The sequence below is a fragment of the Gastrolobium bilobum genome, unplaced genomic scaffold (genome assembly GCF_033153095.1).
Source record: "Gastrolobium bilobum isolate Gb01-03AN ecotype WA unplaced genomic scaffold, APGP_CSIRO_Gbil_v1 utg23027, whole genome shotgun sequence".
In the NCBI taxonomy this organism is placed as follows: domain Eukaryota; kingdom Viridiplantae; phylum Streptophyta; class Magnoliopsida; order Fabales; family Fabaceae; genus Gastrolobium; species Gastrolobium bilobum.
In genome coordinates, this window is record NW_026898625.1 from 1 (window position 1) to 57,234 (window position 57,234).

Here is a 57,234-nt window from a genome sequence, read left to right on the forward strand (position 1 = left end):
CATACCAAGGTCACTGACCAGGATTCTCATAACATATATCATCATTACATCAAAAATCATTTAATATTTATATGAATGTGAATGAATGCACATATATAACATATCAAACACTTATTCATAAACTGAACAATATCTTTCTTCATACCAGACCACCAGAAATTTGGTTTCATGGCCTGATACATCTTGGTAGCAATAGGATGGATAATGTACTTACCTATACGGACCTCAGTTAACACCTCATCCACTATTTGACCCTTCGGAACAATGATCCGATCTTTGTAAAATTTAAGACCGAACCTATCAGTGGACACAAAGTCCTGTTCTTTCATGGACTGAATCTCTTCATCAAGCAATTGAGCTTCTTTGATCCGCTCAACTAATGAGTTCTGGACTACCGTAGTAGTCAATAAATGCAGACTATCCTCGGTATTCACAGGAATGCAGAGATCCCTGAATTTCTCAATCAAATTATACTCAGAAATCATCAAATTGGCCATACCTACATTAGCCTTATCGGGGTGATATTGCAATTCAAAATCATAATCCTTCAGGAATTCTACCCATCGGCGTTGCCTCATATTCAGCTCTTTCTGATCAAACAGATACTTCAAACTTTTGTGGTCATTGTAGACAATGAAATCGGCCCCCGTATAGAAAGTGTCGCCAAATTCTCAATGCGAACACTACGGCTGCCAACTCAAGATCGTGTGTCGGATAGTTCTCCTCATGCGGCTTTTACTGCCGAGAAGCATAAGCAACCACCTGACGAAACTGCATTAAAACACAGCCTAACCCAAACTTAGAAGCATCACAATACACCACAAATTTATTGGTAGGATCCGGCAATATCAATACCGGAGCTGTAGTCAACTTCTTTTTTACTCCTGAAAACTCACTTCACATTCTTGGGTCTACACAAATGGGTTCCCCTTACGGGTTAACCGTGTCAAAGGTAGTACCATCCGTGAGAATCCCTCAATAAAACGCCTGTAATACCCAGTCAAACCAAGAAAACTCCCGATTTCTGTAATATTTTTAGGTCGCTCCCAATCTAACACTGCTTCAATCTTACTCGGGTCCATTGCCACTCCTTCAGATGAAATGACATGGCCCAGAAATTGTATCTCAAAAAGCCCGAATTCACATTTTGACGGTTTAGCATACAACTGATGCTCTCTCAGAATCTGCAAAACAACCTTTAGATGCTCAGAATGCTCTTCTTTACTCTTTGAATATATCAGTATGTCATCTATAAAGACCACCACAAACTGATCCAAATAGGCTTTAAAGATCCGATTTATATAACCCATGAAAACGGCTGGTGCATTTGTAAGCCCAAAAGGAATAACCAGATACTCATAGTGCCCATAACGGGACCTGAAAGCTGTCTTTGGAACGTCATCCGGCTTTACCCGGATCTGATGTTACCCAGACCGAAGATCAATCTTAGAAAATATAGTCGCACCACACAATTGATCCAACAAATCGTCTATACGCGGCAAAGGATACTTATTCTTGACAGTAACCTTGTTCAACTGCCGGTAATCTGTACGCAATCTTATAGACTCGTCCTTCTTCTTAACAAAGATCACCGGGACTCTCCACGGAGATACACTCCGTCTGATAAAATTCTTACTAGACAAGTCTTCTATCTGCTTCTTCAATTCAGATAATTCCAGAGGTGACATCCGGTATGGGGCAAGAGAGATAGGCCCCACGCCAGGTAACAAGTCGATTGTAAATTCAATTTTCTTCTCTGACGAAAATTCGAAATTTCATCCTTATCACAGTCAAATTGAATGCTTCATTATTAATTCAAGCTCTTTCTGCCTAGTTGTAGTCCAAGTCTGCTGTAGTGCAACCAAAATCGCTACAACATGATCCGGTGGTGGATCATGATTATTAAATGTTCTACGAGTTCTCCTTGGAGGAACCATATCTCTGCATATATTACACTAAGGAATGAGTTAGCTACGCTCACACTCAGTGATCACACATGCATTATACAGCACTCCAAGAAAACACTCAAGAACTTCCAACTTCAAATATCTTAAGCTATATATCATGTAACTCCCTAGAGCAACTGCTCTGATACCATAAATGTAACATCCCCGGCCTCGAGTCGGTTCAATTAACATGCATATGATACTTAACAGAAACAGCGGAAGACTTAACTTACGAAAATACGAACTAACTTTTTCTTTTTCTTTAATCCTTTTTCACATGACATATCACATTGCATACTTCTTCTAATTTAATTCTTATTTTACGGAGACGAAAATCGGACAGAGTAACCTCTGTAAATCGGACAACTGGGGATTTTCCAATCCCACTCTCAAGAGTTCCTGATAGACAGTTTAAACAATATATATTTCCAGAAGTACCAGTCATGCAAATATACTCAGATACCCATCTATGGGCGCATGCTGAACTTGGCTCCGTGCCACAAATCTAATAGCATGCAATCCAATACATAATATAACTGAATACTACATAGTCATATCATCATGCCTGAATACATAAATGTACATGTATCGAATATGAACACTATGCAACAATACATCTTTTCCAAAAATACGTCTAAAACAAATAGTAGCATCCGACCACCCAGAACTCCACATCCTCATACTAGTACCTCTAGCCACGGTTAGTGTCCTTGTCCCATGAGGCTCTTCAATTAACTGTGTTCCTGAAATCATATCCCCAAACGGGGTTAGAGACGAATCTCTAGTAAACTCCAGGTTTATGGAAAACCCTCCATACCCTGGGCTCACTTCCTGCATGACAATCAGATACATAATATACAAAACATCATATAAGCAATTATCATAACTGAACAAAGCATATATACATATCTTATCAAAGACAAACGCAGTCATTCCCAAGGGATGACCCCAAGCGAAAATCAACACACGTAACAAATATCTTTTACAAAAATCATCACAATACTCACATCAGAACAAAACGTGTTATATCAGAGACGTACGTAATTGTTCCCAAGGGATGACCCCAAGCGGAAATCAACGTACGTAACAAATATCATTTACAAAATCATCATACATATCCCATAAAACATGTCATATAATCAAATATCATAACTAAACAAAACATATACACATATCTTATCAGAAACGTACGCAGATATTCCCAAGGGAGGACCCCAAGCGGAAATCAACGCACGTGTTCCCAAGGGAGGACCCCAAGCGGAACCAGAACATATCAGAGGCGTACGCAGTCATTCCCAAGGGAGGACCCCAAGCGGAAATCAACGCACGTGTTCCCGAGGGAGGACCCCAAAGCGGAACCAGAACATATCAGAGGCGTACGCAGTCATTCCCAAGGGAGGACCCCAAGCGGAAATCAACGCACGTGTTCCCGAGGGAGGACCCCAAAGCGGAACCAGAACATATCAGAGGCGTACGCAGTCATTCCCAAGGGAGGACCCTAAGCGGAAATCAACGCACGTGTTCCCGAGGGAGGACCCCAAAGCGGAACCAGAACATATCAAAGGCGTACACCATCAGTCCCGAGGGAGGACCCCAAAGCGAACATTCGGGTACTATACAATCAATGGCCAGATATTGTTACAGAAATCATATTACAGAAGTCATATCATAACAAAACATATCATATTAACACATATCAAAGTAAATACATCAAAACAAAACATATCATATTATCATATAGCTCTATATGAATGCATCTATATCATATATCTCATACATATCATACAACCTGACCACAGTCCGTACACTATGGCGGAACACAAAGTAGGAGCGAACCCCATAAACATAGAGCTTACCTCTTGGAGCTTTACAGTTTGCTTACTTGAAGAGCAAGCTACTTATCATGCTCCACGAGAATCCAAACGTTCACAGTAGGTACACCTAGAGAAGGAATTCAACACAAAACTCAATAAAATGATATAATGCCATGTAAATATACAAGACACACACTTTATTGTTTATTTTCTTTTTACTTAAATCATATTAAGTCATGAGTGGGTGGTTCTTTGTTCAATAAATCCCCACAAAATTTCAAACATTCACTTAGTCTTAGGATAGTCCCAACTTAAGGCAGAATGTCCATTACAATGGAGCTATAAGATTTCTCTTTGCCTAGTGCCTAAACCCAAGCTTAGCCACCTATATAAATTATTTTACGCATATAAGTGTTCTCACTTTGCGAAATAATATCTCCGAACATATACCTCCTTTGAAAATGGCTAAAACTCATTTTAAGGTCATACAAAGGAGCTACCTTATTTTCTTTTTTATTTCACCAAAGCGAAGGTCCATACACCTTAGAATATTATTCCACGCATAAAAGTATGCTCGATTTGTAAAACAGTAACTCATAGCACATACTTCCTTTGTAAATGGCTAAGAGGCACGTAAAGGAATTCATGCCAACTTCATGATTCCAATGCTTTAGTCCATCAAATTCAAGCTTATCACACACCTCTAATCCAAGATTCATTAATTCATATATATACGGTACTACGGTACCGTTCATCTCTACAATACTATTCATGTATACGTCACTATTCACGTATACAACACTATTCAAAAATATGGTATCTTTAATTTTTCAGATACATTTTCACCGTTAAAATTCTCATCTAAACACTTTTCTCAACATGAGCTAAACTTGAATCAAGCTCTAACATGCTCAATCAAACCAAATTTTCAAAATGAAACCATAAATTCAATCTTCATAAAAACATGAAAAGGAAGGGAATTTCTTACCACAATGCACTCTAAAACAAAGGAGAGATGAGTATCTAAGCTCCCATGGCCTCAAGCTCCATCAAAATCACCATTATCCATGAAATTCGAAATCTTAGATGATGAAGATCTCTCTCTACAGTGAAACCCACCCAGAAATACTGGTACCAATGGATTCCTCTCGAAATTTCTCACAAGTTTGGCTTTGGAACGGAGTGATTTGGAGGTCTCTAGCTCTCTCTACGAATTTTGGAAGGTTTTTATTCAAAACCTCCATTTCTCTCATTTTGCTCTCTGTCCGACGACGAAGAAGAATGGGGAAACAGTGACTCACTACTCACTTAAGTGAGTTTATTTTACTAGTGGGTATAAGCTTATCTATCTATGCACCTCCATTTATTACCAAACTTCACCCAAAGGACTAGAATATTTTTCTAGTCACTTTTCTATATTTACTTTCACTTTTTGGATAACTTTATTTACCCGCATTTTTACCACTTAACTGTCATTTTAACTCCTCTTTCACCAAAAGTGACTTTATTTCTTTTACTTCTAATTATTCTTCAAAATTAAATCCACAACTACTAGTGATGGTTATTATACCCTGATTCTGCAATTGAGTATCAGATTTTGGTATAGACAGGGGATATTCTAGTGTCAGGAAGTTATGGCCTTTTTGAAAATTTATATGCTGATGGTATCAAAAAAAATTTGATGAGCACAGAAGGAATCTTGGAAATCAATGATTTGGCTGAGCATATAGCAGAAATTGCTCTGTTCCTTTCTAGGCCCAAAGATTATCGAATCTGATGCTTCTAAGAGGAAAGGACGTAATCATGAGGGAGGAAAAAAAGATGATATCACTATTTTAGTGGCTCAAATTACAATATGAGGTTGTTTAGGTCTTTGAGTTTTGTAATATTTCCTTCTCATTCGATTACTTGTATATATGAAGTTGTTTAGTCCTTTGATGTATATAATTCCTTCTAATTGGTAACTAAACTGTTTTTTTCATCTGTATGTATATACTGCCCGCGAATAATATAGACTTTTACATCTGGTGTTACAATTGGTAATTAGATAGTGTTTTACATCTATACATATTTACATCTTATGCGGTTTTTATTGTATGATTCTAACTGAGAGAGTATTGGGGCAATTTTTTTTTTTTTTGGTTATAAAGAAATTCTAAAATCTGGTGTGGGGAGGGGTAGGATAAGATGAAATGAAAACAAAGTAGCATGGAAGTGGGAACAAACAGTCCTCAAAAGGACTTGGTGCCACTTAAATTACAACTCTTGGGTAATTACTGATCCTTAATATCATGAAATAGTAAAAAGAAATTGCAAAACTAATGCCAGCCATTATGTTGTGTTCTAGAAGTTGCATTAGGAAATAAGAATAGGATGCGAAAGGAAGTTGTGTTTGCTTAGATGGACTATTACCACTGCCACCTCACAAACTATTTATCAAATAGTTATTCTGTTATACCTTGATAGGTAGTTACTGCTAAGTTAATTAGTTACACTTACATTTCTGTTTTGAATCAGTTAGCTTAGTTTAGCTCTTCATGTATTAAGCTGATATATATATATATATATATATATATATATATATATATACATATATATATATATATATATATATATATATATATGGGTCCGTCGCTTCTCATGTGACTGCTGATGAGAAAAGTTGCAGCAAATTTTTAACACTAGGATACACGTGCGGATCCTAGGATACACGTGCGGATTCTATCAAAAAAAAAAAAACCAGGATTCGGACGCGTATCCTGTGTTGCTGCAAGTTTTCCCTTTTGCAGTAACATAAGAAGTACTTTCCCATATATATATATATATATATATATATATATATATATATGGGGAAGGTTATAGTTTCAACCTTTTTTTTTACAACCTCTTACAACCATATCTTAACACCGTTGATTTCCGCCAATCAACGGTTATCATTTATTGTGAATTAATAATTAATTAATGAATTTAATTTGTTAAAATAATAACCGTTGATTGGCGGAAATCAACGGTAATAAGAAAAGGTTATAAGAGGTTGTAAAAAAAAAGGTTGTAACTATAACCTTCCTATATATATATATATATATATATATATATATATATATATATATAGCAAAATGATTTCTGCAGCCGGTGCACCTACAGCTAGCCAGGATCCGCGTGCGGATCCTAGGATACAGCACCGGATCCTTGTTTTTTTTTTTTTTAAAACGCCGTGGGCCCACTTTTCTGTGTCAGCTGTAGAGTGTTATCTACAGCGGCGGCAGAAATGATAAGCCCTATATATATATATATATATATATATAATATATATATATATATATAAGATTTATTACTAAATGGTACAAAGATATGGTGATAAAGAGAGAAAAAAAGGGAATCATAATCATTCAAATGTGAATCAATTAATATAAATAAATAAAACGACGTAGTCTTGGAGTTGCCAGAGATAAACTTATCTCAAGCTGCTTGAAAAATGTTTTTCCATATCAACAACCACTGTAGTTACAAATTCATTCAATGCAATTATCAATTTCTTCCTTCAGTAATTCAGTAATATGGACAGCAGTTAATTAATGGTACTAATTGCTATATACATGTGATCTGTACATCTATTGTGTTTTTCCTTCTTCGTAACTAAGTTGCTTCATAAAGAGTACTAATTAACACATAATTCAGTTAATTTGCCATGGAACAGATACACATAAATCAATAATAAACGTTAAACTGTTGCTAATTTCGTTTTTAGTATTTGAATACCGATATATTGATAATTTCGAGAGCCATTGTACTATTTCTAGCAATGGAGTTTCTTTAACCATAGCTCAAACTCTTGTTGGTGCTTCTGGGTTCTAGCTTTACCTCACCTCCTTTTTAGTTCTCTTATGGCTTTTTTTCCCATTTTGTGTAACTGCTTGAAATTTCAGAATTCGCAGGTCAAGCTAATTGAAGCCTAAAGTATTAAGTTATGCTACCGAATGGAATTCTAACATATGGCTGCTTCTAAACTGCAAGTGTTTTTGAGAAGGGTGAATGGAGTAGAGTGAATAACATTAGCACTAGAAATCTATAACTGCATAGGAGTTCAAATATTAATTAAATTTTTAACTTTCCTAATGCTTAGAACTTTAATTGCCAATCTCTGATTGCCTATTTTTTCTACTCAGTTGTCTTGATTTCAGACCATGGTGAGGTGCAGAGATACTTTTTCGCTAAGTTTAGTTTTGTGAAGATGGGGGCTGGGGAGGAACGACTTGTATTTGTAAGTATTATCTTTCTGAATATTATAATGTTCTCTAGACGTGAAATGAGCATGTTACACAACTAATAATGCATGTTCTTGTTTCCTTTGGATTAGTTTTCTCTGTATCATATAATGTAGTTTTTTCCATTGGGACATTAATCATCTTAGAATACTCACAATTCCACATCTTTGCTTTGCATAATACAATTGAAAAGGTTAAAATGTTTAGAATGTTGTAAATGTAAAAAGGGAGGGGGAAAGAGAATTTTTGTTGTTACATACTAGATGAATGGCCATTCATGCTAATTATTGTTAATGTCCTATGTTTTCTAGACTGTAATGCTTCTTCATTGAATTAAATTATCACTTTATCCTTGTTGTCTCCTTTTTTATTTTCAATCTAATCTTCAGACTTGAGGCCCATTTTCTTCACGGTTGAGTTTTGCTAGCAATATGAAGTGATTGTTTAGACAATTAATACTTGTAGCATCCAATAGATCTGATAGATATGTTTATAGTATATTTTCTGCATGTGTATAGTAGAGTACAAACCACCCCAAATTTGTGATGGATGTTGTATGGCTTCCTACATGCCTATTTACAAATTATTTATTTTGTTTTACTACTGCTTTGACCTGAAATCATGTTTCCATGAATCTTACATATGAGGGACTTACATTGTTCGAACCAAAGTTTTGGTTTTGTTCTAACAACATCTACTGAATTGTTGAGGTCGTATGTTTTAATAAACCATTGGTAATTGATGTTGCATATCTGTCACCTCTTGGACCAGCTGCGATTTTTGCAGTATAATGTTTAATATGTTTTATATCGGGTAATTGTTTTATTTATTTATTTGTAATTATCAAAAAGAATGACAGCTATGGGATAGCTGTCACAAAATTTGGTGTTGCAACAGAGACGGGGTAGAAAGAGGGGGGAATCTTTATCATTCTTAGAGCCTGTTTGGATCCTCTTATTTTTAAGCTAGAATTGGATCCTTTTATTTTTAAGCTAGAAGCTACTTATAAGTTAAAGCTAAAAAAAAGAGCTTAAAAAAATAAGCTAAAAGCTGTTTGGAAATTACATAAAAATTTTAGCTTAAAAATTACTTAAAAGCACATATTTCAAGAAAATTATCTCTTTCTATCTTTATCACTCTTTATTTTAAAAAAAAAGCACACAATTCAAGAAAAACAGATAAGAGCTTAAAAAAAAGCTCCTCCTAGAAGCTTTTAATTTTCAGCTTTTTTCTTCATTATAAAAAAAGAGCTTTTCGTTATAAGAGCTTTTCCCAAAACTTGTTTGGCCTTATAAGTAGCTTGTAGCTTAAAAAAAAGAGGATCCAAACAGGCACTTAGTACTATTGCTATTTATAATATTTTATTGGCATTGCTATAATAATAACAATGATCTATTTACCTACATAATTGCGTTTTATATATCGAGGTTGCAGAAAAAGTTAAATGTTATTTGTTTATAGAAAGCCACATTAGCAAGTGGGATAAGTGAAGATGCAAGCCAGATTATACAGATTAGAATGTGAGTGATCCACAATAACAAGGGTTATTTGTTTGAAAGCCGTCCAGATCAGCATTTCAAAGTAGGTGAAATAATATATTTGCATGATCCTATGTAAAAGCTACAATGAGAAATTGTGTTAAGATAGGTAAGTGATAGTTTAGTGATCTCCCATTTGAGTTGTTCGATCATGTTTTGTAACTTACTTGATTTGGGGTTAAATTTTAAGATTGTGCCTAGCCTATGGATGATACACCGAAAATACAAAAATGTACTCTATTTCTTCGCATAAATTATTTTAAACTATTGATTAGATTTAGAAATGATACTTTACTCTAGCATTTGGTAATGCACGGTAATGTCTTCAACTGCATACAGAGTAATGTCTTCGTTGATGAGCTGGAGAAGGAAATGGTTACAAGGCTGAGCCACTTTTACAGGGAGGGCGACATGGAGGCAGATAAATTAGCTCTTTTGGGTCATTCCTTTTTGAACTGGGATTTGCATGTTCTGTATGAGAACCTTTGAGTGCATAGGAAGCCCAAGACTTTGTTCCTTGTTGTAATTTATTTTCCATTATTTGAGAAAAAAAAATATGCATCATTTTTCTTAATTCATCTTTAATAAAAAAGTTTTCATCTTCCTAAAAAATAGAGAAGTGTTGTATTCATGATTCTACCTGTTAATAATACTTGCACTAAATGAAATGAAAATCTCTGAACAATATCTGTGACTATCCAGAAAACATCATCTTAAATTACAAGAGAAAAAACGTAATTAACTTGTCCTGTGAGAACTCCTCAAGTAACAGAATATAATTCTCACTAAAAGCTACTTCATCATCATTTTTGTTCATCTAAATATTAAAACAAGAATATGTTTTCAACATCAGGATCCCAACTTGGCTACAAACTAATAAAAACTCATAATAAAGCAATGATAATATTCAAAAATAATGATTAAAACCATGTTTGTTAGATGATGTTTGGAACGAGAGAAGAGTAATATTTTTCATGTAATTAGAAAAAACTTCTCATCTCTCACTTCAAACACCTCTGCCAAACATCGCCTTAAAAACATTTGCTGTGGCGGGTCACGGCATGGATCTTAGAAACAAAGCAGCATCAGAGGAGAATTCTAAGAAAGAATTGGGTTTTTCAAAACGAATAGAAATATTTCGGAAAATTTCGTATACGTTGGGGTAAATTAGCTGCTTGGAGCAACCTCAATCTCAAAGGTGTCTTGGGACTCGAATAACCCTAATTTTCTCTCAAACTACTTATATAGAGTGGCTAATGTCGGTCTTTTGTTGCTATGACGATTCTGTCCTCCACGGTATTTGAGAGCGTTGATGAGGATGAGCAGTGTTTTAGTCATTTAGCAATGTTCTAGTTCATACTAATTGTCCACAAACAGAGGTGTACGGGCCTACAAAAAGAAAAGAGAAGAGAAAAAAGAAGATGAAAAATTCCATCTATTTTTATATAAATGTAAGAAATAAATATTTTACTTAATTATTAATTTCAATTATATATTTTTTTATATAAAATATAAACTAATTTAAATATATTTCTTTTATAAAATTTGTTATATTAATTATTTTTAAAGTGATGTATATAACTTATTGATTTAGTACATAGCTGTATAGATAATTTTTTCTGCAAAAGGGCTGAAACTATTCATATTTTATCTTTGTTCTTATAATTTTTTGTAGGTGCAATTTTTATTTTTTTTTCTTGGTTTAAATTGTAAGTGCAACTTTAATTGTTGCCAAAGCAGAGCTTGGTTGTGTCAGACTATTAAGGCATCTTATCAGTTGCGTTAGAGCAAAAGATCAATGATAAATAATCGGGGAGATTACACTTCTGGATTAATCTGACTAAATTATTCAATTTAAGCACCAAATAACTGCGTATGATGATTCCAAAATAAATATTGTAACATTTTCGTCTCGAGCCGATTCAATTAACATACATATGATATAAATAGAACCAACAGAAGATTTAATTTATAAAAAATACGAGCTAATTTTTTCTATTTTTTTAATCCTTTTTCACATGATATCGCATATTGCATATTTTTCCTAATTTAATTCTTATTTGACGAAAACGAAAATCGAGCAGAGTAACCTCTGTAAATTAGATAACTGGAGATTTGCAAATCTCACTCTCAAGGGTTCCTGATAAACAGTTTATATCATATATGATTTCAGAAATACCAGATATCCATATAAACAATGAACCGAATATTTATCAATAAAGTCTTATGGATCAAAGTAGAAAACATGTCAAGGTTATGACTTAATTATCACAAGAGTATATACTCATCCATGGACGCATGCATAACTTGGCTCTGTGCCACTATGTCTAACAGTATGCAAATCCAACATGTAAACATATAACTGAATACTACATCGTATTATAAACATGCCTGAATACACAATTGTACATGCATCAAAGCAGAAAACATGTACAAATGATATAAAGGCCATATACAATTATATTTTTGCACTCTATGTAACGCCCGGTCGCTTCAAGAATCAACGACTATCCCCACATACTAACACGAGACTTTTCAGTGTACTTTTTTCTCACTCACACACTTCCCGAGAAAACTTCCCAAGAGGTCACCCATACCAGAATTACTCCAAGTCAAGCACGTTTAACTGTGGAGTTCTTTTGTTTCGGGCTACCGAAAAGAAGATGCATCTTGTTAGTATAGGTATTACCTATTAATTCTTATAAGCTCTCTCTATCTGTGCAGTCTCACACCTGCACAGTCTTTGAAATCCCTAACTTTCGGGTATCGATTCGATTCATTCACGCATGTTACCCCCTGCTGGAAGCTTGTCAGGAGCCGCTCCTTGTCCGTGCTTCTTTGCACCGGCGATCACTCCTTGCCATCGTCAACGCTCGGGATGTTACACTCTAAACCCCCTAATACCCATCATGGCCGAAATCTAAGTAGTGGCCTAGGGAACTTTTTTTTTAATTTTTCCAACTCATCATCATGCTTGTTTGACTCTATATCATCATAAAACACACTAATACTTCATAAATTTCAAGCTTCCACTTCATAAGTTCTCCACAAAATATGCTCATAATATTCAAAATTTAAACCATGAAAATCAAACCATTAGAATGAGGATTTCTTACCTCAAATTGCTTATCCAAGGTTCAAGGAACAAAACCCAAGCTTGGCTCCACTCAAAAATAAACTTCTCTCACTAGGATGAATAGTGACCAAACTTTTAAGAGGAGAGAGCTCCTCACACAAGCATTTTCAGCCTAAACAAAGTAGTGGGATGGATTCACCATGATCTCTACTTAAACTTTCATGTATGGCACTTAGTGCTTTGGTGACTAGATGAGTGAGAAAGAGAGGAGAGAGAGAGAGAAAACCCTAACCCTTAACAACCATTGAAGTCTCAATGAGAAAGAGAAGAGGACGACAGTGGCGCGTAGGATGTAACATCCCGGTCTCGAGCCGGTTCAATTAACATACATATGATATAAACAGAAACAATGGAAGACTTAATTTACGAAAATACGAGCTAACTTTTTTTTTCCTTTTCATTAACCTTAATTCACATGATATCTCACATTGCATACTTCTCCTAGTTTAATTCGTATTTGACGAAGACGAAAATCGAACAGAGTAACCTCTGTAAATTGGACAACTGGGGATTTGTCAATCTCACTCTCAAAGGTTCCTGGTAAGCAGTTTATACATGTATTATGTCAGAAATACTAGATATCTATATAGTACTATATACCCATCCATAGGTGCATGCATAACTGGCTCCGTGCTACTATGTCTAACAGCATACATATTTCAGCACATGCACATATCTGAATACACAAATGTACATGCATCAAATATGAACACGTGTACAAAACATATACGGACCATATATTGTATAACGGATCAAACATCATGATCCCAAAATGAATAGAACACTATACAACAGTACATATTCTCCAAAAATAACATCTATAATAAATAGTAGCGTCCGGCCACCCAAGACTCCATATCCTCATACTAGTACCTCTAGCCACGGGTAGTGTCCTTGTCCTGTGAGGCTCTTCAATTAACTATGTTCCTGAAATCATATTCCCAAACAGGGTTAGAGACGAATCTCCAGTAAGCTCCAGGTTTATGGAAAACTCTTCATACACTGGGCTCACTTCCTGCATGACAGTCAGATACATAATATACAAAACATCATACAAGTAAATATCATAGCTGAACAAGCATATACACATATCTTATCAAAGATGCACGCAGTATTTCCCAAGGGAGAACCCCAAGCAAAAATCAACGGACATAACAAATATCATAACTAAAATGAGCATATATACTTATCTTATCAGAGATGGACGTAGTATTTTGAAAGGGAGGACCCCAAGCAAAAATCAACGCACATAAATTCATTTACGAAAATCAACACAATAATCACATCAAAATAAAACATATCTTATCAGAGACGTACGCAGTCATTCCCAAGGGATGACCCCAAGCAGGAATCTACATACGTAACAAATATCATATACAAAATCATCACAATAATCACATCAGAACAAAACATATCTTATCAGAGACGTACGCAGTCATTCCCAAGGGACGACCCCAAGCGAAAATCATCGTACGTGTTCCCAAAGGAGTACCCCAAGCGGAACCAGAACATATCAGAGGTGTACACCATCAATCCCGAGGGATGACCCCAAGCAGACATCAGTGCACATAGGATCAATGGCCAGAGATCATCACATAACAGAGGTGTACACAGTCAATCCCAAGGGAAGACCCTAAGCGAAAATCAGTGCACATGTTCCCAAGGGAGGGCCCCAAGCGAAACTCAACATATAACAGATATATACACAGTCAGTCTCAAGGAAGGACCTCAAGCGGACATTAGTGCATATAGAATCAATGGCCAGAGATCATTACAGAAATCACATCAAAACATATCAAAGTAAACACATCAAAACATATCAAATTAAACACATCAAAACATATCAAATTAAACACATCAAAACATATCACATCACATCATCATATAGTTCTATATGAATGCATCTATATCATATATCTCATACATATCATATAACCTGACCACAGTCCGTACACTATGGCGGAACACAAAGTAGGAGCGAACCCCATAAACATAGAGCTTACCTTTTGAAGCTTTACCAATTTGCTCACTTGTAACACGAGTTACCTATTTAGCTCCAAAGAAATCCAAACACGCTCAGTCATTAGGCACACCTAGAGAAAGAATTCAAAACGAAATCAATAAAATGTTACTATGCCATGAAATTTACACAAGGCATACATCTTATTGCTTACTTTCATTTCTTCACATTATGCCAATTTACAAGTCAAGACCATCCTTTCTTAAGATCATTATTTAACACATTTACGGATGATTACTCGTAACACAAGCAACCACCCGGTTTCATAGTTACCTAGGGTCCTTAATTGACCCAACCAAGCTTCTAACATAATCTTTACAATTTTTAACATTTTCTAGTTCCACAATTCATGCAATGGCCGAAACCCATACCAAGAAAGACTAGGAATTTTCATCAATTCTTTTTACACAACCATTGGTTCGTAGAACCCACACTTAGCCCCAAAATTATTCATACATTCTCATAACATTTTTTTTTAAGTTTAACTTTGCCTAATTTTTGTTCACAAAGTCATGGCAATTTATACAAGGGAGCTAAGGTGCCTCTCATTTTGCCTTAAACCATTTAACTACCAAATCATACTTAAATCATGCATTAGGACTTAGATGCATCACTAAAATAATTTTAACTAAATTTTCCCAATAATACCCTAAAGGCCGAAATGCATAGGGTAGGTTTCCAAGGGATTTTTCACAAAAAAATCTCACTTTCACACTTAATCTCAACATACACCAATATTCAAACTTTCACAATTTATGCAATTAAATTTTTTGCACATCAAGCCTAAGTCCCTATTATAATTTAGCCTAAAAACGTGGTAAACCAAAGGTTTATCAATGCATCACTAAGATAATTTTAACTAAATTTTCCCAATAATACCCTAAAGGCCGAAATGCATAGGGTAGGTTTCCAAGGGATTTTTCACAAAAAAATCTCACTTTCACACTTAATCTCAACATACACCTATATTCAAACTTTCACAATTTATGCAATTAAATTTTTTGCACATCAAGCCTAAGTCCCTATTATGGCTGAATTCTAGGTGCTCCAAGGGGAATTTTTCTTAATTTTTTTAAACACATGTTCATGGTTATTCTACATTACAACTTACTACACAACACTAATTCATTACAAATTTCCAATTTCAAACTCAAAATTCCCACCAAAACATACTTCAAAATTTCAAAACATAAATCACAAAATTTAAACCATGGAAATAGAGATTTCTCACCTTTAATCCCTTATACCAAGCCTAGAGAACAACCTCCAAGCAAAGCTCCATGAAAAACCACCATTTTTCTCTTTGATGAATAGTAATCCGAATTGGGGGAAGAGGATAGCTCTTTCTACTAGCAATTTTAGCCTAAAATAAGGGGTGGAACGGATTCATTGGATGATTTCCTATTGATTTCATGTAATGGACTTTTTCATTTGGATGCTTGTGTAGAGAGAAATCAAAGGAAGAAATTTTGAAACCCAACCCCACCCATGGAAGAGCTTCGACAAACAGAGAAGGAGAAGAAGAAAGGCAGCGCATAGGAGGAAAGAAATAAAGGAGTTTACGGTGTGTAAGTTTAAGTTACTTTAACTGGGTAACAACTTATCTATCTACACACTTCCATCCAATACCAAACTTTACCCAATGAACTAGAATATTTTTTCAGTCAGATTTCTAACTTTACTTTCTCTTTTTGGGTAACTTTGTTTACCTGCATTTTTACCCCTTAACTGTCATTTTAACGTATTTTTCATCAAATGTGACTTTATTTTTTTTCTTTATAATTATACTTCAATATTAAATCCATAATAAATGTGAGGGTCATTATATAGGAGGAAGAAGAATTTAAAGGATTTTCACGGTTTGTAAAGTTAAATTACTTTAATTGGATAACTGCTTATCTATCTACACACCTCCATTTAATACCAAACTTTATCCAATGAACTAGAATATTATTTTAGTCATATTTCTAACTTTACTTTTGCATTTTGGATAATTTTTCCTACACACATTTTTACTCCGAAAATCTCACGTACTTTTAACCTCAAAAGGAACCCTAATTTATTTAATTAGGTCTTTTACTTAATTTAACTCATTTATACATGATTAATGTAACGATCGGCCGCTTCAAGAATCAACGACTATCCCCACATACTAACACGAGACTTTTCAGTGTGTTTTTTCCTCACTCGCACACTTCCCTGGGAAAACTTCCCAGGAGGTCACTCATCCTAAAATTGCTCCAAGTCAAGCACGCTTAACTATGGAGTTCTTCCGTTCCGGGCTACCGAAAAGTAGATGCATCTTGTTAGTATGGATAGTACCAATTAATTCTTATAAGCTATCCCAGACTATGCAGTCTTATACCTGCACAGTCTTTGGAATCCCTCTCTTTCGGGTGTCGATTCGATTCATTCATGCATGTAACCCCTGCTAGAAGCCTGTCAAGAGCCGCTCCTTGTCCGTGCCTCTTTGCACCGGCGATCACTCCCCGCCCTCGTTGGCGCTCGAGATGTTACATGCCCACCAGCTTCCGCCTGGTTCGTCCTCGAACCACACCGAACTGGAAGAGAGGCCTGCTCTGATAGCACTTGTAACGCTCGGCCGCTTCAAGAATCAACGACTATCCCCACATACTAACACGAGAATTTTCAGTGTGCTTTTTTCTCACTCGCACACTTCCTGGGAAAAGTTTTCCCAGGAGGTCACCCATCCCTAAATTGCTCCAAGTCAAGCACACTTAACAATGGAGTTCTTCCGTTCCGGGCTACCGAAAAGTAGATGCATCTTGTTAGTATAGGTAGTACCATTTAATTCTTATAAGCTATCTCAAACTGTGCAGTCTTATACCTGCACAGCCTTTGGAATCCCTCTTTTTCGGGTGTCGATTCGATTCATTCATGCATGTAACCCCCTGCTGGAAACCTGTCAAGAGCCGCTCCTTGTCCGTGCCTCTTTGCACCGGCGATCACTCCCCGTCCTCGTCAGCGCTCGGGATATTACAATTAAATATTTAATCACATGCCTTTTTTTAATTAAACGGGTTAGGGGTATTATAAATATGAGTTGTACATTCAATTCTAATTTTAAACTAAATAAAAACACCTAGTACTTATTTGATACTTAACTGTAAAATCACTATATTGTTCTGACTCCAAAACTAGAGAGCATAAAGTATGAATACAGCAATTGAATCTTAAACATCTTCGAGTTGGGAAAACTTTCCAAAATATTGGAAAGTTGTTTAAAAAATGGCTTTAAAGTGGATAACATTGTTCTTTGTTTGACAAGCAAGCTGGGGAGAACTTATACTGAAATTGGTCTAAAAAACATGAAGTGGTACAACAGCACGAAGGCTAAAAAGAATAAGTGCATGTTGGAGCATAGTTTTCTCGTGTAATTCTCCACAAATTAGTCCAACAACACCAAGTAATATTGTGGATCTTGAACTGGAAAGATTTACATGGCCTCTCTACCCTTCTGTTGGAGCACAGTTTTGTAAGCAACTTCACCAACTAAATTTATATAGTAGGTTACCTGCCATGGGCAGATGCATTAGTTGAGCTTTGATAAATATTTGTAGAGTCATTTAGACATTTGAGAAAATTACTGAATACATGGTATTTAACCAATTATGTCATGCATAATGACTCATAAATTTTGTGCAACATCCACTTTAATGTAACAAGTAGGAGTAAGGAGCTGAGTCCAAAACAATTCAGAATACTTGAGACCAATGAGACAATGAATATCCAAATCCTTAAGTTTCCTCATAGAATTGATGAATGAATACTGCATAGAGTTAGCTACCCACAATTTGCACCGAGCTGACTCGGTGAAGAAGGAATCCATTAGCCAATTCTCTAGACAGACAAAAACAAAAAGGAGGAATTCATAAGGTAGGTAACAGATGTTGAGTAAAGCACAAATCACAGGGACTGAAGGTGAATGAATACTAACCTGCTAAAGACAGAATTCCCATTTAGAAAAACTGAATAGGGTTTTTTCTCAATCAAGGGTTTCCAATGTAAGCAACACTACCCTCAATGGCATTGTTAGTACAATCCTGCCCACAATGGCATGGTTAGTACAAACCTGCCCACTCAGGTACACATTCTGAGGAGTAAAGGGTGAATGTCAGACAAGAGACAGTTCAGTCATCATGTCAAAAATTTAGTATGTGGAAATTTTCCCTATAAAAAAACGTTATAATTGCTTTGTGCTTACTACTGCAAATTTCAGAAATATACTGTGCAAATACTCAAAATCATACTTTTTCTTCATTTGATCCTTATTCTCTCCACAAATGACCAGCTGTTGGTATCCAATAACAATGCGCCTAAAGTTACAAAAGAGATAAAAGAGTTTATCAACAATTGGAATGATTTTATTATCACATATGAATTTGCAATAGTACAGGTTTTTGGGACATTATTATTATTTTTAACATATTGATGTCAGATTTTGAATGAGTCATTCTGAAAAAAAAGTTTAATGCCGAGACTGACCATACCAATTGCTACTGTTTGCTTCCAGTGTTCTGATCAGCCAATCCAACTGATTGTTTCTGTTGCCACTTAATGATCCCTTCAAGACCAAGTCCTTCAGTATCAGAAAAGTAAACGTATAAGAGAAGAGACTAAAGCTTGTTAATACACAAGGACATGGTTTTAAATTGTCAACAATCAATTGCAGCCAGCAATATTGTGGTTTGGAGGTCTTCACAGCCGCATTGTCTGCAATTTTTCACAATTTTGGTAATCACAAAGCAACTGAAACCGCAATTTATAACCATGCAGTGAGACAGTAAATGAAGCTAGATGATATCGACTCAAAACAGTTAAAGGAAAAAGGAAAATATGCAAATAAATAAGCTGGACCTGGACTCATGTATGAGATGTCAGTCGAACATTAAAAGTAAAGGACATAAAAAGAAAGTAAAATTGAATGACCACGGTATTGATGGTAATTAAACAGATTTTTTCTTTTTCCTATGGTTAGAAGAAGTAAGAGTGGCACTTAATCATACAATTACATGGAAAGCCAACAACAGATGTTTAATATGTTGTTTTATATCAGGTAATTGTTATTTTCTTTTATTTTTTTATTTGTAGTTATCAAAAAGAATGTCAGGGATAGCTGTCACAATATTTGTTGTTGCAACAGAGACAAGGGGTCGAAAGAGGGAGGAAATCTTTATTATTCTTAGTACTATTGCTATTTATAATATTTTATTGGTATTGCTATAATTATAACATAATGATATATTTACCTACATAATTGTGTTTTATATATCGAAGTTACAGAAAAAGTGAAATGTTATTTGTTTATAGAAAGCCACATTAGCAAGTGAGATAAGTGAAGATATAGCCAAATTATACACATTAGAATGTGAGTGATCCACAATAACATAGGTTATTTGTTTGAAAGCCATCCAGATCAGATATTTGCATGATCCTAAATCCAAATTAGTTTTAGGTGTCTTCATCAAAGTTATAGATCTTTCTCTTAGCTTTCTGAAACACCAAAGAATATAAAATTTCATGATGGGAAGCTCACGATATGAGTAAAATACTGAAACCTGCCTAGATTTTATGACAGCACCGTTGTCCTAACTTCGTGTCTAATTTAAGCTACTCAAACATCAGAATTTGATTTCGACTTATACTGTAACATCCCCGTCTCGAGCCGGTTCAATTAACATACATATGATAAAACAGAAAACAGCGGAAGACTTAACTTCTGAAAATACGAGCTAACTTTTTCTTTTTCTTTTTAAATCTTACTCGGGGTAAACGAAAATCGGGCAGAGTTTCCTCTATAAATCGGACAACTGGGGATTTTCCAATCCCACTCAGAAGCATTTCCTGATAAACAGTTTATACAGCATAGTAATCCAGAAGTACCAGTCATGCAGATACAATCAGATACCCATCCATGGGCGCATGCAAAATATGGCTCCGTGCCACTATCCTAATCAACATGCAATCCAATACGAAATCATAAACTGAATAATACATCATCATATGACGTGCCTGAATACCCAAATGTACATGCATCCAAGTGACAGACATGTACAAAACATATACAGGCCATATACAAAATAAAGGATCAATATCGTGATCCATCAAATGCGGAAATACTAAAAGACAACAAACACTCCAAAAGGTAGTAGCCTACAGCCACTCAAAATCCGATTTGTCAACTGCCTCAGCCACATGTCGTGTCCCTGCCTAGTGAGGACTCACCGGGAATCTGGGCACCTGAAAATATGTCCCCAAGAGGGGTGAGATTACAAATCTCAATAAGCTCCAGGTTTATAGAGAATTCTCCATACCCCTGGCTCACTCCTGCATGAAAGTCAGATACAGAGTATACAAATACAACATATAACAGATATCATAACAGAACAGATCATATATCCATATCATATCAGAGATGTGCGCCGTCATTCCCAAGGGAGGACCCCAAGCGGAAATCAACGCACGTGTTCCCGAGGGAGGACCCCAAAGCGGAACCAGACATATCAGAGGCGTACACCATCAGTCCCGAGGGAGGACCCCAAAGCGGACATCCGGGTACTATACAATCAATGGCCAGAGATTGTTACAGAAATCATATTACAGAAGTCATATCAGAGCAAAACATATCATGTTATCAAATAACTCTATATGAATGCATCTATACAAAGCATCTAAATCACAGTCATACAGTCCAACCATAGTTCACTAACCATGGTGGAGCACTCAAGCAGGAAAAGACTCCTTAAACATAGAGCTTACCTCTTGAAGCTTTACCAATACGCTTACTTGTGGAACAAGTTACTTTTATCGCTTCAAGAGATTTCCGATCCTTCTCAATCCCTAGGCACACCTAGAGAATAATTTACAATGCATCAATAAAATGATGCAATACCATGATTATTTCATAAGCATACATTTTATCGCTTATTTTCCTTTCTTTATATTTTTGCCAATTCTATGCCAATACACAAGTCTAGACCTCTATACACCCGTTGGCGTTCTTTAATTTAATCAAGCATTTACTTAAGAATTTTTCACATAAATCATGCTATTTTTCTTTAAAAGTCGCGGGCATACCCTTAGGGACTCAAGGTATTTTTCAACCATTTGTCAAAGCATTTCACTTCTTAGCTCATCCATTGGTATATTAAAATGCAACACATTTTATTAGAATAAAATGTAACCAATATATATATACCCCTAAACATCCTATAGTTCGCAACATAGAGCAAGTATTTGTAGGATTTTTTCTAACTTTGGCATTTCCACCAATTAATCCATTTACACTTCATTCCAACATATTTTACCTTTTCAAACATACAATAAAAATTTGCATGATGAACCCTATATAAGCCATGAAGGCCGAAACCTAGGGGAAAAGTGCACTAGGGCTTTTCAATTTTTTTATCACAAATTAATGCTTACTAAACACTATCATTCCTAACCAACAACAATCCATCATAATTTTCACCTTCTAACATCAAATATTTCCCACTCAAAACATGCTCCAAATTTTCAAAACATAGATCACAAAATAATACCATAGAAATAGAGGTTTCTTACCTCTAATCACTTGTACAAAGCCTAGAGAATAACCTCCAAGCAAAGCTCCATCAAAAACTCACTTTTTCTCCTCCTATGAATAGTAATCCGAAAATAAGAGGAGGAATAACTCTTCACACACTCAACTATAGCTCAAATGGATAGGTGCAATGGATTCCTTGAGTGGTTCCTAATCAATTTCAAGTGGTGGGTCATAAGATTTGGTTGAGAATTCAAGAAGAAATCAACAAAACAAGCAAAACCCTAACCCCCCCCCCCCTTTTTCCATGGCTGAAGCTCGGCCCTTCAAGAGAGAGAAGAAGAAATTTTTGCAATGAATAGTGATTCATTTAAGTGGCCAAGCTATTTAGGCACATGTGGCCCTTTTGTCGGATGTTTTTCTATCGCGTATTTCACTTAAATTTACCCGAAACTTAACTTAAAGCTTCTGATATATTTTTATTTTTCTAAAGTTATTTAAATTAATTTTTATTTCCTACGGAACAATATTCATAATTCACAGTATGGTTTTTGCACCGTTTTTAACGAAATGCACTGTGAACCACTAACTGTACTTTATTTAATTCTGAAACTTAACACTTATAAACTTATCATTTTCTTGGGCCTATATTGACTTGCTTGGCATATATTGGACTTTCCTATTCTTATTTCATCAATGATTTATTTCTGGACTCTACCGGTTGCTTACACAACAGTACAAAATACCCGGTAAAAACACTATTCACGAGATTTTCACGGAAAGTGCCAGACTATACAATTTCTCTTTCTGAACTCATATTTGTCGTCAGAATTATCAAATTATGTCTCTAAAATTATTTTGCTCTTTTTAAGCTCTACCGGTTAATTCACAAAACTGTAAATTCTCCGGCAGAACGCACTGTTCATAACATAGTCATGATTACAGTCAAAATACTCGAAATCACTCACTAAATCTAATTATGGCATTTAAATCCTTAAATTAAATCTCTAATTAAGATTTATCCTATAGGGTCATTATATATACACAAAAGTTTTAGGCCAAAGTCTTACCTTTTCAAAATACATGAGAATAGCCGAATCCGATGTATATGTTTCCTTCTTATTTGTAACTATACTATGTTTTTCATCTGTATATTCTGCCTACAATTAATATAGATTTTTACATATGTTGTGTTACAATTTTGTATGGTCACTGTGGAAGTTTGGACTTATTACAAGAAAGCATAAATAAGTTTAATGGATTAAGGGATACCATTCTAAATATTGTATGCGACCTGCTACTCATTACATTCATATTTGTCTCACCAAAATGCCTGTTAACTATAAAAATAATAATAAAAATCAGCACATATATACATGTATTGTATACACCTACCTTAACTTTAAAAAAAGAAAAGAAAAAAAGAATTCAAGTCACAGAGAGCAAACCTCGGAGCTCTCATGAATTTGGAAATTCTGATTTTCATCAACAAGAAGATCATTAATTTCTTCATTATAGTGAGGGAGCTTGCTGAGATGGCCAAATTGGCTGTGCAAGCAAGAGTTCATCATATAGCCATCTGAATGAATCGAAGTAACCATAGTTGTAATTTGACAAAGCCAAAGAAAATTCCACCTTTGTCAACCAACCAAATCACGCATTGTACGTTGTTGTTATCTAAATCCTGAAGTAGAAGGTCTAAAGCTCGCTAAGCTTCTTGCACACCCTTCTCCTCAGCCGCTACCATCCAGAAAAGGAACCCCAATGTACAAATTTGACACCTTTCTTGAAGAAATTTTTGCTTTCAACAATGATTGGATTATGGATAGCATTATGTTATGGTAGAAAATTTCCTGAATTGCCCATCGTGTATACGATAAAATGCCTGAACCACCTACTTTCTTTGGACTATGCTTCACAAACCAACTCAACTGCCTTTGATTTGATTCTAGTTTCTTGTATTAGTTATTTGCTATTTGATTTTCAAATTTTTCTCTTTTTATAGAGATTGTTTTCCTTGTACTATGCTTCTTTGTTGGTAGGATAAAGATCATCTGAATGCAGCTATGGTCACCACTACTGAGTACCCATCCGTTAATAATATATTTAACTTAGTTTAAATTTACTATGTTATTAGTTTCTCTTGTTTTAATGGCATTTATCCAAAAGTCGCATTTTTTTATTCTTATATTTAACCTTTTGCAAATGCAAGATAAGGTTATCTACCATAGATCCTTCCATGGATTCTGTGGATGCTGGAGATTTACAACAGAAAGAACTTTATTAACTTGTACAGTGAGAACTCCTCAAGTAATAACTGAGAAGTATAGCAGTTTGGCTCGGCTCGACAACCTGCCCCACCGGTCAAATTGAGCTTTATAATCCATCTCAAAAGTGTGGTGGACGAAACGAGCTCCTTTTTTGTCGGGTTGATGACAGACATAAGTAGGGGGAGGCAAGACAGTGTAAAATAAGTTCAACGGGCCAACTCGCCGAAATGGAGCGAGACGCTCACCTTGCCACCTCTACTAATAAATAACAGGATATAAGAACGTTTTAAATACTATAGTTTTTTATTTAAAAAAAAAATTCTCTAAAAATAAATCTAAAAATTATAATTACTTTTTATTCTTAAAATCAATTTAAAAAAAAAAGATGTCTAAGTTATTTTTATTGATATAAGATATTATTGTTACCAATCAATATTATTACAAATTTATTATATTAATTGAATAAAAAATTATAACCATACAACAGTAAAAATAAATATTAAATATTAAATATAAAAAATAAATTTAAAATATTAAATCAAAATCATTGTATCAACATAATTAGTTTATCTAACTATAAATAATATTAATTGTAACAATATCCTATCTCATTTTTATTTAAAAAATTATTTTATCGATTATTCTGCAAAACAATTTAAAAAACAAAAAGTAAAAAAAACAATCAAACAGATTCTACTTCTCATGAAAAGCTATTTGATGATAATTTTTGTTGATCTAAATATTAAAACACAAATATGTTTTTAACATTAGGTCCCAACTTGGCTCAAACTAATAAACTGAAGTCGACATGGTAAAGAAAACAATATTTCGTGTAAAAATAATCAATATTTCGTGTAAAAATAATCAATATTTCAGCAGCAACTATGTAACCGAAGTGAAAACTCATAATAAAGCAATGATGATATTCAAAAATAACGATTAAAACCATGTTTGTCAGATGATGTTTGGAACGAGAGAAGAATAATATTTTTCATGTAATCAGAAAAAGCTTTTCATCTCTCGTTTCAAACACCTCTGCCAAACATCGCCTTAAAAACAGTTGCGGTGGCGGGTCACGGCATGGATCATAGCAACAAAAACAACATAGGAGGAGAATTAAGAAAGAAAAGGGTTTTCGGAACGCATAGAGATATTTCGGAAAATTTTGTATATGTTGGCGTAAGTTAGTTGCTTAGAGCAGCCTCAATCTGAAAGGTGTGGGACTTCAACAACCCTAGTTTTCTCTCAATCTAGTTATATAGAGAGGCTGTTGTCGGTCTTCTGCTTCTATGACGATTATACCCTCCACGGTATTTGAAAGCGTTGATGAGGATGAGCAGTGTTTTAGTCATTTAGCAATGTTCTAGTGTTTTACAGCCGACACTAAGATTATCTCCATTTACATCCTCATCTTAAGATTATTTTTTTAAATATTTTATTTTTTTAAAAAAAAATTAATAAATTCTAGATATTTTGTCTTTAAGACTCTATAAGTAAACAATAAAATTCGTAAATTTTTATAGTTTAATTAACTTAAAAATTATAATAGAATTTATATGTTTATATTTTTTTATAATTTAACTACATCTTCAATTATATGTTTTCTAAAATTATAACTATGTGTTTAAAATCTAATGGCTTTTATAGGTATGAACATTCTTTTATACTTTTAAAAATATTGAAAGTATAAAATTTAGTTTGCAAAAAATATTTGAAATTTCTTTATTACATTTTTTTTTTTTGGGTATCCTGGTTGGGGTCAAATCCCAAACCAAGCTAAGAATAAGTAATACAACGAGTTATATCAAAATCCCAATCCTGATTTCTCCGGTTTACAGATAACCTAATCTCTTACAGAGATTTGTCGAATTCCTTCAACTTATCACCCTAGGCCTGTGCTCTTTCAAGACATGCCCAAAAGTATACCTATGAGTTTCCATGTTTCAGGCAGACGAGGTATACAATCAAAACATGCCTTCTAGAACACAGCCTAGGTGACAACTTATGGTCTAAGGAAAGACATACCCAAATATTAAGAGACTGCTCTAATGATACTTTTGTAAGATTTCTTCATAGAGTCTCTTTGTGGGTCTGTTCAGTGCGAGCTATACCCTTATAGGTCCACCCACGACTTTAGCTAAGACATCTCCATATTTGTAGCTCATGAGGTCTTTACCTTGTATCCGAATACAAGTAGATAAGTCGTGCTAGTCTTACCCGAGATTACTGATCCTCATTCTTAGTGTCTCTAGACTAGGAACATAAAATTAGGAATAAACATCTGGTATCCTTAAATCCTCATGATCGTGATCTCATCACAGATACTCAAGAGATACCTATTTTATTCCAAGGGGTTTATCCAGTTACTCATATAATATATTAACAATAATATTGAGACAAAATATGAAACAGGATAAAGAGTGCTTATTATTTATTTGCGACAATATAAAAAGGTTCACATATGTCCTAATCTAATCAAAAGATTGTCTCTAGGACATCCATATACTAACAGTATTTTACCCCAAAAAAAGCATAACATAAATCAAACACAACCCACTTTGTCCAACATGATGGGTTAATAGGTTTTGGGTTTAGAATTTTGTTATATGATTTTTGGACTATGATTGGGGAAAGGCCCAAGTAGGTGTAGGGTAGGGTTGGGGATAATTGGATCAATTTGAATTGTATTAGTTTTCACCAACCAAACTAAAAATCAATCCAATCGAATTAATTTTACGGGTTTTTTTTTATTTTCAATTAATTCGGTTATTGGTTTTTCGATTTGATCACCGCGATTTGAATCGGTTGATGAACACCCCTGCTCTACGCCAATAACCTACATCAACTATATAATTTTCATCAACATTCTTGCAATTATCATAGGATTTACGAATCCAACACATGAACATAAAATTACATCAACATGTGCAATAATCACACTGCTAGAACAAGAATAAGATAAACATTACCTTACACTAATGCTTACATAATGTGTTATCCAATCTTATATATATATATATATATATATATATATATCATGAACTATAAACCAATACATTTACAAGTTTCTTCAAAAGGAAAGTTAACATCATGCCATCCAAACAAATATACATAGACATCAAAATGGATGCATCATCATCAAATCTCCTCAAGCATAAGAGCCTTTAGCTTTATACGGGTCTCTTTCCTTGTGAAGGCTATCCTGCTACTACTAGAGTACCTAAAACATGTCCCCAAAAAGGGTGAGATACAAATCTCAGTGAACCCTGGGTTCTTGAAGCAATTTTCCTTGCAAGAATTCACTTTCAGCAAGAAAGGTTAGTACACATGACATAAAGGCAACATATAACTAGAGGGATGTACAAAAGAAAGTTAACATCATGTCATCCAAACAAATATACATAGACATCAAAATGGATGCATCATCATCAAATCTCCTCAAGTATAAGAGCCTTTAGCTTTATACAGGTCTCTTGCCCTATGAGGGCTACCCTGCTATTGCTGGAGTACCTGAAACATATCCTAAAAGGGGTGAGATATAAATCTCAGTAAACACTGGGTTCTTGGAGTAATTCTCCTTCCAAGAATTCACTTCCTGCATGAAATTTTAGTACATATGGCATAAAAGTAACATATAACTAGAGGGATATATAAATGATTGTGGATCTGTGCAACTAGTCTATTGTGGACTTGTGTTCCAAAGGCACAAAGCTAACTCTGGTTGGATGCCTCCCAAGAGTAGCAAACTTCCAAGGGCTATCCCTCAATAGATGATATCCCCAAGGCAAGTCTATGTTCCAATTGGCCAAATAACTAAACAATCACATCACACATATTCCACCCATAGTGCTTGTCTAATGGTGCACTCACCAATGTCACAATGACTTTATATGAATGTAGTTATACCATAACACTAATATACCAACCATCGTCCAAACATATAACCATTGTCTCATTGAACCATGGTGGAACAACCAAGAGGGATAAAATCCCAAGAAACAAAGGTTTAACTCTTGAAGCTATGTACTATATAGCACTTTCCTTGTCGAAGATTTCTTCAATCTAATACACAATCTTTCAACCAATATCACCTATTTAAGGGATACAATTCCATTTATCAATATATACAATGATACAATTTATTAAGTCAAGGCTTGAATATTTCCAAAAATATGCTTTTTGAATATTCACCCTAACACTTGACAATTCAAGACTTCAAGCCCCAAATGACTTATCCTCGTTAGGTAATTTCACCAATGCAACCTATTCAAGGTATACATCAATTAATTAAACATATACATAACAATATATTCATATACCAAAACTTCCAATTTTTTATCAAAGTTTTAGGTTTGGTTACTTACTCAATTCTTAATAATTCAAGACTCCAAGTTTTGGTAACTTGGTGGTTCCAATGGATGCACTTCCATCACAACCTCACTTGGTTCACCACTATACATCAAACAAGCATATATATCACCATCAACATTCATTCCCAAGACTCAAAATGCCATAAATATACACTTTGCTCATGAGTCAAAATTCCAAGTTGATTAAAGTGATGGTTTCTATCTTTTTCCTTTGCCAAGAACATCTACCTAACATATTTTGTGAAGGCATCTAGGTTCATTTTCACCACAACATTACCAACCATGAAAATCCTCTTTAAATACACACTTTGTTCATGACCAATGATTTCGAAAATGACAATAATGGTGATTTCATTGTTTATTCTTCATTAAACATATTTCCTAATCATTTCTTCTCAAAGGACCCAAGCCAAATTCAAGTCATAATTCATGTTGGATATTATTCACTCAAGAACCCTAGATCTGAATCATCATAAAAGCTAATGGAAGGTTGAGTTTCTTACTAAGAAATGACTTAGAAGCACCAACAGAAGGCTCCTCATGCAAGAATGGAAGCAAAGCTCTCCTCCTCCACGATTCTTCAAAAATGGCGTCACTTTTGGGGGAGGATTTCTCTCTACTCAATGCTTCCCAATTGTAATAAAGAGGTGGGTTATGTTTGTTGGAGGAAGATGAACAACTTTGGTGACCAACACTTAATGTTTTGGTTGCTTAATCATGAAACGAATTTTTGGAGCTCTTCAACCATGGGTGCCTCGGCCAAGGGAGGGAATTCCGTGAAGAAGAAGAAGAAGGAAGTGAGTGAAAGTGTTTTGGTTTGGTCACTTAAGTGATTTTGACTTTGGTCAACACTTTGAATAAGAAATGACCAATTTACCCTCTTCTAATTTGATTCCTTAATTTCATGGGTTTAGGTGGAGAGTATCATGCAGAATTAGCCCTAAGGGCAGTTTTTACCAAATTATCATTTTGCCCCCGCGGAAACTTAACCCTAAATTAGGATTTTCACTTAATTAACAATCTAATTATGCATTAATTTCTAATTAATAAAATTTGATTATTTTGATTATTATATATGAGTTTTGGTTGTAGGCATTTTAGCCTAACCTGCATAGGCTAAGGCCTAACAGGTGGATTGTCCCTTTCTAAATGCTTTACAAAATGATAACTTTAATCATATTTGCTTTTCAAAATCATTCAGCAAAAGAAAGTACAATTAGGCTTTAATAAAATTTAAGTGAATGAATGACCGAATACATATATGCAAGGGTCATTATTACTCGATATTTATCATTTATGGTTTGTTTTTATGTATCATTACTTGTTGTATAAACTACTATCTTGTTGCTTATTCAATTCTTTCTTTTTTAAAAGAGAAATTAAAATATACTTCATATATTCATATTTGTTATTACTACTAGCAATTCAATTTGCACTATGAGCAACTTGTATTAACACTACGAATTATACATATATAATAAAACAAATATGATTGAAAAATAAGAATTATCTTCAATTTTATATTTTTATATCTTTCATTAAATTTAAAAATGAATAATAAGACGCACTCTATTTGTAATAGACACATTATTGATAACTATTTTTTTTTTTAAAGTAGTGGACTACATAATGGTTGGCGAAACACTAGCTCTATGGTGCTATATTAGGAGTTAGGATGTTAGGGAGGATAAACTAGCTCGGGCTCTATCAAATGTTGGAGAGTATTTACGAAAGCTGCTTATGATCTGATTTCATGAAACAATATATGCATCTCCATCAGGAATTTAGTTTGGCATTGGCTTGCACCACAACGAATGCAATGTTTATCTTTTTATTTTGTTTTTACTTTTTTGGGCTTGCTAGGCATATGAAGCTCACGATTCAGGTTTGAGGTTATATTAATTAATTTATTTTTTATTTTTATTTTTTAGGCTTAATTCTTTGATGGTAATGCTTGTTATAAATTTAAGATGGAGAGATAAGAGAGATATACATGTTACAAGACAAAGGGGAGAAATAAGATATAAGATAAAGAAGAGTAGAGAAGACAGAGGTAGATTTCTTATTCTTATTCATCATCTCTATTTTGATAGGAGTCATGCGCTTATATAAGACTCTATACATAAGGAATGATTAAGTATAATGACCCTAAGTGGTAAATCTTAGTTAGAGACTTAATTTAATGATATAAATGTCATAATTAGATTCAGAACGTGAATTTGAGTGTTTTGACTGTAATCATGACTAGGTCATGAACAATGTCTTCTGTCGGGAATTGTGCACTGATGTGTAGCAATCGATAGAGCTCAGAAATAAGCAGAATGATGTTAGAAACCTAATTTGGCAATTCTGATGCTAAATACGAGTTCAGAACATAAAATTGAGTAGTCTGGCACTTTTCGCGAAAATCTCATGAACAGTATTTTCTGTCAGGTATTTTGTACCGCAGTTTAAGCAACCGACAGAGCCCAAAAATAAATAAATGATGTGATAAGTATATGAAATTACAATATATGCCAAACAATTCATGTTAGACCCAAAAGTTATAAGTTTAGAAGTTTTATGGCTTTGCGTGCAAACAGTGCACAGTTAATGATTCCATGTGTATTTCGTCAAAAACGGTGCTGAAACCCAATTGTGAATTGTAAATATTGTTCCTTAGGAATAAAAGTTAATGTAAATAAGCTCAGAAAAATAAAATTATATCCGTAGCTTTGAGTTAATACGGGGTCAAGTTAAGTGAAATTAAGTGAGAGAAAAATACCCGTTAAAAAGTCACATGTGAATGCCTTAAGATCCACTATTCATCAAACTCTAAACCTTTCATCTCTCTCTTCAATTCACGGCCAGCCATGGAAAAGGGGTGGTGGTGGTTAGGGTTTGCTTCTTTCACTCTCATTCTCATTCAAAAATCTACCAAAACATCAAGTGTCTTACATGAAATTTTAAGTAGGAAACCTAGTAAATCCAACCATCTCCTCCATTTGCCTTGAAAAGTTTTGTGTTGAGAGATATCTCTTCCCCGATTTTGTGACATTATTCATCAAGAGAGGAAAATGAGGAAAATTTGAGTTTTTTTTATGAAACTTTGCTTGGAGGTTGTTCTTTTGACCTCTTAGGTGTTATTAGTAATAAGGAATCTCTTCTTTATGGGTTTAATTTTTGGATTTGAAGTTTTAAATTTCAAGAGCATTTGGGTGGGAAAAATGTTTGATTTGAAATTTGAATTTGTGGGGAATTATTGATGAATATGATGTAGTAATGCAATGTGAACATGTACATTAGTGTAAAGCTTGGAAAATCCCATTAAATCCTTCCACCCTATTCGGCCATGGTGTGAAAAATTAGGGTTGGATGTTCAAAAATTGATTGGACACTTTGTGAAGGTTTATGTATAGGTAAGTTGTGAATTGAGTGGATTAATTGAATGACACTTAGTGGTGTCTTAGGTCTTGAGGCATAAATGGATGAATTAATGTGTTAAAAGGGGTTTAGTATCTAATGATGATTATGGTTGTATGATAGGCATGTGGTGGCCCTAATTATATATGTGATGGCTTAAGAAATGATGAGAAAAACCTTTGTTCCCTCTATATTCCTCTGCCTTGTGAAGAAAAATGGGCATCCATTATGTTTAAAATTCTTAATTGGATACATAGATAACTTAGGCACTAAGTGAGAGTTCTAGAAACTATTGGTTGTGTGAATTGGAGAGATAAATGCTTAGTGAAGACCTCTTAAGCATAATGGAATACATATTTTGATGATGACAAAGAGTTTACAAAAGGTCTCAAATTGAAGATGGAGTTTGAAGATACAAGTGATTAGGTATTTTTAAATATTTTGTTTAGAGACTGACAGTTACACTAATTCTATTATAATTGCTGCGTTTATACTCTATAAATTGCTAAGGTACGCTTTCTGTTACAACATTGTTCTTAGCATTGCGAAAAACTATTTTGGGCATATAGGGACTGAAGAAAAATTGTGTAATTGTTTACTAAATTCAAAAATATTTTTGAAAAAGTTGAGAACACCTATTCACCCCCCTCTAGGTGTTCCGTAAGCGTCCTGTGTAAGAAGCCACTTGCCCAACAAGTGGTATCAGAGCCTCGTGCTCTGAGTGATTGGCTATCTGCCAAACAGTTAAAGATCCTATGGCTTCTTTCCATCAGGATATTCCTCTTGAGGGTGGTTCCACCTATCGCCCTCCGTTTTTCAATGGGATTGACTATCCCTATTGGAAAACAAGGATGCAGATTTTCCTTGAGTCGGTAGATCTTAAAATTTGGTATAGTGTAGAGGAAGGATATCAGCCTCCAACTAGACTAGATGACAATGGTAAAAATGTGCTTAAAAAATACACAGAGTTTACTAGAGCAGAATTAGATAGTGCCCAATACAACTCAAAAGCAAAGAACTTAATAGTTAATGCACTTGGTAAGGATGAATACTACCGAGTATCTTCATGTAAGACCGCACGTGATATGTGGCTTATTTTAGAAACAACCCATGAAGGTACTAGTGAAGTAAAGCGTTCTAAACAAAATGCATTATCTAGGGAGTTTGAGCTCTTTGAGATGTATGAGGGTGAATCTATATTTGACATGCAAAAATGTTTTATGCATATAGTTACTTCAATGAATGCTTTAAATATTTTTCATGATGATGAACTGTTAGTTAACAAAATTCTGAGATGTCTTACTAAGGAATGGGATGCAAAGGCTTCGGCTATCTATGAAGCTAAAGACCTCTCTACAATGTCAATAGCTACCTTATTTGGAAAGCTTCAAGAATATGAGTTGGAGTTAAACAGAAGGGCTAACCGTGAGCTTAACAAGAAGAAACAAAAAGGATTAGCTCTCAAGGTATCATCATCTCATTCAAAGGAAAGTAAGAAAAGTACCGATACTTCTTCAAGTGAATCAAGCACTGGTGAAGACGATGAAATGACAATGTTCGTGAAAAAGTTTAACAAGTCGTTCACCAAGTTCTTCAACAAGAAGTTCAACAAAAGGAGAAGAAGAGCCAACAACCCAAGTAGAAAAGAAAGCAACTCAAACAATGCTTGTTTTGAGTGTGGAAAAGAAGGCCACTTCCAAAAGGACTGCCCGAACAAAAAGTATAAATATGATAATGGCAAGTTCAAGAAAGGTAAGAGCAAAAAGAAGAAAGCTTACATGGCATTTTCGGATGACACTTCAAGTACTACAAGCTCCTCATCAAGTGAACAAGCTAACCTTTGCTTCATGACACAAATTGAAAAAGATCAAATTGAGGTACATTCTAGCCACTCTTCTAGTTCTATGTGGGATTCCGATTCGGTACGTGATTCTAATTCAATATGTAGTTCTAGCTCCTCTTGTGATACATCTTCTATGGTTGGTCCATCATATGATGATTTGTTGTATGCTTATAAATGCTTGCAAGTTGAAAATGAAAAATTAACCTCTAAGGTTAAGAAAATTAAAAATCAGAAAAATTGCTTGCAAAACAAAATTGATAGTTTGACAACCATTGTATATGATTTAATGAAAGACAATGAAGATCTTAAAAATGAAAATCTTTTCATGAATTGTCTTGTTGGATCATGTGATGATGTGAAACCCCCTTCCACTATTTCATGTACTAAATGTGTATAATTATCTAATGAAGTGGATAGTTTGAAGGTAATGGTTGATAGAATGACTAGTGGGAGAGATAACTTGAATGTTCTCCTTGGTAGACAAAGGGTTGAGACTACTAAACATGGACTTGGTTTTAAAAAACCTCCATTTGCTCAACCAAGAAAGACAAACCAATACCCCCTAGGTTCATGTCTAAGCTACCATTTAAGAAATGTACATATTGTGGCATGAGTGGTCATCTTGTATATCAATGCAATATTAAGAAATATGGCCTAAAAGGAACTAATCTTAAGTGGGTTCCTAAGAGGACTATAAATGTGAGCAACATTGCTTCAACATCTTATGGACCTCAACCTAACACCTCTAGCATGTTCTTTAGCTCCAAGGTTAAGAACATGATATATGTTCCTAATAAAACTTAGTGAGCATGTATGCATCATGTGCCATGGACTATTTTATTTGATAAATCATTTTGCACATGATGTCTAGTTGTTGTTTGGTGTTTAATATGACATGCATAAACTGTTTTTAACTCATCTTATGTTATACATGTTCAATATTAATGATCTATATGTGGATAGAAAGCTTACTTTATGCACTACATGCCTATGTACTTGAATAGTCCACTATTTTACTCTTATATTCAAATTCTATCAAAATAGGACAGCAAGCCTATTTCAATGTATCTTTCACTAATAATGCCTATTAGCAATCATGAATGAGTTATCTTTCATATAATGCCTATTATTCATACTTGCACTATTTGATAAATGCTTGATCTTGCTAATGTGCCTAGAAAGGCAAGTGTGGAAGATTATGTTGTAGGTATTTGAAAGAAAATGGAAATGAATGAAAAGATGAAGATTACATTGAAGAAATTGGCAAATTGAAGGACCTCTTAGACTAAGCCAAAGAGTTACAAAGAATCAAAACTTGATACAAGACATGGGTAATCTTTGGATATATGATATGCTTGTTATATACCTTATCCATCTTGAATCCTTATTATATGCTATAATTGATTTTGATGATGTCAAAGGGGGAGAAAATATAAATATCATCAAATCGAGCTTATGAGCTTATGCATATTTTGAGGGGGAGTTTTGAGAAGTCTTGAGAACATATGTATGCTTACTTTTGATTAGCATAATAATTCTTAGTATGCATATGTTTAGGGGGAGTATGTGATTAGATGATTTTAATATCTTATGCTACTAACCCTTACTTGTTTCAATTTGAGTTTAAATTGCCATCATCAAAAAGGGGAAGATTGAAGACCTCTTAAGCATAATGGAATACATATTTTGATGATGACAAAGGGTTTACAAAAAGTCTCAAATTGAAGATGGAGTTTGAAGATACAAGTGATTAGGTATTTGTAAATATTTTGTTTAGAGACTGACAGTTACACTAATTCTATTATAATTGCTGCGTTTATACTCTATAAATTGCTAAGGTACGCTTTCTGTTACTACATTGTTCTTAGCATTGCGAAAAACTATTTTGGGCATATAGGGACTGAAGAAAAATTGTGTAATTGTTTACTAAATTCAAAAAGATTTTTGAAAAAGTTGAGAACACCTATTCACCCCCCTCTAGGTGTTCCGTAAGCGTCCTGTGTAAGAAGCCACTTGCCCAACACTTAGCTCTCCTTAGGCCTTGGCTTCGGTCATTTTAGGGTCTCTGGGGTTAGCAAGTGTTAAAATTTGTAAATGGTATCTTGGAGGCATGGTTATGTCATCCTGAGACCCTATGTAAGCATGAAACCATGTGGTTGTTTGTAGAACAAGTAGTCACCCTAAAATGGTCTAATATGTGAGTTTACGAAATTATGGTCTTGACTTGTGGGTTGGCATATAATGGGCATAAGTTTTGAAGTAAAGAAAGTAAGCAATAAAGTGTGTATGTCTTGTATAATTACATGGCATTTAATCATTTTATTGAATTTCGTTTTGCATTCTTTCTATAGGTGTGCCTAAATTTTTTGAACATTTGGATTCTTTTGGAGGAAGATAAGTGATTTGTGTGACAAGTAAGACTATTACTAAAGCTCCAAGAGGTAAGCTCTATGTTTAAGAAGTTCTCTCCTACTTATATGCTCCACCATGGTTAGTAGACTATGGTTGGATTGTATGATTGTCTTTGATGCTTAGTATAGATGCATTCATATAGTTAAAATGATAACATGATGTGCCTTGCTCTGATGTGATTACTGTAATGGTTCTTGACTTATGGATCTATTTGCATGGATATTCGCTTGGGCCCACCATTGGGATTGACTATGTACACCTCTTATATGTGCAGTGTTCCGTTTAGGCTCCTCCCTTAGGAACACGTGCGTTGATTTCCACTTTGGGTCCTCCCTTGGAAATGATTGTGTACATCTCTTATAAGATATGTGTATATGTTCAGTTTAGTATGATATTTGCTTATAAGATGTCTTGTATACTCTGTATCTGACTTTCATGTAGGAGTGGGCATATGGTATGAAGATTTCTCTATAATCCTGGAGCTTACTGAGATTTGTTATCTCATCCCGTTTGGAGACATCATTTCAGGTGTATAGACTGCCAATGAGCCCTCACGAGGGAAGGATACGTCCTGTAACAGCCCGTTACGTACCGGTATTGTTAACATTAATTATGATATTAAGCGCAGTTACAATCACAACAATTCATTTATAAAAATACGAATAAACTTTTTACGATTATTACGCGAGCATTTAAAATAATAAAACGCGTAACAATTAAAGCTGTGACCGTAATCGTAAACTCTTGCAGAAGACTTATTTAAACTATTTTTATAACTTACTTTACTTATTACAAGTTACTAAGGGATTCCCATAAACCCATTTAGCTAATTACCAAACTTTACGTTTTTACCTTTTCAAACATGGTTCACTCATCAATTTTTTGCGAACACACCGCTCACAACCATACCTTCTTTTCAGATTATATCTTTTTCTTACTTAATTTCCTTTTCAACAAGCTATCACACGCTCAATTCGGAGATCATTTGCTCCGGTTATCGCCGTTTGAAGTTGGATAAGCAAAGCAGCCAACCAACCCCAAAACAGCACCAAAACCACTTACACTTCTCGAATTACTGCGCACAATCCACTCATCCAATTTCTCTCAAATTTTTATCCTACAAACTAGACATCTCAAAATTCATTTTGGTGTATCATACGCTCAATTTGACTGAGAGACGAAGTGGGAATCAAATTCCCAAAAACTGGCCAGAACAGCCCCTGCATCAGAGGTCCCTGGACAGTCCGAACTCAATAAATTCCACAAGGCTGCTTACAATCCAGAACTGGCTTATATTTTAACACCATATAGGGGACATCTCAAGCTTCGAAATGGAGTATGGCACGTTCCTATTGGACCTCTATAGAGGGAGATATGCTCTCCCGAAGTTCGCCTAAAATCTGTCAATTCTACAGAAAATTCGCCAGAGTTTCCTTTATTTTTTCAATAATCCCCAAATTTGTACAAGCTCACTAATGTCTCAAAGTACCTAATAATCCAACAATAATACATTAATAATCCAATGGGTGGCACACACAAGGACCAACAACGCCTTGGGGCACTTACAACCCAATCCAGTTTATATTTATTACACAGTTTATACTATATAACTCACATTATAATCCTTGCTTGTTTCAATCACAAAGGTCCCCTTTACATGTAATTTCACAATATAAGCATATAATCATAACTCTAACATAGGCCTAAAGTCCTTCCATCCTGGTACATCATGCATCTCTTTTACATTTACAACATATACTTAAATATTACAACTTACAACTTCAACTTCAAATTACCCTTTACAATATTACAACTTCAATTACAAATTCAAACATAAGTTCAAATGATACAAACTACTAGACTTCGGCATGCCAACATGAACAATATGTCAAATACTGAAAATGCTCCTCTATCACTCTGCGGGCCTCTTGCCCGCTGCTCCAACGCCACAGGTACATCCTGAAATAAATGCCTCGAGACGGGGTGAGATATACGAATATATCTCAGTAACCCAGAGGTTCAGGAGAAAACTCCGCCCAATGGTTCACTTCAAAGCATACAAGTAGAATAAAACAACCACTTTGAAAACAGGATATAGCAAGGGATTTAGAGAAACTGGGGAATATCGGAATACAAAATACGACGATGCGGGACGGTAGCTACCAATACCACGCACGCCTTGGGCATATATAAGCCTATGGGTCCACCCAAGGTGTGATCAAATCACTACCACCAAGGTACCCATTCCATCCATAACACCTGAGACATTCCTAGTGTGCTCCTATCCGGATCACACACTATGACCCTCGGTCAACTGGAACTCCCTCTCGGAGACCTATCCAGCGGAAGTCTGCACTGCCCGCAGGCTAAACTAGTCTACTGGCCAGAGACTCGGTACATAAGTATCCACTGTGATATATGCATGCATGTCAATGCTGTTCTACTCTACTCATACACACTTTCTACCGTTGCCATCAACTGGCAAGGTGGAACAGAAAAGGGGAACAAGCCCCAGTACCGAGAGGTTACCTTAATTCGTTCTACCACTAGCTCCGCAGCAGCTTATCCCACGACTTGGTACACAGCAGAATGCCTCAATCCACTTAGTCCCGGACCAAGGGCAACTCACTGATTCAAGATTTGGGATTCAGGTCGACGTACGACAACCTATACAATCACATACAACCATCAGTATGCGTCAAATAGCATCAAAATGCAAAAATCACAAAATCACCTCACCCACACATGGTAGGTTTGGCCATCCTAGGCTTAATTCCAATTTTATTTTTCTAAATTTTGTTTTTCATTTTATTACGCCTCATTAGGATGTCAAGAGGCCAATTCAAGTGCCGGTTCGTCAATTTCGCGTCGAATTACATCAGAACGCGAAAACCGCAAAATTCCTCCCCACCCCCTTGGTGGTTCGTTAATTGGAGATTTATTTATCTAAATTTTCTTTCTCATTTTAGTACCCATCCATGGGTTGCCATAAGGCCATTTCAACTGTCGTTTCGCCGTTTTACATCTTTTAAGCATCGTTTCGCTAAATAGTTCGCTCTAGGTTCATTTAGGTCCCTAAACACAATTCATTTTTTTTCCATTGATTCAAACACTTGCCAACCACCACACAACCCATCTAATTACCTTTTTAACACATAATTCATCACTCAAACAATTTCCAACAACATCAATTCCCTAATTTTCCTTTAAGGTCCAAGTTGCAACCTAGGCAATTCTAGGATTTCCATTCACTTTTAATTGCTCCACACCTCACACAACCACATTATATCATCATATAATCATACCACAATTCATCAAACAATGCCTCAACACAAAATTCCAAAGTCCCAAAATCATGACCTCAAATCCACTGAGTTAAAAATCATCACTTTTCACTTAAAATTTTCATTGCATTTCTAGCATTAATACATCATTCTAAGGCATTATCATCTAATAGACATTTTCCATTTGAGCTCTCTAACATAACACATCACAAAATCCCTCTTTAGGGTTCATAAACCAAATTCAAAAATCAACCATTGAAATGTTGAAATAACTCACCCAAATGCAAGGTATAAGACTCCTCCTATGCATACTCCACCATTGGAGCAATTGAAAGCTCCAAGAACCCAAAAATTCTCCTCCAAACTGCGGCCTAAATGGGAAAGGATCTCAAAATTCAGCCACTTTCACGGTTCAAGGATGCCACCAATGGCTTTAGAAGACAATTTCCAACAAGATTCAAGTCAAACTTTGTTGGATTTGGTTAAGATTTGACCAAGTTATGGAAGAAGAAAGCTTGAACCATTCTTGGCCATGGGGGCTGCTGTGTGCGCGGGAGAGGAGAGGGGGAGGAGAGAGAAACTTGCATGAAAATGTGACTTTTAAGTCACTTAAGGCCTAGGTGGGTCCCACACGCGATTTAACTTTAATCCAATCATTAATTCCAACTATAATTTTATAATCTGCTTATTTTCCTGGTTCATGACATATTTTTGTTTCCTAAAAATGTTGATAAAATTTTCACGCTTACCGGTACACTTATACCGCAATATTTTACACCGAAAAAATCACTATTCATTAATTTTTCCGAAACTTGCCTGTCCACTCAATTTTTCGTTCTGAATCCATTTCCAGGGTTATTTTTACCATCTGAGACCTTCTACTCAATTTTTATCTTTCTAGGGTTGTGTGTTGGCAATTTCCCATTTTGCCCTTTCTTTGTATTCTAGCCTAATCTTTAGAATTTTCACTTATCCATCACTTAATTATTCACTCAATGTATTAATTACTTAATTTAGAATTGTGAGGCGTTGTACGTCCCATGGCTCGAGGTGCAGTTGTGGACCGAATTTTGGGTAGCAGTATGCTACTGTCATTTTGGAGGATTTTTATGTTGTTTTTCGTATTCCATTTATTTTGGGGATCATGATGTCTGATCCATTATTTTGTGTATAGCCTGTATATATTTTGTACATGTTTCCTTTTCAATGCATGTACATTTGTGTATTCAGACATGTTTATATGATGATGTAGTATTTAGATATGCGTGTGTGTCGAGTTTTGCATGTGTTAGACTTAGTGGCACGGAGCCAATTTTTGCATGTGCCCATGGATGGGTACTTGATCCTTGATGGATATTTGAGATTTCTGGATTTATAGACTATATGGTTTTTTATCAAGAAACCTTGAGAGTGGGATTTCTAAATCCCTAATTATCCAGTTTACAGCCATTACACTGTTCGATTTTAGTCTTCGCCTAATGAAAGATGTCTGCTTAGGAAATGAATTATAAATTAGAAGAAAAGTGATGCAATGCTATATATTATGTGAAATGAATTTAAGAAAAAGAAAAAAGTTAGCTCGTATTTTTGTAAGCTAATGTAAGTTTATAAGTTAAGTCTTTCGCTGATACATGTTTTAGTAACATATGTATGTTAATTGAACTGACTCGAGACAGGGATGTTACATTTACAGTATTAGAGCAGTTGATCTCGAGATTTCCACAATATATAGCATATAATGTTTGAATTTTGATGTTCTTGAGTGTTTTTCTTGAGTGCTATAATATGCATGTTTGATCACTGAGTGTGAGCGTAGCTAACTCATTCCTTTGTGTATATGTGCAAAATTATGGTTCCTCCAAGAAGGACTCTGGAACCGTATGGTGACCATTCAGATCTTACTCTTGGAGAGTGATGATCAACAGAGATTGTTGTATGCTTATTATATGTTGCAGGGTGATGCGTATAATTCGTGAAAAATACCCGTAACCCTTGGAGTGCCAGTTTATGCTATCACATGGCCTTTATTTGAGAGACAATTTATGCTGAGATATTTTCCTGATGAATCTCGTTTGAGGAAAAAAGGGAATTTGAGGACCTGAAATAAGGTCAAATGTCTATTGACGAATATCTGAGCAAGTTTAATAAATTGGTTAAATATTCTCATTTTCAAAGAGCTCCGCCTACTGAAGAGGATTTTATGTTTAAATTTCAGAGAGGACTGGATGATATTATTTCTGAGAAGCTTGCAGGAAATTCTTTTAATACTTTTATGGAACTTATCAAGAAGTGCAAGGACATTCAAAAGTACTTCAGAAAGAAAAACAAAGATTTCGCTACTCCTACTTCTGGTCCCAAAAATATTTCTGGGAATTCTAAAGGTAAAGGATTACAGGTTAAACAGTCTAATGGCAAGTTCAAAAAGTCTGGAAACTTTAAATCTGTTGCTCAGTGTTCTACATGTTGTAAGATTCATTCTGGAGTCTGCAAGAAAGTAACAAAGATTCTGTTATAAATATGGCCAATTTGGGCAATTCATTAAGGACTGTCCCTTTATGGGGGGACAGGTTTCTAGAATTCAGGTCGCCCCGACTCCGATTGTGGTTGAGGAACCATCTCTACCTCTTTCACCTCTTACTGCTCGAGTATATGCTGTGAACCAATAAGAGATGGAGAAATCACCTAATCTGATATGAGGTATGATCTCTATTAATGATGAAATTATAAGTGTGCTTCTAATTCTGGTGCTACGCGTTATTTTATTGCTGCTTATGTAGCTATAACACTCAGTTTGACTGTGAAAAGGATAAGAGTCCCTATGCGTATTGTTACGGTTGTTGGGGATGTTAGTGAGGAATCATTCATCTGTAATTATGTAAAATTTAAGTATGATGATAGAGAGTACACGGCTGACTTCATTATCTTGCATCTCGCATCTGTGAAAAGTTCATGCCTTATTAAAACCTTGCTAGAAATCCCAATGGGAAAAAACTAGCCAAGAAAAATGAGTATATGACATGCACTACCAAAACGTCACATAAACTGCCTCTTTAAAAACTTTTGGATAAGAAAAACCCTTTGGGAAAAAATTTTGTGCAAAGGAAAAAAGAGTACAGTAATAAACCTTCAAGGCTCCATCCTTCGAGGATTTTCAAATTAAATAAATATCATCGTCAAGTGACCCTATAGTCACAATGCTATTAAATGCATCTCAAGATGCATCATAGTTGTCATACTGATCAAGTAACAGAACGTAATAAAATCCATTAAAGGAGAATAAGAAACATCACAGTTGATGTCGAGTTTCTGCGAAAACTGTTCTTCCTTATTGCCTATTTTCATTCATTCATGCCTGAATGCTTCTGGAATTCTTTAATAATTTTGGGTTTAGGATCCAAATTATCTCTTGAGAGAACAAGAGCTACTGAGGAGGCAAAGGTGTCATCGACAATAATTATAATATTATCATATTTTCCTCCCTTATTAATATAGTTTATTGTATATGTCAACATCAACCAAATCTTTAACGTTTCCCATGACATCCAGATTTGGTCATTCTGTATTATCGGGATTATAGTGATTAGCAGCTGCACTTACTTCACTGGTTTTGCTTCTTCTAGAGGTGCGATGAGTGACTTATTTTATTTTTCTGCTGATTTATGTCTTTAGCCCCTACAAGTCATTCACGTTTTTGGTGTTGACTAGACTCAGAAATATTTAGTCCAAATGGAATCTCCACTATAGGTGGTGCATTTTCAACAGGGATATAAGATTTAGTCACTCCTTTGTGATCAGTAAATACATATGACACTTGACTTGCTAAAGTTTGCAAGTTAATGATATTTTGAACTTCTAGTTTAGTTATACTTGTACGTGGACCAAAATAATTCATTTAATTTTTCTTTCAGAATAATTATTTGGGATTTATTAAGCTTCTGGCTTTCTCCCCCTAATGCAAGGAAATGTCCCTCATTTAATTTTTAAGCAGTGAATCGTGTATTAAACAAGTCACCCATCAAGGGCTCCAAGTACTTGTTTCTATATTGAGTCTCCAAAATTCACGTAAATGTCTAACCTTCAAATAATATAAGGACATATATAATACAACAAAAAATGAAGAGACGAGAAACATTATGTTCACATCCACGTACAAGTTCAAGAGGGGAGTATGCTTAAAAATATATCAGCCAGTGAACTTCAGGTTCATGCTCGTTTTTAAAAATAACAACATATATACAAATATTATTTTATATTTTTCGCTTATATTTCTAGAGTTTATTGGGTTCTAATAGTTTTTCTATACTGGGATCACTCTTGGGGTCACTTTATTTAGAAATATGAAGTCACTAGTCTATAATTAACCTCTTTAGGAGTGTCACTTTGAAGTTTTAATTCATTTCCTCAAAGAACAAATTGTTTGTATACTTTAGATTTGTTACTCATTTATGTTTGCATGATATCCTTCAAGGACAATTAGTCAGATAACAATATTTGTAATGTTTGCAATATTATGCAAATCAACTATTGTTTGAACTTCAAGTTCACAATCATTTGGGCATATAACTAGACGAATAATTCATTAAATTAATTCATCTAAAAAAATAATCAACTCTTCTATAGCTATTGCAAATATTGCTCCAGACATGCCCATAACCACATCCATGATTATGTAATTGTAAGACCTTCACTTCAAGGAATGACAAAGAACTGATTTTTAACATGTCATCAAATATAACCATGATTTTTGTCATGTTTTAAATTATAATAATGAACATTCACTTCAGGGAATATGGTTCAATCCATTGACCAAACTTTATGAGCCTTTCCTTTCTCAGTATAACTACTTGCAAAGCATATTCAAGAGACAAAAATAATATATAATATTTTCTCTTGATATTTTATTTCAATTTACAACAAATTTGTTAGATCTTTTCAATCATGATCTAGAGTTATAATTCTTTAGAAACTATACCACAAATATTCATAAGAATGATGACCAAGAAAAATCATTGATTTTATGTAATCCTTATGGGATAAATAAAATATAAAAATATATTTGTAGTATAAATAACATGAAAAAAACCATAAAAGATAATTAAGCAATGAATTAAATCAATATAAAATAAAATAATAAAAATATTAATTTAATATGACTTTGCAACTTCAGGAGCAATAACCGACAAAGATATTATTTTCCTTATAAGTGGTTACGACAATAGGAGTGATTTTTAATGCATGAGATTCACATGTCTGTCTTTATTTTTATTTTTATTTAGCCACATTTGTTTGGCTTCTTTCCTTTTCATACCCAAGGTTGGATTTTCTACCATCCCTTCAAGTGTTATATCATTGCTTGCGCTTATAGCTCTCATAATGACTAGAGTGTTTTATAAATTTGGCATTTGCTTCTGGCAATACTTTTAACCAATGAGTCTAAAATTATAATTATTTTCACTCACTTGAAAGATGTGAAATTTTGGTTTTTCATTCGCCATAACACTGTAATGAAAAATCCTTAAATTGATAAAAAGGATTAACAAAATACTTACCGCTACTTCAAGAGTATGAGTATATAGGCATTCAAATATCAAATAAGAACATTTTTGAACACTCATTACTATTACAGGAGTATGAGGATATATGTTCTCAAATGCCCAATACCATTTTATAATAACCCCCACATGTAATTGTGGATTTAATAATTTTAATCATGTTATTGAGGAATAATTATAAAGAAAGTAGAAGAAAAAGAAATAAAGTCACCTTTGGTGAAAAAGGAGTTAAAATAACAGTTAAAGGGTAAAAATGCAGGCAAATAAAGTTACCCTAAAGTGAAAAGTAAAATTATAAATATTACCATAAAAATATTCTGGACTAGTGTGCAACGTTGGAATGAGAGTTTAGTGAGCAGGATAGATAAGCCTTTACCCAGTTGAATTTCACTTAACCTATGTAAGTGAAATATGTTAAAAAGCTTCGATTCTTCTTCTTCCTTCACGTGACGAGCCAGACGACAGGAAGGCTTTCTTTATTTTATTTTATTTTCCTTCAATCTTCAATCCTTGATAACTTGAGCTAGGATTGATGAAATCAATCCATTCCAAAGCCTAAAGTTTGTCAAATTTCATCATCTACAAAACCCATACCTTAGTTTTAGTTGGGAGTCATTATATTGAGAGATCTCGACACCTCTAGGTCGCGGGTACTGTTCACAAGAGGAGGAAAATGATGTTTTTCTTGGCTTGAAGGCTTGGATTGTCTTTCTCTTAGTGATTTGAAGCTTCTAAGGTAAATGCCCCAACCCCCCTCTTGTGTTTTTGGAGAAAATGCATGATATATGGTTGTATAAATTGGGATTAAATGGCATGAGTAGTTGGAGGGTGATTTGTAGGTGAGTTCCTTTGTTAAACATGCTTGGGATTGGTTCCCATAAAAAAGAAAAATTATGAAACCGCCATTAGGATACTTTGATAAATTGGACTAAAAATCAAGTGTAGGTTTTCTTCTATGTGTAGTCTTGAAAATTAAACGTGGTAGACTGGTATATAGGAATACTGATTGTCTTCACATCATGGAACTAGGTTGTGACTTTGTGAGAGATCTTGACGCTGTGGACACTAGAATTAGTGGAGGACACTGCTTGCCAGGTAAGCTTTCGGTCCTTGGGGTTAATCCTCCGTTTATTCCACTAAACTCCGAGGGAGGGTGGTAGTTTGATATGGTATGTTGAAAATGATTTGTTATATGTTGCATGTATATGTATGTATGTTTGTGTGCCACACAAGACGGTATTTCCTTGTGTGAGGCATAAGACGGTGTTTTCTTATGCATAGTATGAGACGGTGTTCATACAGTATGTTGCAAGACGGTGTTTCCTTGCATAATGCATACTTATTATATTCTCTGGCCAGTAGGATTACATTATTGCACACTGCATTGTCATACATATTCTTATGCATACATGGATATTTTATGTACTGTGATTATACCAGAAGTGAGTTTAGGGGTGGAGGAGCCCTCCAAGGGTCCCTAGCTTACTGAGGTAATTATATTATCTCATCCCGCGTTATGGAGATCACCATTTTGGGTACAAGAGCTGATGGTGCTGAGGCATCGCGTGGCAAGAGGCCAGATGAGAGATATGTTGCGCTCACGGCAAGTGCACCGGTCGTACAAGTAATATAATGTTTAAGTAAAGAATCGTTCCCACGAGAATTATACTCAACCACTAATTCACTACTTCAACTTAAGTTGGACAATCAAAATTTGATTTGTAACAGGATTTGAATTTGAAATTTAAAATATTAAAAATAATTAATCGCAAGAACTTAAAAACAAGAATTACAAATTCACTATCTCAGCTTAAGTTGGACAATCAAAATTGAATTTGGAACAAGATTTGAGTTTTAAAATTTAAAATATTAAAACTAATTAATCGCAAGAATAAAAAGCAAGAAATTAAAGATTTGAATTAACTAATGTAAAAGAAACGTAGCTAGGGTTTCGATTTCCTTCAATCTCTCGATTATGTCTGAATTCCTTCTTTAAGTTAATCGTCCTTAATATCAATCTAATCGATTCTTTCCTATGTAATTAGGGCTCAATCCTTTGTTACCCTAAATCTTTACCAACTTGCAAGAACCCTAGTTCCCCAGTTATTCCAGAAGAAAATAAGCATTAAATTCAAGAATCTAAAGATTACGTAAAACCTGTGTCTATCCCTAGAATCATAAGAATTATGATGAAATTATCAGATACATATCATGCACCAACATTCCTATTGTCATGCATTTACCTAGGATCAATATATAAGATTCAAGCTCATATACAGGATTAAGAACAGATAATTTCATTCATGATGGAAAGGAAAATTAACATAACGAATTGTTCAAGACATAATAAAGAAATTGAATTCCATCTGACCCTAACTACTTAAAGATTTAGCCGGACATAGCAAGATCAAGAACAAAAGAAAATATAAAAGCTTCCCCAAACTCCATAGTTGATTGGTGAATCTTCAATATCTCCAGTGCAAGCTTGATTTTGATCCGTCTCCGCCGCTCACAAACATGAACTGTGGATTTCTCCGCGTTCCCTTTGCCTCCAAGTACCAAGAGCTCTTCAAGAATGTCAAAAAGTTATTGATTCTGACGCAAAATGTGTTTTTATTGGCCAAGAATCTGTGCCCTAAGTGAATACATCCAATGGGCCTAAGTTGGGTTTCTGGGGCGCTTAAGCCTGAGTCACCACGCTTAAGCCTGCTGATATTTGCATGGGATTTTAACGTGGCGTGCTTAAGCGCGCTCTTCGAATAACAGCTTTCTTCTTGGCTCGCGCTTAAGCCCTGAGTTGGGGGCTTAAGCTTCCTAAGGCAGTGGCTTTTGCTCTTTGGTTGGAATTTCTGGAATTCTTGGGGGCTTAAGCCTCAAAATGGGGGCTTAAGCCTCCTCTTTAACAACTTGATTTTCTTGATTTTCTTTAAATAGATCCTCATATCTTCTAGTTTTGATCTTCATCTATCCAATCTTCATCTTTGACTCCATTTATCATCAAATCCCTTCAAAATAGCAAATATAATTTATTTAATTCATAAATCAAGAAGGTCATGTATTTTATATCAAAACCTTAGTTTTTACTCATTTAACTTGATAATTCTTATTATTTTAGTCTATAAAAGCAAGATAAACTAAAAGTTTATCAAGATAATACTTGACATGATTGTCAGGGTCTTGTGGATATTAGATTTGTACCTGACATACTTTATTTTGAGTTGTATATGCCATGTAGTTTTTGAGAGCATAGGAGATGTCTATGCCATGTTGATAGTCTGTATATACTGTTAGTGATACATGCTCAGATCTATGTTACTTATTTAATTGCATCTTTTGTTTATTTGATGTAATTATATAAGTAACATCATGGATATTTTTTGAAACAATATGATTATGTAATAGCCTATGCCATGGATGGCAGGGTAATATGGTTTATGTCTGAATTATATTAAACTGTCAATCAGGTTGAAATTATTATAGTGAAAATTATCCCCAGTAGTCCAAAATATAGAGGAAATGTTGTCCGCTTTAATTTGGCCATGGAAGTAAAAAAGGTTGCAATACATAAGGAAAAAAGAGAAAATTTATTCACTTAGCTTCCACATTAATTAAGTTGAGCATGCAACGCTTACTATCATATGAATGTTAATTAACTGGCTGTAGACGGGGCGTTACACATTTCATCACTCCTACATCAGGAGCAGGGTGATATATGTTATCAAATGTTCAATAGCACTTCAAGTGCATAAATAAATAAAAAAGGAGAATTGGTAGAAGAAAAATGAATGAAAAATTGACAAAAGAATAAAGAAATGAATATACCCAACAAATATCTACCTCGTACACAAAAATTACTTATGTGAAAACTTTTTAATCTCAGTTGATAGAGAATATCGTACTAATAACGTGTTACAAAGTTAAGAGGGAGAGATGAGAGAGATACATGTTGCAAGACAAGTGAGAGAAATAAAAGAGAAGACAAAGAAGAGTTGAGAAGATAAAGTGGTAAATTTCTTATTCTCATTCATCATCTCCATTTCTATAGTCATATCCTTATATAGGACTTTATACATGATCAGGGATTAAGTACTTAAATACACCATAAGTGAGATGGTTTAAGGTGCTTCAAAATTCATAAGAAAGTGAATCCTTCCCCACTTAAATATTTTACAACAGAGTGCTTATGTTAGATTTCAATTTATTTTTTAATGTTCAAATTCATTAATTTAAATTAAAGAATCCAAATGCCAAGAAGTTAAATCTTAACTATTTTAGACCATCTAGATTATTATTAGTGGCAAGAAAATTGTATTAGAATAAATTTAAGTTATATTAAATGAAAATTTTGGAAAATTAAACTCTCACCATGCTAACAATTGAGAATCTTTCTATTTGTTCAATGTTTTGTATTTAATATTTTTTATTTGGTTATTAATTTTTTTATTAATTCATAGCGTTCCATTTGAAGTGAATTAGTCTAAAGAATGCCAAAATAGTAAATTAGTGATTAGATTTAGAAATTATGCTCCACTAACTTTTAATCACTCGTTCCTACAGTGTAATTGCCGAATGCAAATAGTGTCTTATTTGCAAAGTTAATTTTGCTTTCAACATTGTTTTCACCGTAAGTTGGGTCAAGTGTGAGATAAAATAAACTCTTTACAATATAAAAAATTTGAGGGATGATCTACTTACCACCACTAAAGTATACCACCTATACAACTAATTTGATCACTTGGATTAAATTAAATCTAATGGATCACGATTAATTCTATAATCCTAATTTTTTACCTTTCATTCTCTCACATCCTCTCTCATCCTCTCACAACTCTCTCTAAGTCTCCGTATTTGATCATTTTTTTTCTAGGTTGACAACAGACGCTAAATCCGTTTTTTTCATAGTTCAAGGTAAATCTTCCATTCACTATAACTCACTAGACCCTGCCTGAGAAAAAAAAAAGTGAATCTTAGAACCTGCAAAACAAATTCAGAGAGGGATCAAATTAAAAATATAAAAAATGAAATTAGTGAATGATAAAAGAAAACTTAGTGAATCTCAGATTTTGCAAATTCCCGTAAGATTATATTATGATGGGGCAAGTCGTATTCACTGTCTTCAAATTCATGTTTCTAAAATAAAGAATTTCCTTGTTTTTTCGATATTTTGTGATTCGTCCATCCGGTTTAATAATTAATACTCTCTCTGTGAACAAACCTAAGAACATATATATATATATATATATATATATATATATATATATATATATATGTGTGGTTTGATTATTGCGGTTATTATCAGTACGAGCATTTACCAAGCAATTTATTAATCGCAGATCCACACACAAATTCTATAGGTTAGTATACCTGCTGAGCCACAACTTTGCGAGTATGAAAATTATAATATGAAAAACATGTTTCAAGAAAGGGTGATCAAATGATCGTAAAAAAATAGATTCAGCGTCTGTTGTCAACCCTAGAAAAAAAAAGGATCAAATAAAAAGGATCTATAAAGAGTTGTGAGATAATGAGAGAAGATGTCAGAGAATGAAAGGTAAAAAATTAAGATTATAAAGATTAATCGTGAACCATTGGATTTAATTTTAATCCAACGGTGATCAAATTGGTTGTATAGGTATACTTTAGTGGTGGTAAGTGGATCCTCCCTCAAAAAATTTAAGACAAATAATATAAATTAGGGGAGGGTTATACTTACCACCAAATAAGTTTACCATATTTACAACTAATCTCATCACGGTTAGATTAGAATTAAATCTAACGTTCATAATTATCGTTTATAATCCTAATTTTTACTCTCGCATCCCCTCCCTCTCTCTCTCTCTAAGTTTGAGATTTGCACACCTCTTTCTATAATAATCCTCGCTAGTAATTATGGATTTAATATTGAAGAATAATTAGAAGTAAAAAGAAATAAAGTCACTTTTTGTGAAAAAAGAGTTAAAACGACAGTTAAGGGGTAAAAATGCGGGTAAACAAAGTTACCTGAAAAGTGAAAGTAAAGTTAAAAATATGACTGGAAAAATATTCTAGTTCATTGGGTAAAGTTTGGTATTGGAAGGAAGTGTGTAGATAGATAAGCTTTTACCCAGTTAAAGTAACTTAAAATTTCACACCGTCAATTCCTTTAGGTTTCAAGTGTTCTTTCCTTTGATTTCTTCTTGAATTTTCCACCAAATCCATAAGTTTATAACATGAAATTGATTGGAAACCACCCAATGAATCCATTCCACCGATCAATTGAGCTATAGTTGCTTGCGTGAGGAGTTCTTCCTCCCCCCATTTTCGAGTTACTATTCATTGAAGGAAAAAAAAGTGAGTTTTTTATGGAGCTTTGCTTGGAGGTTGCTCTCTAGGCTTTGTACAAGTGTTTAGAGGTAAGAAACCTTTATTTTCATGGTTTCATTTTGATGATTTGAGTCATGAAAATTGTAAGCATGTGTTGGGTGGGAAATAAATTAATTTAAAATTAAATTGATGATGGATTTTTGATGTTTTGTATATAGGAATGGGAAAATAAGCATGAGTATGTATGTAACAAAATTGAAAAAAAATCCTATGCCTTCTCCCTTTAGGGTTCGGCCATGTAGGGTTGTGGAGGGTTCATTGTGCAAAAATTTAATGATATGGATTGTGAAGTTTTTATGTATGTAAAAGTTACAAAAATTAAGTGAAGAAAATAAATAAATAAAAAGAAAGGAACCTTGGAGATCCTTTATGAATTTTGGCACTTAGAGTGATTTAGGATGGTTTAAGGATAAATTAAGTTATATTTATTCTGATAAAATGTGGAGGCTCCAATGCATGAAATTGTCTAGTTGATGAAGTGAGTTAGTTTGGAAAAATGATGAAAAATAATGTGGCCTCCTTATACGCATGCCACGGCCTTGAGAGAAAGAATGGGCCAAAGGATGTGTTTTAAATTGCTAGATAGAACTTAGGGAACAAATGAGGTTCTAGGAGCTATTGGTTTTGGTTAAATTAACCCAACGAAAGTCCTAGCCTTCCGAGTTTTGGTTTTGGCCAGTTAAGGTCTTTGGGGCTAGGGAGCAATAAAAAATTGTAATAAATGTCTAATAAGAGGATTTATAGAATTATGGGCATGACTTGTGTATTGGCATAGGATTGGCAAAAACATAAAGAAACGAAAATAAACAATAAAATGTATGCCTTATGTAAAATCTAGGCATGATAGCATTTTATTGATTTGTATTTTTGGATTCTTTCTCTAGGTGTACCTAGGGACTGAAAAGGATCGGAACCTTCTTGAAGATATATAAGTAACTTGTGCCACAAGTAAGCGGATTGAAAAAGCTTCAAGAGGTAAGCTCTATGTTTATGGGGTTCGCTCCTACTTTGTGTTCCGCCATAGTGTACAGACTGTGCTCAGGTTGTATGATATGTATGAGATATATGATATAGATGCATTCATATAGAGCTATATGGTAATGTGATATGATATGTTTTGACGTTTTTACTTTGATATGATTTAATGTGTTTACTTTGATATGTTTTGATGTTATTTCTGTAATGATATCTGGCTATTCATTTGTTTATGCACTGATGTCTGCTTGGGGTCCTCCCTTAGGACTAACTGTGTATATATCTGTTATATGTTGAGTTTCGCTTGGGGTCCTCCCTTGGGAACATGTGCACTGCTTTCCGCTTGGGGTCCTCCCTTGGGATTGACTGTGCACTCCTCTGTTACGTGATGATCTCTGGCCATTGATCTTATGTACACTGATGTCTTCTTGGGGTTCCCCCTGAGATTGACGGTGTACGTCTGCGATATGTTCTGGTTCCGCTTGGGGTCCTCCCTTGGGAACACGTACGTTGATTTCCGTTTGGGGTCATTCCTTGGGAATTACTATGTACATCTCTGATATGATTTGTTTTGTTCTGATTTGATTATTGTAATGTTTTGTAAAAGATATTTGTTACGTACGTTGATTTCTGCTTGGGGTCATCCCTTGGAAATGATTGCGTACATCTCTGAGATAACATGTTTTGTTCTGATGTGAGTATTGTGATGATTTTTGTAAAAGATATTTGTTACGTGCGTTGATTTCCGCTTGGGGTCATCCCTTGGGAATGACTGTATACGTCTTTGATAAGATTTGTGTATATGCTTGGTTTAGTTATGATATTGGATTACATGATATGTTATATGAGATATGTTTAGCTATGATATTTGCTTATATGATGTTTTGTATATTATGTATCTGACTGTTGTAAGAACCCGCACCGTTAATTAAGGATTTTAATTAATTAATTATGCAAAATTAGGAAATGATTCCATAATTGACCTTAACAATTATTATGAGGCTTTAATAATTATAGTAAGTGATTAAGAATGCTGAAAGTCGCTTTTCGAAAGAAAAGTGCAGATACCGGTTCTGCTAGTCGGTATAATTGCGTACCGAAAAAGTATCCCGGAAAGTTATAATAAGTGGATGATAATTACTAGAATAATATGTAGGACTTGTAATATGAGTTTCAAGTCCGAATAATGAGAACTGGTGCTAGAAACCGGTACTGGCTTTGAAAAGCGCGTACCGAAAAGATGCTCCGAAAATTATAAGAAAAATATGATAATTCTTGAAAAAATATTTAGTTTCAGATTCCAAAGTTTGGGATTAAAATGCTAAATGTAGCAATTAAAGTTAATACTGTTTGTTAAGTGACTTAACCGCCTATATAAGCCTTAGTGGGCACTAAACCCTAGGTGCCACTATTTTCTCTACGTGAGTGTTGCTGAGCTTGAAGTCAGCCACCCCTTTGTCACCCTTTCTCCTCCATTTGTGAGCCAAGTTGCCACCTTTGCTCCATTTCTTCTTCTTTTTGGTTGAGTAAACACTTGGGTGAGTGTCTTGGGAGGTTGAGGTCCCATCTTCTGAGTTATGGGAGCTGGTTTGAGTCAAGGTTTGGGGCTGAGTCCTTGTGTTGGTGTGGTTGGAGCTTTGTGTTGGTTGTGGGAGCTTCAAGGAGTGAACTTTTGTGTGAAAGGATCACTCTTGATCACCATTTCGTGTGCCTTGAAGGTCAGACCTGTAGAGGCAGATTTGAGAGCTCCAAGAGCCTTTCTTCCTCTGTTTTGAGCTTTGGTGAATTATACCAACCTTGATCTTGTGTTTGATGAGTAAAAGAGGTGTCTTGGTATTTTTAAAAGAGTTAAACAAGTAACCAACAGTAGTATGACCCTTAAACAATATAAAGATGCATGCTTTAACGTTTGAAAGTGTTAAAAATGGAACCTTGGAAGGATATCTTCACGAAATGCAGTTTTTGCATTCTGTCGTGAAATATCCGGATATGTGCCCGAGAAATATCCAAATATTGGATATCCGGATATGGGATTTAGATATCCGGATATTGGATATCCGGATATGGGAATCTGAATATCCGGATATGGTCAGCGAGATATCCAGATATTGCATATCCGGATATGTCCCGTGGAATATCCGGATATTCTGGGATTTCGAAGAACAGTAGCTGAGCTGTTTGTACAGTAGGCTATTGGGGGTTTGTGGACCCTAGTTTGATGAAGTTGAACTTCTGTAATTAATGAACTAAGTCAGAATCAAGTGATTAAGGGCTTATGGCTTGGTATGGAGCCTTAAGAAGTAAAACGTAAAGGAAAGGCGTTGTCTTTAAGTTATATGCTTGAGGTGCATTATTATTGATATAGTATTGGTCCATAACAGATTGTGAATCTGCTGTGTTTGGACTTTGAGCTGTGGACTCTTGGCTTTGGGTGTTAGCTTGCAAGGTAAGCTTTCATGTCCTCGGTTTAGCATGTTGTGGTTCCACCATGTCCCATGGGGGTGTGGTTATATGCATGCTGTGTTACATGCTTTGAATATTTGAAATGCTGCTGAGCTTTATGTGTAATGGCTTTTAATATGCATGTGTTTTTCATCTTGACGGTAAGCCTGAGTATGTGGCGTCATACGATATAGTGATCCGGGGTGAATGCAAGTGGCGTCTTGCACTATGTGTGGGTATTTGGCGTATATAAATCCTGTATTTCTCTGGCCAGTAGAATAGAATTGACACACATGACATGATTATCTGCTGCATTGCACTGTTTTAGAAATGATATTAACGAACTGCTTTTAAACTTATATTGCATGCAACACCCTTAATAAGGCCATTAAAGGTGTAACATTGCTTGACATTCAATGCGCGGAATCCATGTACTTAAGCGTGGTTAAGTTGAGATTTACTAATGGGAATAAATTTTGTTCTTTTCCCTAACTTATCTATTCCTCTAGTCATGAGTTTCTCTCTTTCTTTGTCTACGGTTTACTTACAAGTTAATCTCTACTTGGTTACCCTGCTTATACTTATGCGTTATTTTAGGGGCTCACTTACATGATCATAATTTTAGTGTTGACTACTACCCAGTAGGTAGTTACTTAAGTTTCTTATGCGGATAGTGACTTATGTTACTTAATCTTTCCTACTAAATTCATAAGTCCATAAAACATAAACATCCCAAAATATCGTACTTCAAAGGCATATAAGATGTTCAAAATAGTCTAAGTGGCATAGTCTATTACAGTCATCCCAAATTAGAACTTAGGTACACCCTTAGAAAGGTGCCTCTTCAAGCCACATGGGCCCAGCTAGAGCAGATATAAGATAGTCTGCCTCCAAGAGCTTTCCTTCGGCTAGTAAGTTCCTAAATATCTCCAATAGTTTGGAGTCATCATCAACTGCACGTGGTTGCGCAGGTTCCTCTTCAACTCGTACCAGCCTCTTTCCCTGCCTTACCCATTTGGTCATTTTTTTTCCTGAAAGTGGGTTTCCCCAGAGAGGGGTGAGATTGGGGGTCTCAGTAAGGACTCACAGTTGGAGCAACCTCCAAACCATGATGCTTACTCCTGCAATAGTCACATAATAACATGTACAATAATAGAATGGCAAAACATTGGAAACATAGTTTGGAAAGTAATCATGCTTTCATATCATCATACCAATCCTGCCATGGCAATTATTCTCGATGGTCTTATGGACGAATACCCAGGGTCCTCGTCAGGTTGCCTCTGTGGTATTAGTGCACAGGCCATCTTACAAAACTTGCATGAATAAACATTAGTTCCAAACAACCAAACATATCATGTAATGCATCATATAACATATTGCAGTCAAACCTCACTTTAACATAAAGGGGTGGCAACCACAGGGTAGCCGCTTCAACAACCATAAATCACTTACACTTTTTCGCTTTGTAAATTCTTCCCGTAGGTGATGGATTCGGCCAAATGAAGGTCCTAGTATCTTGGATCTCTTTTCAAGCTTTGGTTTGTCCTAGTCACATATTCAACCTTAGTACATGGTTCTAAAATTAAAAGATCTAAACTTTAATATTCTTCATGTCATAGGTTCGGCTCTCTAAAAATGCCTAGGAGATAATTTTTACTAATTGTTTTCATGCATAAGTCATATTCTATGGCATACATTTCGGCCACACATCATGGTAATAAGAAAACCTTCACATATTTCCCTTTTAGGCTTATTAGGGTTCGGCCATTTAGAGAGTGCATGCCTAGGGATAATTTTGACAACATGTTCATGGGTCTAATACTCATCAAGTTCGGCCATTTAGGGTTAATGCCATTTAGGTGGTGATTCTTCAAGTAATGCTTTCCTACATGTTGTTTAAAACATCTACTTCAACACTTTTCATATTACCTTAAAGAACATATTCAATATCTAGTCGGGTACATATAGATTCGGCCATTTAGGGTTAGGTTGCTTAGTAAATATTGTGAATATTTAGAGGGTGCATGCATACCATTGAGGTTCGGCCATTTAGAGA

At 34.8% G+C, this 57,234-nt stretch overlaps 1 protein-coding gene and 1 long non-coding RNA gene across 2 annotated transcripts; both read right to left on the reverse strand.

Annotated features, from left to right (window-relative positions):
* Positions 1–2,327: 2,327 nt before the first annotated feature.
* LOC133317761 (uncharacterized) lies at positions 2,328–5,021 on the reverse strand. The gene is made up of 3 exons (XR_009752367.1): positions 4,749–5,021; positions 3,803–3,887; positions 2,328–2,689 (listed from the first exon to the last, which is right to left on the reverse strand). It is a non-coding gene; the product is annotated as an uncharacterized LOC133317761 (long non-coding RNA).
* Positions 5,022–18,176: 13,155 nt separating this feature from the next.
* LOC133317760 (uncharacterized) lies at positions 18,177–28,480 on the reverse strand. The gene is made up of 7 exons (XM_061519640.1): positions 28,439–28,480; positions 28,043–28,127; positions 19,231–19,453; positions 19,029–19,056; positions 18,678–18,724; positions 18,532–18,580; positions 18,177–18,254 (listed from the first exon to the last, which is right to left on the reverse strand). Exons 1-7 carry the CDS (start codon positions 28,478–28,480, stop codon positions 18,177–18,179), a joined length of 552 nt encoding a protein of 183 aa, XP_061375624.1.
* Between the last annotated feature and the right edge of the window lie 28,754 nt (positions 28,481–57,234).

What these genes read in the sequence shown, in the direction of transcription:
- LOC133317760 (XM_061519640.1), bottom strand. Translation starts at nt 28,480, where the DNA reads ATGGTTATATGTTTGGACGATGGTTGGTATATTAGTGTTATG. An exon ending in GGGAATTCTGTCTTTAGCAG is followed by an intron (nt 18,581 to 18,677) that starts GTTAGTATTCAT and finishes TTGTCTGTCTAG; the next exon opens with AGAATTGGCTAATGGATTCC. An exon ending in GAGTCAGCTCGGTGCAAATT is followed by an intron (nt 18,255 to 18,531) that starts GTGGGTAGCTAA and finishes TGCCCATGGCAG; the next exon opens with GTAACCTACTATATAAATTT.